This window comes from Dasypus novemcinctus, chromosome 7 (assembly GCF_030445035.2).
Source record: "Dasypus novemcinctus isolate mDasNov1 chromosome 7, mDasNov1.1.hap2, whole genome shotgun sequence".
NCBI lineage: Eukaryota > Metazoa > Chordata > Mammalia > Cingulata > Dasypodidae > Dasypus > Dasypus novemcinctus.
In genome coordinates, this window is record NC_080679.1 from 136964427 (window position 1) to 137035373 (window position 70947).

A 70947-nucleotide genomic window follows, 5' to 3' on the forward strand; every position below is an offset into this window, starting at 1 on the left:
TCCTTCTCTTCTCATTCTGGAATTCCCATGATGCAGATGTTTGTGCACTTCATGTTGTCACTTAAGTCCCTGGGACATTTCACACTTTTTTCTATCCTTTTCTCTATATGGTCTTCTGATTGGTATGATTTTTTTTTTTTTTTAGGTTTTCAGTAACCTTTTTTTTTTTTTTACTTTTTTTATTATCTTTTTTCTTAAGGATACATATATATCTTATAAAAAATATAAGAGCAGGAAGTGGATTTGGCTCAGCAGATAGAGCACCCGCCCACCACACAGGAGGTCCAGGGTTCAAACCCAGGGCCTCCTGATCCACATGGTGAGCTGGCCCATGAACAGTGCTGATGCGCACAAGGAGTGCTGTGCCATGCAGGAGTGTCCCCCGCATAGGGGAGCCCCACACACAAGGAGTGCTCCCCATAAGGAGAGCTGCCCTATGCAAAAAAAAGTGCAGCCTGCCCAGGAGTGGCATTGCATACATGGAGAACTGATGCAGCAAGATGATGGAATAAAAGACACAGATTCATGGTGCTGCTGACAAGAATACAAGCAGACACAGAAGAACACACAGCAAATGTACACAGAGAGCAGACACCCGGGGGTGGGGGGAGAGAATAAATAAAAAATAAATCTTAAAATATATATATATGTAAGAGGTTCCAATATACCCTACTCTCCACACACCCCACTCCTCCCACATCAGCAACTTCTTTCATTAGTGTGGCACATTCATTGCATTTGATGAATACATTTTGGAGCATTGCTGCACAGCATGGATTATAGTTTACATTGTAGTTTATACTCCCTCCCAGTCCACTCAGTGGGCTATGGCATGATATATAAAATGTCCTGCATCTGTCCCTGCAATATCATTGAGGACAATTCCAAGTCCCCAAAATGCCCCCATACCACACCTCTTTCTCCCTCTCGCTGCCCTCAGCAATTCCCATTGCCACTGTCTCCATATCAATGATATAATTTTTTCCTTTGCTAGAGTCACAATAATTCTATAGTAGAATAGCTGTAAGTCCACTCTAATCCATATTTTATTCCTCCATACTGAGGACCCTGGGATGGTGATGTCCACTCCACCTCTAAACTGAGAGTGGGCTTAGATTCCACATGGCTGATAGATGGGATTTTCCTGCTTGCAGTTGTAGACTCTCTTGGTTCCCTGGTGTGGTGGTTGACCATCCTCACCTCCTTGTTAGCTGAACTGGGTAAGTCCAACGAATGGGAAAGTAAGTGTTACAACTCTGCTGAGGCTCAGGGCCCAGCTGGCACATGGCCAGTCCAGAAATTCAAGTCTCCTAGGCATATACCAACCCCAGCACCAACCACAGTTCAGTAAAACTGACAGAAGAGGCATGTGTAGAGAGGTCACATCTGAGACCATCTCCATCATACTCAGGAGCACGAATTCCAACATAGGGTCCACTGGCAAGAGATGATTTTGATTGTCTTGTCTTCTAGTTTGCTGATTCTCTCTTCTGATTTTTTAAATTTGCTGTTGCATGCCTCTAATGGTTTTTTGTTCATCTTTCTGTTTGATTTTTAGGAGGCACTGGGAATTGATCCTGGGACCTCATACATGCAAAGCAGGCACTCAACCACTTAGCTTCACCAACTCCCCTCTAATGATATTTTTTAAATTTTATTTTTTTATTGAAGTATATCATTCATACATGAACACACATAAACAATAACTGTGTAGTAAAGATTGTGAGCTTACAAAATAAACATACATACCATCACACAGGGGTCTCATACATCACCCCTCCACCAACCCTTTGCATTGGTGTGAAACATTTGTTACACACTAAGCAAGAGCATTGTCGAAATATTACTACCAACTATATTCCTTATCCTACATTTGGTGCATTTTTCCCCCATCCCATACTAGTTTTTAAAAATGTATTTTTGTTACAGATATTGTGAACTTGCGAAACAATCATACAGATGTGTAGATTTCCTATACAACTCCACACCTTGGTGGCATACTTGTTACAGATTATGAGATAATATCATCAGATTATTACCACCAATCATGGTCCATAGCATACATCTGGCACACTTTTTACATACACCTCTATTATCAACACAGTATAGCTTGGCATTGATGCAAGAATATTATAGTATTGCTGTTAACCACAGTCTATAGGTCACACCAATTGTAGTTTTCCCATGTTTCCCCATATTCCCATCACCCTGCAATAGTGATGTACATCTTCTCTAGCTTCCAGAAGGACTCTCTTGTATTTGTACCCTTAACCACAATTCTTAACGGCCTCTGGGTTCACTGTGTTATTCAGTCCCTAGATTCTTTAGCTTACTTTCTATTGACATTTACTTCCCCAGATTACCTTTTTCAGTCACAATCCCATTTATAAACCAGTTGTTACTCACTATAGTGTGTTACTATCAACTCTATCCATCTCCATAATTTTACAGTCAAGTTAATTAAAACTTCTGTGTACATAAAAGCATCCATAGTTCTTCTCATCCCTCCTCTTATCTCCTTATAACCTATACTCTAGGTTTTAATTTCATGTGTTTATTATTTGTATTTAGTTCATATAAATGAAACCATGCAATATTTGTCCTTACTTCACTTAGTATAATGTCTTCAAGACTCATCCATGTTAACACATAATGTCCCTATTTCATTTCTTCCTCTTGCAGCATAGTATTCCATCATACGTATATACCACATTTTATTTATCCGTTCTTGGTGGATGGACACTTGGGTTGTTTCCATCTCTTGGCAATTGTGAACAATGCTGCTATGAACATTGGTGTGCAGATGTCTGTTCATGTCATAGTTTTTAGTTCTTCTGGATATATTCCTAGTAGAGGAATTGCTGGATCATATGGCAGTTCTATATTTAGCTTCTTGAGGAACCGCCAAACTGTCTTTCTCAGAGGCTGCACCATTTTACACTCCCACCAACAGTGAAGGAGTGTTCCTATTTCTCCACATCCTCTTCAGCACTTATTGTTGTCTGTTTTTTTTAATAATGGCCGTTCTTTGTGGTGTTAGATGATATCTCATTGTTGTTGCAATTTGCGTTTCCCTAATAACTAGTGATATGGAACATTTTTTCATGTGCTTTTTGGCCATTTTTATTTCCTCTTTGGAGAAATGTCTATTTAAATGTTTTGCCCATTTTTAAATTGGATCGCTTGTTATTTTATTGTTGAGTTGTATGATCTCTTTATATAGAAGGGAAATCAAACCCTTATCACATAAGTGGTTTCCAAATATTTTCTCCCATCAAGTGGGCTGCTTTTTCACTCTCCTGATGAAATCCTTCGAATCACAGAAATGTTTAAATTTGAGGAGGTCCCATTTATCCATGTTTTCTTTTGTTGTTCATGCTTTTGGTGTAAGGTTTAAGAATCTACCACCTACCACCAGGTCTTGAAGATGTTTCCCTACATTTTCTTCTAGGAGCTTTATTGTACTTCCTTTTATATTTAGGTCTTTGATCCATTTTGAGTTAATTTTTGTATAAGGTGTGAGGTAGGGGTCTTCTTTCTTTCTTTTTTGGCTATGGATATCCAGTTTTCCCAACACCATTTGTTGAATAAACTATTCTGCCCCAACTGAGAGGGCTTGACAGGCTTATAAAAAATCACTTGGCAGTAGATGTGAGGGTCTGTTTCTGAACCATCAATTTGGTTCCATTAGTCTATGTGTCTATCTTTATGCCAATACCGTGCTGTTTTTACCACTGTAGCTAGGTAATATGATTTAAAGTCTGGAAGTGAGAGTCCTTCAACTTCACTTTTCCTTTTTAAGATGCTTCTGGCATGCAGGGCCTCTTACGCTTCCAGATAAATTTGATAATCACATTTTCATTTTGCTTAAAAAAGGCTGGTGGAATTTTTATTGGGATTGCATTGAATCTGTATAGCAATTTGGGTAGAATTGACATCTTGGGAAGCAGACTTGGCCCAGTGGTTAGGGCGTCTGCCTACCACATGGGAGGTCCGCAGTTCAAACCCCAGGCCTCCTTGACCCATGTGGAGCTGGCCCATGTGCAGTGCTGATGCGCACAAGGAGTGCCGTGCCATGCAGGGGTGTCCCCCGCTTAGGGGAGCCCCACCCGTAAGGAGTGTGCCCCGTAAGGAGTGCCGCCCAGCACAAAAGAAAGTGCAGCCTGCCCAGGAATGGCGCCGCAGACATATAGAGATGACACAACAAGATGATGCAAGAAAAAGAAACACAGATTCCTGTGCCGCTGACAACAGAGGCGGACAAAGAAGAAGATGCAGCAAATAGACACAGAGAACTGACAACCAGGAGGGGGTGGGGAAGGGGAGAGAAATAAATAAATAAATCTTAAAAAAAAAAAAGAATTGACATCTTAATGATATTTAGTCTTCCAATCCATGAGCATGGAATATTCTTCCAATTATTTAGGTCTTTTTTTATTTCTTTTAGCAATGCATTACAGTTTTCTGAATACAAGTGCTTTGCATCTGTGGTTAAGTTTATCCCTAATTATTTGATTCTTTTAGTCTATTGTAAATGAAATTTTTTTCCTGACTGCCTCCTCAGATTGTGCATTATTGGTGTATAGAAACACCACTGATTTTTGTGTATTGATCTTATATCCTGATACTCTACTGAAACCATTTATTAGCTCCAGCAGCTTTGTTGTAGATTTTTCAGGATTTTCTAGATATACAATCATATCATCTGTGAATAGAGAAAATTTTAATTCTTCCTTTCCAATTTGGATGCCTTTTATTTCTTTTTCTTTCCTAATTGCCCTAGCTAGAATCTCTAGCACTATTTTGAACAACAGTGGTGACAGTGGGCATCCTTGTCTTGTCCCTGATCTCAACAGAAAGCTTTTAGTTTTTCACCATTGAGTACAATGTTAGCTGTGGGTTTTGCATATATGGCCTTTTTCATGTTGAGAAAATTTCCCTCAATTCCTATTTTTTGTAGTATTTTTATCAAGAAAGGATGTTGTATTTTGTCAAATGCCTTTTCTGCATCAATTGATAAGATCAGGTGGTTTTTCTTCTTTGATTTATTAATGTGGTGAATTATGCTGATTGATTTTCTTGTGCTGAACCAGCCTTGCATGCCTGGTATAAAACCCACTTGATCATGATGGATAATTCTTTTAATGTGTTCTTCAATTTGATTAGCAAGTATTTTATTGAGGATTTTTACATCTGTATTCATTAGAGAAATGGGTCTGTAATTTTCGTTTTTTGTAATATCTTTGTCTGGCTTTGGTATTAGGGTAATATTGGCTTCATAGAATGTTTGGTAGCATTCCTTCTTATTGAAATTTTTGGAAGAGCTTGAGTAAAATTGGTATTAAATCTTCTTTGAATGCTTGGTAGAACTCAACCTATGAAACTGTCTGGTCCTGGGCTTTTCATTTTGGGGAGATGTTTGATGACTGTTTCAATTTCTTTCCTTGTGCTTGGCTTGGTAAGGTCTTTTATTTCTTCTAGTGTCAGTGTAGGTTGTTACTACATTCCTAGGAATTTTTCCCTTTCATCTACATTGTCTAGTTTTTTAGCATAAAGTTGTTCATAGTATCCTCTTATGAGCTCCCTTCTTTCTGTGGGGTCAGTAGTAAGGTTCCCTTTTTGATTTTTTATTTCATCTATTTGCATCTTCTCTTTTTTTTTTCTTAGTCAGTTTAGCTAAAGGTTTATTGATTTTGTTAATCTTCTCGAAGAACCAACTTTTGGTTTTGTTAATTTTCTCTATTTTTTTTTGTTCTCAATTTCATTTATTTCTGTTCTGATCTTTTATTTCATTCCTTCTACTTACTTTAGGATTAGTTTGCTGTTCTTTTCCTAGTTCCTCCAGCTGTGTAGTTAAGTGATTGATTTTAGCTCTTTTTTCTTTTTTAATGTAAGCATTGAGTGTTATAAATTTTCCTCTCAACACTGCCTTTGCAGCATCCCATAGGTTCTTATATGTTGTATTCTCATTGTCATTTGTCTCAAGATACTTATTGATTTCTCTTGAAATTTCTTCTTTGACTCACTGATTATTTAAGAGTGTGTTGTTTAATCTCCATATATATGTGAATTTTCCCTTTATTTGCTGCTTGTTGATTTCCAGCTTTACTCCATTATGATCAGAGAAAGTGCTTTGTATAATTATAATTTTGTTGAATTTATTGAGATCTGCTTTGTGTCCCAACATATGGTCTATCCTGGAGAAAGATCCATGAGGACTTGAAAAAATGTATATCCTGCTGTTTTGGGGTGCAGTGTTCTGTATATAGCTATTAGGTTTAGTTCATTTATCATGTTATTCAAGCTCTCTGTTTCTTTATTGATCTTCTGCCTAGATGTTCTATCCAATGCTGAGAGTGGTGTATTGAAGTCTCCAACTATTATTGTAGAGATGTCTATTTCTCCCTTCAGTTTTGCCACTTTTTGCCTCATGTATCTTGGGGCATCCTGGTTAGATGCATATATATTTATGATTGTTATTTCTTCCTGGTGAATCATCCTTTTTATTAATATGTAATGTCCTTCCTTGTCTCTAATAGCAGTTTTACTTTTAAAGTCTGTGTCATCTGATATAAGTGTAGCTACCCCTGCTTTTTTTTTTTTTTTTTTTTTTTGTTATTGCATGTGTGGATTATCTTTTTCAACCTTTCATTTTCAATTTATTGGTATCCTTGGGTCTAAGGTGAGTCTCTTGCAGACAACATATAGATGGTCTGTATTTTCTTATCCATTCTGCCAGTCTGTGTCTTTTGATTGGGGAGTTTAATCCATTAACATTCAATGTTATTACTGTAAAGGTAGTTCTTATTTCATCCATTTTGATCTTTGCATTCTGTCTGTCATTCCATATTTGACACTTTAATTACTGTTACTGATTCAGTTGTCATTTCTAGACTCTCTCCCAGGCCTCCCTCTCCTGTCTTTTCTTTTCAGGCCATGTCTTTAAGTTTGCTGATCCTTTCTTCTGTTTCCTCAAATCTGCTCTTATATGCCTCCAGTGTATTTTTAATCTCATTTATTGCACCTTTCATTCTCATAAGGTCTGCTAATTTTCTATGTATGCCTTCAAATTCTTCTTTGTGCTCATCCAATGTCTTCTTAATATCCTTAATCTCTTTAACCATGTCATTGAATTTATTAAGGAGATTTGTTTGAACATCCAAGATTAGTTGTCTCAACTCCTTTATGTCATCTGCAGGCTTATCTTCTTCCTTTAATTGGGCCATTTCTTCCTGTTTCTTGGTATGGGTTGTAATTTTTTGTTGGTGTTCCTGCATCTGGTTTGCTAGATGTGTTTATTCTGGGTGCAGTTTCTCCCTTTAGTTTAGGGATTTCCTATCTTTTCTCCCTTGATGGTTGTGTAGCAGAAACCAAGGATATAGTTGGTGCTTAATCTATTGAGGCTGAAGCTGCCCATGTTGCCCCAAGAATTGATGAAGTTTCTCCCACCTTTCTCCTCTGTTAGGGGTAGGGACAGAGCTATAGCCATGTATAATAATACCAGTTGGGCACAAGACTGTCTGTAGTCACCCAGAGACACTGGTGAAGCTCCACACCCCTTCCTACTCTACGTTAGGCAGGGATGGAGCTATAGTTTTGGTCAGCAATCTATGCTGTGTGGGTCTAAAATGACCACAGTTACTCAGGTAAACTGATGTATCACCAGACCCTCTCCCTACTGGGAGAGGGAATGGACCCTCTGGGATGCCCAACAATCTAATCTCTATGGGCCAAATATGCCTGTAGTTGCCCTGAGAGGCCTAGGGAGTACTGTCCCTTCTGCCCTTTAGGGGGTGGGAACAGAACCACAAATGCTCAACAGTTCAGTCCTGTGGGCTGAAAGTACCCACCGTTGCCTGGAGAGGCTGAGGAAGCACTAGCTCCCTCCTATCCTACTGGGTCATAGGGGAGGTTCTATGGGTTCTCAACAGCTCAGTCCCTTTAGGCCAAGAATACCTGCCATTGCCTAGAGAGGTTGAGAAAACACCAGCCCCCTTCTATCCTCTTAAGGCATTGGTTTGGATCCACAGGCACCGGACAGTTCAGTCCCTGTTGGCTGAAAGTAACCACCATTGTCCAGAGAGGCTGTGGAGACACCAAAACCTTCCTATCCTATTGGGGTGGGGGTGGATTCATAGGCACCCAATAGTCCAGTCCATGCAGGCTGAAGGTCTGCTGTTGCCCAAAAAGGCTGTGGAAAGATCAGCCCCCTTCTTTGCTATGGGGGAGGGGTGGGGAGTGAGGGTGCCTCTACCCACCAGACCAGGCTGTGTGGGTCTAAAGCATCTGAAGTTACCCAAAGGGGCTGGGCAAACACAGTCCATCTCTTGTCTTATTGGGGATGGAGGAGGAGCCACAGGTGCCCAACAGTCAGACTTGTGCAACCTAAAACAGTTTCCCTGAGAGGTGAGGCAACACCAGCCCCCTCCTATCCTGTAGGGGCACAGAGGTGGAGATGGACTCAAGGCACTCAACAAATCTGTGTGGGCTGAAAACTCCTGCCATTGCCGGGAGAGGCTGGGAATACCCAGGTCCTCTCCTATTCCCTTGCGGTGTGGGGATGCAGCCCCAGGTGTCCGACTGTTCAGTCTCTGCCAGTGGAGAGCACTTGCACTTTCCTGGAGAGCCTGGTGTAGGTCCTGGTGCACTAACTCTCTGCTGGAGGTTGGGCTGGAGCATAGGCTAGGACTGCAGTGATATCTGGGTGGAAAGAAGCCAGTCCCTAACTTCCCTGGATTTCAGTTAGCCAGGCTCCCCCTTATGCCAGGGGTGCAGTCAACATGGCTGCTGCTGGACTCTCCCACTTGGACAGGCTCAGACCCTAGCAGGCTCTAGGATTATACTTTAGCCAACTGGGTCTACTAATCAATAGTTGAGGTCAGTGGACATCTGTCTCTTCCTCCACCATTTATGGGAAATGGAGCTTCCAACTCCAGCCATGAAATAGCTCCTGAGGTAGCTTGCACCCCTAGAGTAGGATGGGCACCAGCCTCTGCAGAGTGGCTTGCAGCTTCCCAGAGAGGTGGTGCAGGTTCCCCCAGCTTCCTCCCTGCTGGAGGTGGGACTGGGGTTTAGGCTAGACCTGCAATCCAACCTGGGTGGAAAGAAGCTGGTCCTGATTTTCAGTCAGCACCACTTCCCCTCATGCCCGGGGCAGAGTCAGAATGGCAGCCACCATCTTCCCTCTGACCTGGACAGGCTCAAAATTTAGTTGTTCCTAGGACTCTACTTCAGCCCGCTGGATCCACTAGTCAGTAGATGAAGTTGGTGTCACACCGTGTTTTCCTCCCATTTTTATTGGGGGAGATGGAACTTCAACCACAGAATAGCTCCCGAGGCGGCTTGCACACCACGGGCACCAACCTCTGCAGCATGGAAGGCTCTACTCATGATTACTCTGTGCGGAATGGGCAGTCTCCTACTTCCACACTGCCAAGGATGTTGCAGGATACTCCTCTGGTCTCCTGGGTCCTCCAAAAGGTGCTTTAGGTAGTTCTGGGTGACCACCAACCGCCCTGTTTCAGGAGCTGACTCCAGGAGCTCCTTACTCTGACGCCATCTTGGCTCTACCCTCTCCTTCTAATGATTTTTAAAGTTTCCTTTATTGTGCCTTTCTTCTCATAATTTGTTATGTTTTTTAAACTTTCTTATTCTTCCTTTTGCTCACACACTTACTTCTTAATATCCTTTAACTTTATATCTGTCAATAGTTTATTTCTCTTCATATTTTCCTTTATATCCTTGAATTGATTTAGGAGATTTGTTTGAGATTTTTTGATTAGTTGTTCCAAATTCTTCATCTCTTCTGAAGTTTTAATTTGTTCCATTGACTGAACTATATCTTCCTGTTTCTTATATGCCTTATAATTAGTATGTCTGGACATCTGATTATCTTGATTAATTAACTCTGAAGATCAACCTCTCTGTCTTGTCTAGGGTTTCATTTTTTTTTTTTTAAAGATTTATTTATTTATTTAATTCCCCCCCCTCCCCTGGTTGTCTGTTCTTGGTGTCTATTTGCTACGTCTTGTTTCTTTGTCCGCTTCTGTTGGCGTCAGCGGCACGGGAAGTGTGGGCGACGCCATTCCTGGGCAGGCTGCTCTTTCTTTTCACGCTGGGCGGCTTTCCTCACGGGCGCACTCCTTGCGCGTGGGGCTCCCCCACGCAGGGGACACCCTTGTGTGGCACGGCACTCCTTGCGTGCATCAGCACTGCGCATGGCCAGCTCCACACGGGTCAAGGAGGCCCGGGGCTTGAACCGCGGACCTCCCATGTGGTAGACGGACGCCCTAACCACTGGGCCAAAGTCCGTTTCCCTAGGTTTTCATTTTTGCTTGGCCTTGTGTTCAGGCTCTTCTCTGATGCTTGGTCCAACTTATTTTGGACCTTTAGAGTAGCCCATGCTTACCTGGGCTTCTGCACCAGATTCTACCCTGAACATGTGGGGCCTCCTTTAAGAAAACCCTTTTACATTCAATTGTTTCACCTCCAGGAAAATGCTTCCTTTCCTCTGTTCCATTTCCAGGAATCTTAATCTGTTCTTTGTGTGTGTGTGCAGAATTTTCTCCCCAGCTTCTATTTGGTTAATTTCTCTCCCTCACTTAGTGCCCCCTTTGCATTAAACTTTTAGGTTCTGGAATCTATCCTGCCTTAAGACATTTCAGTTTCCCCTGTTTCTTTCCCTTTAGACTTTTCTGCCTCTGGTTACTTCCCCATTTGTTATCCCAATGTTCAAAATGATCTGTTTTGGTTTGTTTGTTTGTTTGTTTAGGCCATCCAGCAGTCAGAGACTGGGCTGAATGTGTGCACCTCTTGCCAACAGTTTTGCCACAGGACTCTTTTCCTGGGGCCCTTTTGTACACATGAACTTCCCAGTTGCTTGTGTTCCACCCCGGGTCTCTGCAGACTTGGATCACTGAGCCTGGGTATGAGTTGAGTTCTAACTTGTTTCTATGAGTTGCTCAATAGCCTGCATCCTCATCATCCGGGCTATGCAGCCTCTGTGTGGCTCCTAAGTTGTACTATAAAGAGTGAGGGGGAGGGCTCCAGACTGGCGGGTGCGGGATGGAAATCTCCTACCTGATCTTGGTGATTATTTTTCTTTTTCTTTGATTTGGTGTTTTGAATTTCTTCTCCAATCTCTGTCATCCTCCAGAATTTCAAAAGAGTGAACTTTGTCCTTTTATTAGTTGTTTCTATAGGGAGACATTTATAGGGGATGTCAATTTATTATTTTTTTCTTCACTAGAGTAGTTGTGGGTTTACAAAACAACCATGCATAAAACACAGGATTCCCATATAACACTCCACCACCAAAACCTTGCATGGGTGTGGAACATTTGTTACAATGGATGATAGTATATTTTTATGATTGTACTATTTTAAATTTCATGGTTTAACTGTGTAAGTAGTTCCATAGGTTTCTTTTACACTTTTTATTCCGTAACTATATATACCATATAGCATTTCTCCCTTATAGTATATTTTTTTATTGTACTATTTTAAATTTCATGGTTTAACTGTGTAAGTAGTTCCATAGGTTTCTTTTACACTTTTTATTCCGTAACTATATATACCATATAGCATTTCCCCCTTTAACCACATGCACATATATATTTCAGTGCTATTAACTATATTCACAATGTTGTGCTACCATCACTGCCATCTATTACCAGAACATTTTCAGCTATCCAAATAAGCACCCTGTACATTTTAAGCCTTAACTTTCCCTGCCCTATCCCTACTCCATCCCCTGGCAACCTACATTCTAGATTCTGACTCTATGAGTTTGCTTATTTAATTGTTTTGAATCAGTGATATACAATATTTGTCCTATGGGTCTGACTTTATTTCATTCAGCATGATGTTTTCAAGGTTCAGATATGCTGTCAGAACTTCATTCCTTTTTATGGCTGAAAAATATTCCATTATATATTTATACCACATTTTATTTATCCAGTCACTGACTTATGGACACTTGGGTGGCTTCCACTTTTTGCAATTGTGAATAATGCCACTATGAACATCAATGTGTAAATATCTGGTCAAGTCCTTTCTTTCAGATCTTTTGTATATATACTTAGAAGTAGGATGGGCAGGTCATATGGTAATTCTTATTTAACTTTCTGAGGAATCATAAAAATATTTTCCACAGTGTCTGTACTATTTTACATGCCCACCAACAACAAATAAGTGTTATTTCTCCCCATCCTCTCCAACATCCTTGCGATTTTCTGGTGCTTTTGTTTGTTTGCTTGTTTTTATAAGTAACCATTCAACTAAGTGAGGAATAATAACCTCATTGTGGTTTTGATTTGCATTTCCCTAATAGCTAGTGTTATTTTGTGATTTTTGGCCATTTGTATATCTTCTTCAGAGAAAGGTCTATTCAAGACTTTTGCCAATTTTTAGAATGTGTAGTTTGTCTTTTTATTGTTAAATTGTAGGATTTCCTTACATATTCTGGAGATTGAACCATTATCACATATGTGGTTTTCATATACTTTCTCCCATTGAGTAGGTTGTCTTTTTACTTTCAAAGATAAAGTTCTTTGATGCACAAAAGTTTTTCTTTTGTTGCTTGTGCTTTGGGTGTAAAGTATAAGAAACCATTGCCTAATACAAGTTTATGAAGATATTTCCTTATATTTTCTTCAGGACTTTTGTATTTATGGTTCTTATATTTAAGTCCATGATCCAATTAGAGTTAATTTCTGGTATATGGCATGAGATATGGAATGCTCTTCCTTCTTTTGCATAAGAATATCCAATTTTCTTAGCACTATTTGTTGGAGAGACTATTCTTTTCCAAAAGAGTGGACTTGGAATCCTTGACAAAAAGCAATTGGCTATAAAAGTGACAGTTGATTTCTGAACCCTCCATTCAATTCTGTTGGTCTATATGTCTGTCCTTGTGTCAATACCATACTGTTTTGATTTCTGTAGCTTTGTAATAAGTATTTTTTAGACTTTTAAAAACTATTATTATTTTTAAAGAAGCTTTATATTACATAAATGTTATATTGAAAATATAGGGCATTCCCATATACCTCAACTATTTACCTTCCTACTTTTCCCCATTAACAATATCTTTCATTACTGTGGTACATTGTTACAATTGATGAACACATATTGAAGCATTGCAACTAACCATGGTCTATAGTTTACACTGTGGTTTACACTTTGCACCACACAATTTTATAGGTTTTGACAACATGTATAATGGCCTGTATCTGCCATTTTATGTCATGCAGAACAATTCCAATGTCCCAAATATGCCCCCTATTACACCTATTCTTCCCTCTCCCTCCCCTTAGAACCTCTGGTGACCACTACCTTCATATCAATGTCACAAGTTCTTCCATTTCTAGAATAATAATAAGTCTACTTTAGTCCATAGTTGCATTCTCCCCTTATGTTTGTTCTTTCCTCAGTGTTGAGTATTTTGGGATGGTGATACCCACTCTGTTTCTGATTGAGAGGGGACTTATATCCTATGGGACAGATATTTTTGTTTATCCCCCCTTGTGACTTTTGGCATGCTGTCTATTCTCTGTGTCCATTTCACTGTATGTTCTTCTGTGTCTATATTTATTTATTTTCCCCTCCCCCCTTGTGGCTTGCTGTCTGCTCTCTGTGTCCATTCACTGTAGGCTCTTCTGTATTCTTGCTTGTCTCCCTTCTTTTTTGTTGCGTCACCTTTGCTAAGTCAGCTCTCCATGGCATCTGTGGGCTGGGCGGTGCTCTGTGGCATGCGAGTGAGCCTGCCTTCACAAGGAGGCCCCGGGATGCAAACCAAGGGCCTTCCATATGGTAGACAGGAGCTCATCTGATTGAGTCACAGCCACTTCACATCCCACAGGTTTTGAAATGTTGTTTCCTCATTTTCATTTGTATCAAAGTAGTTACTGATTTCTTTTGCAATTTCCCTTGACCCACTGATTGTTCAAGGATATGTTGTTTAAGTTCCATATATTTGTGTTGAATATGGTTCTCTGCCCCTTACTGATTTCCATCTTCATTGCACTGTGGTCAGAGAAATTACTATGTATAATTTCAACCTTTCTGAATTCATTGAGTTATTCTGTGCCCTGGCATGTGGTCTATCCTGGAGAATGATCCATGTGTGCTTAAGAAGAATGGATATCCCTCTGTATTTGGGTTTAATGTTCTGTATATGCCTATTAGGTCTAGATCGTCTGAGTATTATTAAGGTTTCTGTTTCTTTACTGACCTTCTGTCAAGATATTCTGTTTAAAGGTGATAATGGTTTATTAAAGTCCACCACTATAACTGTAGAGACATCTATTTCTCCATTTAGTTTTTCCAAAGTTTACCTCATATATTTTGGGGTACCTGGTTAGGGACATAAATGTTTATGATTGTTCTTTCTTCTTGATAGATTATCCCTTAATTAATATATGGCGTCTTTCTTGGTCTCTCACAATAGTTTTGTATTTAAAATCTACTTTGTCTGGTACTAATATAGCTATTCCTGCTGGGGTTTTTTGGCTATTGTCTGCATGTAAAATCATTTTCCAATCATTCACTTGCAACTTCCGTGCATCCTTGGGTCTAAGGTGAGTTTCTTGTAGGTAGCATATAGATGGGTCATATTTTCTTATCCATTCTGCCAGTCTATGTCTTTTGATTGAAGAGTTTAACCCATTAACATTCAATGTTATTACTCTCAAGGCCATACTTACATTAGCCATTTTTAGGTGTATATATGTCATATTTTCTTTTTATCATTTTTGTTATTCTTACTATTAATCTTCCCTTCTACACTTTCCTCCAACCTTCTCTCTCCTATTTTCTTTTCCTTTCAGCCTATAGAACGCTCTTTAGTATTTTTTGAAGGGCAATTTTCTTGTTGAAAAACTCTTAATTTCTGTTTAATCTGTGAATATTTGAACTTTCCCTCAGTTTTGAATGCCAGCTTTGCTGGATGCAGAATTCTCTGCTGGCTGGCTTTTTTTCTTTTAGTACCTTACTTATGTCATACCACTGCCTTCTCACCTCCATGGTTTCAGATGAGAAATCAGCACTTAATCTTATTGAGCTTCCCTTGTATGTGGTGGAACTTTTTTCTCTTGCTGCTTTCAGTATTCTCTCTTTGTCTTGAGTGCTTGAAAATTTTACAAGTATATGTCTCGGGTTGTGCCTGTTAGGATCATACTGTTTGGTGTGTGTTTTGCTTCCTGGACATGTAGATCTATGTCCTTCAAAAGAGTTGGGAAATTTTCAGCCATTATTTCCTCCAACACTCCTTCTGCCCCCTCTCCCTTTCCCTTCTCTTCTCCCTCTGGGATGCCTATAATGCATGTCTGTGTGTTTTAATGATGTCATTCAATTTCATGAGTCCCTGCTGAATTTTTTTTAAATCTTTTTATCTATCCGTTCTACTATCTGTCTGATTTCAGATGTCCTATCTTTGATGTCACTAATTTTTTTCTTTTGCCTGTTCAAATCTGCTGTTATGTGCTTCCAACGTATTTTTTATTTCTTGCATTGTGCCATTAATCACCATCAGATCTTTTTGCATATGTTTACAATTTCTTCAGTATATTCACCCAGTGTCTCCTTAATATCCTTTACCTCTTCCTTCACTTCATTAAATTGATTCATATTTGTTTGGATATCCTTGATTAGTTATTCCATGTTCTGTATATCCTCCAGTCTTTTTTTAGTTTGTTCAGTAGACTGAGTCATGTCTTCCTGTTTCTTGTATGGCTTGTAATTTTTTGTTGGAGTACTAGTCAGCCAAAGGGGTGCTGAAATCTGTTGTCTTCTATAAAGGGCATTTATTTAAGGTGAAAGTTTACAGCTACAAGGCCCTGAAGAGTCCAGCTCAAGGCGCCATAGGGGTATTTTCTCACCTGTCAGTTGCCATGTGTTGAAGCAAGATGGTGGGCAGTCTCTGCCTGGTCTCTTCTTTCCTTCTTCTTCTTTTTTTTTTTTTTTTTGGTTTAAAGATTGATTTATTTATTTTTCTCCCCTTCTCCCCCTGCTCTGGTTGTTTGTTCTCTGTGTCTATTTGCTGCGTCTTCTTCTTTGTCCGCTTCTGTTGTTGTCAGCAGCACGGGAATCTCTGTTTCTTTTTGTTGCATCATCTTGTTGTGTCAGCTCTCTGTGTGTGCGGCGCCATTCCTGGGCAGGCTGCTCTTTCTTTCGCACCAGGCGGCTTTCCTTATGGGGTGCACTCCTTGCACGTGGGGCTCCCCTACGTGGGGGACACCCCTGCGTGGCACAGCACTCCTTGCACGCATCAGCACTGTACATGGGTCAGCTCCACACAGGTCAAGGAGGCTTGGGGTTTGAACCGCAGACCTCCCATGTGGTAGACGGACGCCCTAACCACTGGGTCAAGTCCGCCGCCCTTCCTTCTTCTTCTTAAGGCTCCATGTGTCCAGCTTCTTCTGATCTCAGCTAGGCTGGCATAGGGCTCGTCTCTTTTCCTGGGACCAAAGGATCAAAGTTCTCTCATCTTTTGTGACATGACTAAGTCCCCTCCTCTGGTAGCTATGGAGCTTTTTCTCTTTTCTCATGTATCGTCTTCTGTGTGTCTTCTAGAGTGAGTGTCAGTTTCTATCAGTCCACCAAGGGGCAGGGACTCAGCCCTGAGTCATGCCTTACTGATGTGGTCAAATCAAATTCTTAATCTTAACATAATTAAATCAAAGACATCTCAGCTGAATCTAATACAATCAAAGGGTATCACAACCAGAGGAATAGACAAGCTTACAAACATGATCCTTCTCTTTTGGGAGTTCATAAATAATATCAAGCTATCAGAGTTGGTGTATAGGAATCTGTTTATCTTGATGGACTTATTTAGATAGTTAACTTCTCTTTCTACTCTAGGATTTTATTTCATTTTATTTTCTGTTAAGATTTCTCTTTGACACTTGCTTCCACGTATTCTCTATCCTTGTAGTTGTCCATGTTCCCTTGAAAAAATATTAAGACCATGGAAAAGGAAGGAGAGATGAGAAAAAGCATAATAGTAATAATTTACAAAGAGAAGAAACCATAATAATTTACAAAGAGAAGAAACCATAAAAAAGCCAGGGGAAAAAAATAATAAGAATGAAATGTCATTAAAAATACAAAGGAATAAGAATAAAAAAGGTGGAAGAAAAAAAAAAGAATAAAATAAAAGCCCAGGATGGATTTATGCTTTCTTAATATGTACCAACAAAATTGATTTGTTAAAGAAGAATTTTAAAGACCAGAAAGAAGAGAAAAGAAGAAGAAAAAATGAAAAAAATGACCAAACAAGAGAAGGTAGAATGAAAGACAAGCAATGGAAGCGGGAAAAATTAAAGAAAGAAAATTAATAGGGAAACAGACTTGGCCCAGTGGTTAGGGCGTCCGTCTACCACATGGGAGGTCCGTGGTTCAAACCCCGGGCCTCCTTGACCCGTGTGGAGCTGGCCCATGCGCAGTGCTGATGCGCGCAAGGAGTGCCCTGCCATGCAGGGGTGTCCCCCGCGTAGGGGAGCCCCACGCGCAAGGAGTGCACCCCGTAAGGAGAGCCCCCCAGTGCAAAATAAAGTACAGCCTGCCCAGGAATGGCACCACCCACACTTCCCGTGCCGCTGACGACAACAGAAGCGGACAAAGAAACAAGACGCAGCAAAAAGACACAGAAAACAGACAACCGGTGGGGGGGGATTAAATAAATAAACCTTTAAAAAAAAAAAAAGAAAATTAATAAAGAAACTAAGGAGAAAAAATAAGGAAAAGAAAAAAGGAAACAAAGAAGGAGATAAAACAAAAGAAAAAACCAAAATACAACCCAGGAAAAACAGGCTTCTCTGTAAGGCCCCTGGGAACAGTCTTGGGCTGCCAGTGCTCATCAGTCAATCACCTTGCAGCCTGCCTTCCACAGTCAAGGTAACCATTTTTAGCAAAGAAAATAAATAAAAAATATAAAATATAGAATAACAGAAAAACCTAAAACAAAAAAACTCAGTGTGTATGTTCCCCTTCACAAGGTGCTAGCTGTGTGCCTGACAATCTCTGAATTGTTCTCTGGATCCTTTTCTTAGAAGGTACCAGGAATAATTGAACCAGAGACCTAACGTACGTGAAGCAGGCATCCTTTCCTGAGCTACACCCACTCTACAGGATCTGTGGGCTTCTGAAAGCTTATCTGGCTCTCCCTGCCAGGTGAGTTGGGTTTCTAACAGTTTGCCAGCTCCCTCTCCTGGCTGCCTCCTCTCCTGAGCTGTTAGGTGCCTGTCTGCCCCTTCACTGACCTACTTCCTCTCTTCCCGGGGCAGTTGGGTATGCCTGCCTGCCTGAGCAGACTCCCCCTCCACTCTCCCTGGGCCACTTCAGTGCTGGCTGGGGTCTTTTATGAGATTCAGAGGGGCTCAGGTGGCCAAACTCACTGAAACCACTCTCCACCCTCCAGCAGACCCCTCTTTCCCCCAGGGAGGGGGCTCTCCTCCGCACTCAGTTGGCTGCGGTGATCCAGGGGCTATACCAACGCGATTTTGCTGGAGGGCGCGGCGTATGTGCCGTTTCCAGCCACAGGGGCGAGCAACTCATGGTTTTCATTTGACCTTTTGGCCTCCCCATCCTTTCCCTTCCGGATGATGCACAGCATTCTCCTGGTCAGCAGATCCCCAGAGCAGCTCCCTCGGGTGGCTTTTTGCCCTGCCTTCATTGCTCCTGTGAGAGAGTTCAGCCCTGCCTACCTACTCTGACGCCATCTTCCCGGAAGTCCTGTAATAAGTTTTAAGATCAGGAAGTGGGAGTCATCCAACTTCATCCTTCTATTTCAAGAAGGCTTTAGTAATTGGGGACCCTTACTGTTCCATATAAATTTCATGATTGGCATTTCCATTTCTGCAAAGAAGGTTGTTGGAATTTTGATTGGGATTGATTGAATCTATAAAGTGCTTTGTATAGTATTGACATCTTAATGATACTTAGTCTTCCATCTATGAACACAGAATGTCCTTCAACTTATTTGGGTCTTTGAAATTTTATTTTAACAATATTTCGTAGCTCTCTGTGTACAAGTCCTTTACATCCTTGGTTAGATTTATTCCTAGATGTTCATTTAGTTGCCATTATAAATGGAATTTTTTTCTTGATTTCTTCTGATTGTTCATTGTTTGTGCATAGAAACATAACTGATATCGGGGATGTTGTCTATTGTACTTTAAGAGAAGAAATTTATCCATCATAATAAAGAACAAGAAATAATCATTTCAATTTGTTTATTACTTGTTTAGTTACATTTAACTCGATTCCTTCTGGCATTTATTTTGTCATTCTGTGAGGAGAGGATTTCATACAAAGATATGTGTACCCTCCTCGAATCAATTCTATTATACCATTAAAAGTGTCAGAATGAGAGGAAATGGCTATGGCATGCAGTACTGAGATCTTTAGAATCGAGAATATAGGAGGTATTTCCACAAATCTGTGAGAAAAAAGACAGTAAAATCCAAAGGAGTATGGACACATTTGGGATAAGTGATTTTTAGAAGAGTTATTAAAACACTGGCAAATCCAGAAGAGATGTTTGGTTTCCTTAATAATCAAAGAATTGCATATAAATATACTGGGGGGAGTGGGTGTAGTTCAGTGGTTTGAGCACCTGCTTCCCACGTATGAGATCTGGGTTTAATCCCTGGTACCTCTTAAAAATAAAACAAACACACACACACAAACCAGGAAAAGATCATTTTGTGTATCTGACTGACGAAAAATGAAAGTCTCATTCCATTGAGTACTGGGGAGGATACAGAGAATTGGCAAGAGTGCTGGTGGGAATATAAAGGGCACAATGAGTGTGGAAAGTGAATTAGAAATATATGGTGTCATCAAATGCACTGCTGGGATTGCACTCCAGGGAGCCCTCACAGAGCAACACAGGATGAAATAGACAAGCACATTCCCCATAAATGGGCTCAGACAATACTGTCATATATAAAATTAATTGCTTTATGCCTCTAATTACTGCATCATACGTAGACTTCTCAAAACTGAGTGAGAAAGTAAGAATCAAAATACTGAACAAGGGACAATAGTGCTATATAAATTAAATTCAAATTGATGAGTGTCTATGCAGTAGTGCAATGGGTTTAGCAACAAGGGTGGAGTGGACGCAGGACACAGCCCTGGACTGACACGGGAAGTTTTCCAGTAGCCGAGGCGGGCCCTAGTGCCAGGCTGAGGCCTCGCCTTCCCTCCCTGCCAACAGTTACCACTCCAATGGGCACACGTTGAGGGCTCTGCTCTTTTACTTCCTTTTGGTCACGTCACCTGCACGGCTGACTTTAACCAAGGGGCATTACCCTTGGTGGGCCTGACCTAATTATATGAGTCTTTAATATCAGGGTCTAGAAGTCACAGATGTGAAGGCTGAGGAGGTCTTGATGAAAGGGGTCCTGCAGCTAGCCCTGAGGGAGTGAGCCGCAGTACTCAGAGGGGTTCCGTGAGCCGGCCAGCGGCACAGAAGCACACGTCGCCTCTCGAGGCTAAGTGCCCCCAGCCACACGCCTCCGGGGACCTGACTTCTGCCACCATCCCCAGTGAGCTCGGAGGCGGGTTCTTCCCCAGACCTCTCCTGAGAGTGCAGCCAGCTGCCACTTTGACTGTGAGATCCTGAGCAGAGAACCCAGTAGAGCCAGCCTGGCCTCCTGACCCATGGAAGGTGTGATAATAAATAAGTGCTGTTTTAAGCCACTGTGTGGTAAGTTGTCACACATTAACAAAGTTCATACAAATGTTGGTACTGGAAACGGGGTGCTGCTGTAACAAATACCTAAAACAGGGGTGTGGCCTTAGAGCTGGTCAGCAGGGGAGGCTAGGAATTTTCTGAGGACCAGCATAAAGAGAAGTTAAATCACCTTAGAGCAAGCCTCAATTGCCTTGGACGGGCTGCTAATAGAAATGTGTGCTGTAGGGGTGCTGTGGGTAAGGGCTCAGAAGGAACACATGGCTGAACTTGGAGGAAAGTGGTCCTTATTGCATGGGAGCAGAAACTGTGACCTGGAGTTGTGTGAAAAACAGATCTTTTAAGTGATGAATTTAGATATTTAGCTCACATATCCAAGCAAAATTTTTGAGGTGCTGCCTCATTTCTCCTGGCTGCTTATGGCAAAACGTGAGAGGAGAGGGCTAGGTTGAAGGGGCAACTGCTAAAAAGGAACAAGATGATTTTGAAAATTCTCATCCTCGCCAGATGTCAAAAGGTTCTAAAAGTCAGGGATGGTTGCTGAAAGTACGGCGTAGAGACGAGGCTGAGCTGGGGCTGCTCCACCCTCTGCTAGGATCCCAGAGGGCCAAAAGGCCCGAGTGTCCAGTCACACCTAGTGCTCCTTCCAGAGACGAGGGTGTCCCTTACAGCTCTTCTGATGCATCCGAGGGCCTTGGGGAGCTTTGTGCCTGATACCTCAGCAGAAGGCTAGGACAGATTCTCTCAAAAGTGCCTGGGGATGGGCCTTCTGTGAATGGGATGAAACCCAGTAAATCCACTAAAGACCACAAGGTTCTTGAGAAGTTGGTATCAGCAAACACACTGGCAGCATGGACCGAAAGGGATAGAGAAGAAGGTACGAAATAGAAGTCAGATTCCAAAGCCCTGCTTGCAGGAAGCAGAATGATACCAACAGCTGCAAACGTGTTTACTGCCCATTAAAAACGAAAGGATGGGAGCAGGTGTGGCTCGCGCAGTTGCGCACCTGCTTCCCACTTGGTAGGTCCCGGGAATCTGTGTGGGTTTGCTCCCGGATGGGTCCCGGTGCCTCCTAAAAACAACCACAAACAAACAAACAGCAAGCAAACAATCCGTGTGGCTCAGTGGTTGAGCGCCGGCTTCCCACCTACGAGGTCCTCGTATCTCAAAAATAAATAAATGAAAATGGAAGGACGACCCAGAGACGGAAACCGAGAGTCGGGATGGCAGCGCGGAGGGCCGCGGGGGGCTCGCCCAGGCCTAATGGAGTCGGCCCGGCCGGACAGAAGACCGTTGTGGGCAGCGGTTTCGCCGCTCGGCCGAGCTCGCGGCGCGCGGGCCAGCGGGCAGGGGACGCCCATGGCGAGCGCAGGGGCGCGGCTCACCTGCCGGGGCCGCCCGGGCGCCTGCGAGCTCCGCGCCGCGCTGCTCGGGCTGCGCCTCCTGCTGCTGCTGCCGCCGCCCTGGGCCGCCGCCGCCCCGCTGAGGCCCGGGGGCAGCCCGCGCGCCCCCCTCCCGACCCCCGCTGGGGCGGCGGCCCGGGGCCCGGGCGCCGGGAGGTCTGCCGCGGGTGGGTGCGGAGGGGGGCTGCGGGAGGGGCCGGAGCTGGGGAGCGGGGGCCGAGGCGGGGGGCGCAGCTGCGGGCGTGGGGGCCGGGGGCTGCCTGGAGGCGCAGGAGGGGCGCCCCGCTCTCGCGTCCTCTCTCTCTTCCTCCGCCTCCTCTGTCCCCAGGCAGCGACGGGGACGCCAGCATCGGTGGCGGGCTCGCGGCGTCCCGGTTGTGGGGGCTGTGGGAGGGTTTGGAGAAGCCGGGAGTGTGGGGGCTCCGAGAGGTCCGAGACCAAAGCGCCCCCTCGCCCTTCCCCCGCCGTCCCCAGCGCCCCCTCGGTGCCAGGCCGCAGGCCTGTGCTGTGCGCCGCCCCCACCCCTTCTTTCTAAGGATGGCATACTGCTTCAGACAGGGACCTGCGGGGGGCTGCTCCGCGGCAGCTCCTCGCGCCAATCCCCTTTCGTGCCTCGGTCTCTCCCAGGTACTGGCCGCAGTGAAGGGCCACGTCCATGTCAGCATCAGGGGAGCAAACAGCACCCTCTCTGTAAGCCTCGGCCTCTGCACCTGTAAACTGGGGTGTCAGAGCTGAGAGAAGGAAGGCTTGTGCAGTGTGGGCGACCCTCGGCCGGCAATTCCCGGCCACCTTCCTTGGAGATGCCTCCTTTGGGCTGTGCCCACTGTAGCTGCTTCCCCCCCTTCAGAACCCCCCACGGCGCTAGGAGTCACTCCTCAGCGCAGCTGTCGCACGATGGGGTCCGGGACGCGTCAGCTTTCCTACCTGGGTCGCCTCGATGCTTACTTTCGGGTGCCCCATGGACTGGCCCTTCACGCAGGGGCCCTCTGACGAGTTTCTCTCCCCAGTGTGTGGGAAACCTACGCCCGTCGGGAAGATCTTCGGTGGCAACAAGGCCCCGGAGGCCCGATGGCCGTGGCAGGCCAGCCTGCTCTACCGGGGCCAGCACATCTGTGGAGCCACCCTGATCGATCACCACTGGGTCGCCTCAGCGGCCCACTGCTTCCAAAGGTGCTGGTCTCCCACGCGGGCCGGGCCGCGGGGCTGCGGGGGAGGAGAGGGTGGCTGTCCCCAGCTCTGTCCTGCCATAGTTTGCTGCTGCTAGGTGCCCGCTGTGCACTGCGGCCCCTGCCTTTGGCCCACCGGTCCACTCTGCCTGAAACGCCATCCCCTTCCAGGCCAGACTGGGTGGGTGCCCTCTGTGGAGGGTCCTCCGTGCGCAGACAGGTACCCGTCCAGCTGAGCTCTTGGACTGTCCTCTCGCAGGGTGCCTATTGGGGCAGGAGCAGGTCTGTCTTGCACCAGGCAGGTGGAGGGGTGTGTGAGCACAGGAATGAAGGGTGGACACACGGGCCGGGCGTCAGGGACGCGGTGCAGGGCCTCGTTCTGCCACTTCGCAGAAAGCACTTGCTATTCCAGAGCCTGTGCCATCTCCGAGCCTATGATTCTCTGGCCAGAGGAGACCCGAGAGACCCGGCCTCTATTGGCGCCCCTTCCCCACGTGTCAGCAAAGGCCTTGCACAGCCTCGCTTCTCCCTGGGGGGTGGGGGAAGCTGTCGCCCATCCTCCCCCCCACCCCCGCCCTTCGTGATACCTGCCCTGGCGACTTGGTTGTCTCCGTTGCTTTCCTGTAAACATGCACTTAAATAGCTAAATGGAAGTGGAATTCTAGTCGTGATTATCAGTGATACTGAAGCACACTAGTTCCAGCCTATTGTTTATCTTCAGCCTATTATTATCTTCCCCAAACCTGAGAAACCTTAGGCCGTCCCCACTCCGGATGGGCTTGGCTTCTGCGCCCTGCCCGGCCCTGGAGAGTGCCGCAGGTTCTCAGCGGATCTGTCTCCCGCCTGTAAGTGGCAGTGGGTGTGCGGCATCCCCCGCCCTGGTCCAGGCACCGGTTTTCAGTCACAGTGATACGGCAGGACCCCTGCCTCCGAGGCCAGTAGTGTTCTGGGACCCCTGGAAGGCCAGCGCCGTGGTCCCTCGGGTGGGAAGGCCACCAGGCCCCTGCTGGAGCCCGCTGGGCCCGCACCCGTGCACTGGGCACGGGCCTGCCTGGAGGTGTCTGGCTCTTCCCATCCCTCCTGTGAACACGTGCAGCTCCGCAGCCAGGGTGCGGGCGTGCTGCAGGCGCTGCGGGTGCTGGGCCCCCCTCGGGTCTGCGGGCTCGCCGCACCCAGAGCGATGGGAGGACGTTGCACTCCCAGTCGGGAGGCCGCAGCTGCTGGCACCAGCTGGCCTTGAGGTGCCGGCTGGGTTCCATTCGTCCATTCAGCCCTCAGGAGTGTCGGGCCCCGTGGGAGGCCCCTGGGGGCTGCAGAGATGCCAGCCCACTCCGAAGCTTCTCATCTTCTCAGGAGTGGGAGGAGTGAGTTCAGGTGCCTGTCGTGCAGGACGAGGAGCTGTGGTGTGAATTCAGACGTGTGGCATCCGGGGAAAGGGACCCACAGCAAAGGACACACGGGGCGGGGACGGCCAGTGACTTAGGTTCTGGAGTCCAGAAGAAGATCATTCTGGCGCTGCTCCATTTGATTCACCAACTTTCACTGAAAGGCCTGGGAAGGGGAGCTGAGCTGGGGCTGGGCCGAGTCTCCTCTAAACGAGGGGATGCGTGGGAGCACCCCAAGTCTTTCTCTGCTTCTTGAGCTGGGGGAGCCATCAGAAACTTCCTCAAGACCTGTCCCGAAGCTGTGGGCAGCGACCAGACCCAGCTGGCGAGAAGGGCTCCCCGGTGCTGGGGGCAGGAAAAGAGGGCGGGGGCCTGCGTGGCGCTGAGGGGTGCGGCGCTGAGGCAGCCTCTCGCCGCAGGTCCCGGGATGCGCAGGACTACCACGTCCTGCTGGGATACCAGCAGCTGCACAACCCCTCCTCGCACAGCCTCCAGGCCAGCGTGAGTCGGGTCATCGTCCACCCAGATTACCAAAGGGCCTCCCCGACGGCCAGCGACCTGGCCTTGCTGCAGCTGCACCTGCCTGTGACGTACTCCACCCACGTCAAGCCCGCCTGCGTGCCCGCGCCCGACCTGGTGCTGAACGTGGACATATCCTGCTGGATCACCGGCTGGGGGATGCTCACCGAGAACAGTGAGAAAGGCCTGGGGGGGGAGGTGTGCAGCCTCGAGGACGGGCGCCTGCGCCTCGCCCTTAGGTGTGAGCTGGCGCCATGGGTCCTTCCAGCCCGGCACCGCCTTCTGAGCTTCGTGGTTCCATGGCTCAGAAATCCGAGCGGCTCTGCCTTCAGCCATTAGGAAAATGGGTTCTTTCCCGCGGAACCTTTCCTAACTCCAGGGTTCCGAGCAGTGGGCCCCTGGCGCCATGAGCCGTCCCTGACCCCGAGGTCCCGCCTGGCTCTGGCCTGTCCCCTGCTGGACAAGGTGCTCGGGCGTAGCAGTTAGACAAAGTGGGGCCCCGTCGGGGTGTTCGTGACTGCAAAACATTTACCTCCGGGACCCACACTTCATGTAAAATGTGCCCACTCTGCCAGCTTCACGGGCTTGCATATCTTTAGATTGAGAGGAGAAATGTGGGACAAAGATTTTTGCACGAGTGAATGCTTTCAATTTAGGGAAAGGGTAACGTTGAGTGAGAAAAAGCAGGACGCTGGTTCAGCCCAGCTGGGGAGGGCTTGGCCGACGGCCTCGGGGGCGTGTGAGGCCTCCCCGCTGGAGGCTGCAGGCTGGGGCCAGCATCCGCCCACCCCCAGAAAGTCAGCCGCGCTTCCAGCAGCCTCCGGGACAGCTGCTCTGAGGACCGCCGGTCGCGCACAGGGCGTTCTCTGAGCCTCGTCCCTGGGGGAGGGGCACGAAAGGGGTGCGTCTGAGTCCAGGGTCAGTGGGAGCGGCCACCAGCACAGAGCGCCTCCTCCCGCTCCCCCGAGCCAGTCCTGCCTGCCTTCGTGCGTGGACGGGAGGGCCACGCTCTGCAGGGCGAGCCACCCTCGGCACGTCGTGCTGCTGTGGGGGCTGCCAGGACAGACGTGGGGCCAGCTCTGGAAACGGTCCACGGGGAGCGGCCACGAAGCCCGCGCCCCTGGGGGCAGGCTGGGCCACAGCCGCAGTGCTGCCCCCTGCCCACAGCCGGCCCCTCCAGGCCCACCCACGTGCCTGAGCCTGCGGCCCCCATGGGTCCACACCCCAGGCCTGGCCAGGAGGCCCTGCCGGCTCCAGCCGCGCTCCTCTGCCGGCTCCTTCGGCCTCTGGCCTCCCCCGCCACGGGCCTGGCCCTGCTCTGCCCTCCGCCCTCTGCTGCCTGCGCAGCTAGCCCCCAGCCCCAACAGCCTCCCCGCAGCGGCTCCGACCTCCGTCCTCCTGCAGAGTTCCTGACTATGCCCTACGACCTTCAGGAGGGAGAGGTGGGCATCGTAGACAACGAGTTCTGTAGAGGCTTCTTCCAGCCGCCGACTCCCAGCCGCGACGCCTACAAGGTGGACGAGAAGATGGTGTGCGCCGTGGAGTTCATCGTGGGAAGGTCCATCTGCCGCGTGAGTGAGGCCCTGGCCGCCCCCGCTGACCAGGGCCCGGCCTGGCCGGCGCGGCGCCCTCCTCGGCCGCCCCACCTCCCGCCCCGGCCCCGGCTCCTCTCCAACGCCCGCGCGGGCCTGGCTCCAGGGGCTGCTGCTGACTTAGAAATGGAGGCGCCCCCGCCACCAGCCCGCCGAGGGCCGCTGTCGCTGCCGCCACCCGAGCAGCCCGCGCTGACGCTGAACGGCCCCGGGCCCGTGTTTGGGCTGGTGTGCGTGGAATCCCGCGGGCGGTCTCCGTCTGCTCCCGGCCGGTCGGTGTTGTCTTTACGAGGTCAGACCGGCGCTCTGCGGTTTGCCCTGCTCGTGCTCGCGGCTGTGGACGTTCCACCCTGAACGGACGACCGTTCCATGTACCCGTTCTACTGTCGGTGGGCTCTGGGGCCTGTCCATCTGGGGCCGTCCCAAACAGCCCTGCCAGGAGCCTCCGGGCCTTGTCGACCCCGGGTCGGGCGTGGGGACCTGGGAGTGGAATTGCCGCGGCATAGACGCCCCGCGTAGACACTGACCCGCCGTTTTCCCAGCCGGCCCTGCCGAGCCTCACCCTCCCCGGGCCCCGCGGCCACCAAGCGGTCCCCATTCCCGCCTGGGACTGCGAGGTCCGCCTCTCCATTTTAACCCTCGCCTGGGGTTTTTCATTTTCATTTCTCTCGTGAGCAACGAAGATAAGTATCCTCTCATACATTTCTTGCCTCTTTGCCAATTTTCTTTTTGTTTTTTATGCCTCTTTTGCCACTTTTTTTCTTGGGTTATTTCAGGACCCCTTTATATATTCTGGGCATGAGTCCATTATTGGCTATATATACCATGAATGTTCTCTCCCACTTCCATTTTGTGGTGGGGAAACTGAGGCCCAGAAAGGGGGAACAGGCAGCCCGAGGCCAGGACGCACGGCGGCAGTCAGGCCCTGCGAGCACCCGCGCATGCCTCCCAGCGAGCCCGCAGCAGCACCCAGCGGGGGGTGGCAGGACTCCTGCGTGGGGGAGGCAGCAGCGGACCCAGGCTCTGCCCCCTCCCCTGCTGGGTCCCTCCAGCTGTCCCTTCACTCTGCCCTGGCCCCTCAGGCCATGGTAGGGGTGGCACGGGGTGGGCTGGCCGAGGCTGCGTTCACGCGGCCCCAGAGCTCTCTGGGCCCGGGGAGCCCCCGGCCCGAAGTGGGTGGTTCCTGCCTCCCCGTCCACTGACCCCCACCCCTCGCCCAGTTCAGGCTCAGCTGCAGCCCAAGACGGAAGTGAGTTCTGGCCGCAGGGGCCCGAGCCCAGGCTGGCCTACCTGGCCACTCTTCTTGAGAGGCCACAGCCCTGGGACGGAGAGGGGCACGTGGGCCCGCCTGCCCGCCGGGGCCTGCTGCCCTCCCGCCCACCCCGTCTTCAACAGCCCCCCACACTTGCAGGACCCTCCCTGGTCCCCAGCTGCCTGGCTTGAAGCCGGCGTTGGGCGGATGGCCCTCCGTGCACGCCCGGCGCCTTCCCTAGCCGCTGCGCAGCTGGCCTGAGCCCTCCCTGTCCTCTCCTGCTTCCGCCCCCCAGGGCTCCCAGCCGCTCTTCACCCCCATGTGGGGCTGGGGGAGGCAAGAGGGCTTTTTACCAACACAGCCCTGAGGGGGCAGGTGCACTGTCCCGGTGGAGCGGGACACACCCCGGCCCAGGTGGCCGTTCCGCCGCGTGCTGGCCCTGCGCCTTCAGAACGGGGGTGCTGCTGGCCAGGTGCCGCGGGGTTCTCGTGGAGGGCAGACGCGGGGCTGGGCCTTCGAAGGGCTCAAGCCACGGCCTTCCATGGCCCTACCGCGTCCCTCTCCACCGTTCAAGTCCACCCCTCCTCGCCTACCCCCACTCACACGCACTCGAGTGATTGCCTTGTCTTCTCCGCGCGGAAGACACGGCGTCCTCGGCCAGTTTTCTTTGCTGGTCTGAGAGTCGGTGCAGCTTGCCCAGCCCGGCTGGGGGCTGAGTGGACCCCTGTGGCTCAGCCCCTGGAGAAAGGGCCCCACACTGGGTGACAGGCGACCTCTCCACCTCGGAGGCTCGCCTCAGCGGGGAACAGAGAAGCAATCCGCGGGGGCGCGCTATCTTCTGGCCACGCTGACCCTCGCCACTCCCGTCCCGGGCCAGCCCCCCTGCAGCCTCCGCTCCCTCCCCTGCACCTTCCTTCTTGCTTTCTGTCTCTTCTCAGTCATCCCCAGCAGCTCAAAAATACACTGCCGTGTCCGCCAGCTTAAAATCCCCTGCCTGCACCCTTCCCTGGCCCCCCGCCTTCCTCCCCACGGCTGGGGTCTCCCCTCCTCCTGGGCGCACACTAGGGCATCTGGGCTGGCATCTCTGCTTCGTGCCTCTTCTTTGCCTCGGCCCTGCCGTCAGGTGCCTGCTGTTCCGCCAGATGCTCCCCTCCAGGGGACCAGCAGTCTGTCTTTTCAAGGCAGCTCATCAGACCTTGGGCTCCCTGTCCGCGGTGCCGCCGGCCTGCTCACCCTAGCCTTCTGAAGCATCCCCTCTGGTCCCTGGAGGCTGCGCTGCCCGCGTCTCCTGCCCTCTGTCCTCAGATGGACAGATGAGGTCCGATGGGGCCGACAGGGCAGGCACTGGCCTCAGAGCACCACCAGACCTGCCTGGCCCCTGCACTGGCTCTGCGTCGCCCAGGCCCGCCATTTCTGGTGTACTGCTCCCGACACCACGGTTTAGTCCTCTGGTGGCAAGGAGAGGCCAGGCCGCACCTTCCACACTTAGGCTGGAAGTCTCCTCAGCTGTGCCTCCAGGTCCATCACTTTCAAGTCCTGCCTTCCATCCGATGTCAGAACTCAGTTCTGCCGAGTTCTCTGCCACTGTATAACAAGGACCACCTCTCTTCCGGTTTCCAGTAGCACATCCATCCCTGCCTTCTGAGTCCTCATCAGACGTAACCTTAGCATCTGCATGTCCACCAGCAGTCACTTCAGAGCAACGTAGGCTTTTGCTAGCAAGCCACTCACAGTTCTTCCAGCCTCTACCCACTACCCAGTTGCAAAGCCATGTCTGCATTTTTAGTATTTGCAGTGGCACCTCCTGCTCTCCCAGTATCAAAATCAGTTTTAGTTTTCTGGCTGCCAAAGTAAATACCATGCGATGGGTGGCTTAAACAGTGGGATGTAGGGGCTCATGGCTGTAAATACCATGCGATGGTTGGCTTAAACAGTGGGATGTAGGGGCTCATGGCTGTAAATACCATGCGATGGGTGGCTTAAACAGTGGGATGTAGGGGCTCATGACTGTAAATACCATGCGATGGGTGGCTTAAACAGTGGGATGTAGTGGCTCATGGCTGTAAATACCATGCGATGGTTGGCTTAAACAGTGGGATGTAGGGGCTCATGGCTGTAAATACCATGCGATGGGTGGCTTAAACAGTGGGATGTAGGGGCTCATGGCTGTAAATACCATGCGATGGGTGGCTTAAACAGTGGGATGTAGGGGCTCATGGCTGTAAATACCATGCGATGGTTGGCTTAAACAGTGGGATGTAGGGGCTCGTGACTGTAAATACCATGCGATGGGTGGCTTAAACAGTGGGATGTAGGGGCTCATGGCTGTAAATACCATGCGATGGTTGGCTTAAACAGTGGGATGTAGGGGCTCATGGCTGTAAATACCATGCGATGGGTGGCTTAAACAGTGGGATGTAGGGGCTCATGGCTGTAAATACCATGCGATGGGTGGCTTAAACAGTGGGATGTAGGGGCTCATGGCTGTAAATACCATGCGATGGTTGGCTTAAACAGTGGGATGTAGGGGCTCATGACTGTAAATACCATGCGATGGTTGGCTTAAACAGTGGGATGTAGGGGCTCGTGACTGTAAATACCATGCGATGGGTGGCTTAAACAGTGGGATGTAGTGGCTCATGGCTGTAAATACCATGCGATGGGTGGCTTAAACAGTGGGATGTAGGGGCTCGTGACTGTAAATACCATGCGATGGGTGGCTTAAACAGTGGGATGTAGGGGCTCGTGGCTGTAAATACCATGCGATGGGTGGCTTAAACAGTGGGATGTAGGGGCTCATGGCTGTAAATACCATGCGATGGTTGGCTTAAACAGTGGGATGTAGGGGCTCGTGACTGTAAATACCATGCGATGGGTGGCTTAAACAGTGGGATGTAGGGGCTCGTGACTGTAAATACCATGCGATGGGTGGCTTAAACAGTGGGATGTAGGGGCTCGTGACTGTAAATACCATGCGATGGGTGGCTTAAACAGTGGGATGTAGGGGCTCGTGGCTGTAAATACCATGCGATGGGTGGCTTAAACAGTGGGATGTAGGGGCTCATGGCTGTAAATACCATGCGATGGGTGGCTTAAACAGTGGGATGTAGGGGCTCATGGCTGTAAATACCATGCGATGGGTGGCTTGAACAGTGGGATGTAGGGGCTCATGGCTGTAAATACCATGCGATGGGTGGCTTAAACAGTGGGATGTAGGGGCTCATGGCTGTAAATACCATGCGATGGGTGGCTTAAACAGTGGGATGTAGGGGCTCATGACTGTAAATACCATGCGATGGGTGGCTTAAACAGTGGGATGTAGTGGCTCATGGCTGTAAATACCATGCGATGGGTGGCTTAAACAGTGGGATGTAGTGGCTCATGGCTGTAAATACCATGCGATGGTTGGCTTAAACAGTGGGATGTAGGGGCTCATGACTGTAAATACCATGCGATGGGTCGCTTAAACAGTGGGATGTAGGGGCTCGTGACTGTAAATACCATGCGATGGTTGGCTTAAACAGTGGGATGTAGGGGCTCATGGCTGTAAATACCATGCGATGGTTGGCTTAAACAGTGGGATGTAGGGGCTCATGGCTGTAAATACCATGCGATGGGTGGCTTAAACAGTGGGATGTAGGGGCTCATGGCTGTAAATACCATGCGATGGGTGGCTTAAACAGTGGGATGTAGGGGCTCATGGCTGTAAATACCATGCGATGGTTGGCTTAAACAGTGGGATGTAGGGGCTCGTGACTGTAAATACCATGCGATGGGTGGCTTAAACAGTGGGATGTAGGGGCTCATGGCTGTAAATACCATGCGATGGTTGGCTTAAACAGTGGGATGTAGGGGCTCATGGCTGTAAATACCATGCGATGGGTGGCTTAAACAGTGGGATGTAGGGGCTCATGGCTGTAAATACCATGCGATGGGTGGCTTAAACAGTGGGATGTAGGGGCTCATGGCTGTAAATACCATGCGATGGTTGGCTTAAACAGTGGGATGTAGGGGCTCATGACTGTAAATACCATGCGATGGTTGGCTTAAACAGTGGGATGTAGGGGCTCGTGACTGTAAATACCATGCGATGGGTGGCTTAAACAGTGGGATGTAGGGGCTCGTGACTGTAAATACCATGCGATGGGTGGCTTAAACAGTGGGATGTAGGGGCTCATGGCTGTAAATACCATGCGATGGGTGGCTTAAACAGTGGGATGTAGGGGCTCATGGCTGTAAATACCATGCGATGGTTGGCTTAAACAGTGGGATGTAGGGGCTCGTGACTGTAAATACCATGCGATGGGTGGCTTAAACAGTGGGATGTAGGGGCTCGTGACTGTAAATACCATGCGATGGGTGGCTTAAACAGTGGGATGTAGGGGCTCGTGACTGTAAATACCATGCGATGGGTGGCTTAAACAGTGGGATGTAGGGGCTCGTGGCTGTAAATACCATGCGATGGGTGGCTTAAACAGTGGGATGTAGGGGCTCATGACTGTAAATACCATGCGATGGGTGGCTTAAACAGTGGGATGTAGGGGCTCGTGACTGTAAATACCATGCGATGGGTGGCTTAAACAGTGGGATGTAGGGGCTCGTGACTGTAAATACCATGCGATGGGTGGCTTAAACAGTGGGATGTAGTGGCTCATGGCTGTAAATACCATGCGATGGTTGGTTTAAACAGTGGGATGTAGGGGCTCATGGCTGTAAATACCATGCGATGGGTGGCTTAAACAGTGGGATGTAGGGGCTCATGGCTGTAAATACCATGCGATGGGTGGCTTAAACAGTGGGATGTAGGGGCTCATGACTGTAAATACCATGCGATGGGTGGCTTAAACAGTGGGATGTAGGGGCTCATGACTGTAAATACCATGCGATGGGTGGCTTAAACAGTGGGATGTAGGGGCTCGTGACTGTAAATACCATGCGATGGGTGGCTTAAACAGTGGGATGTAGTGGCTCATGGCTGTAAATACCATGCGATGGTTGGTTTAAACAGTGGGATGTAGGGGCTCATGGCTGTAAATACCATGCGATGGGTGGCTTAAACAGTGGGATGTAGGGGCTCATGGCTGTAAATACCATGCGATGGGTGGCTTAAACAGTGGGATGTAGGGGCTCGTGACTGTAAATACCATGCGATGGGTGGCTTAAACAGTGGGATGTAGGGGCTCATGACTGTAAATACCATGCGATGGGTGGCTTGAACAGTGGGATGTAGGGGCTCATGGCTGTAAATACCATGCGATGGGTGGCTTAAACAGTGGGATGTAGGGGCTCATGACTGTAAATACCATGCGATGGTTGGCTTAAACAGTGGGATGTAGGGGCTCATGACTGTAAATACCATGCGATGGTTGGCTTAAACAGTGGGATGTAGGGGCTCGTGACTGTAAATACCATGCGATGGGTGGCTTAAACAGTGGGATGTAGGGGCTCATGGCTGTAAATACCATGCGATGGGTGGCTTAAACAGTGGGATGTAGGGGCTCGTGACTGTAAATACCATGCGATGGGTGGCTTAAACAGTGGGATGTAGGGGCTCGTGACTGTAAATACCATGCGATGGGTGGCTTAAACAGTGGGATGTAGGGGCTCGTGACTGTAAATACCATGCGATGGGTGGCTTAAACAGTGGGATGTAGGGGCTCGTGGCTGTGAATACCATGCGATGGGTGGCTTAAACAGTGGGATGTAGGGGCTCATGACTGTGAATACCATGCGATGGGTGGCTTAAACAGTGGGATGTAGGGGCTCATGGCTGTAAATACCATGCGATGGGTGGCTTAAACAGTGGGATGTAGGGGCTCATGGCTGTAAATACCATGCGATGGGTGGCTTAAACAGTGGGATGTAGGGGCTCATGGCTGTAAATACCATGCGATGGTTGGCTTAAACAGTGGGATGTAGGGGCTCATGACTGTAAATACCATGCGATGGTTGGCTTAAACAGTGGGATGTAGGGGCTCGTGACTGTAAATACCATGCGATGGGTGGCTTAAACAGTGGGATGTAGGGGCTCGTGACTGTAAATACCATGCGATGGGTGGCTTAAACAGTGGGATGTAGGGGCTCATGACTGTAAATACCATGCGATGGGTAGCTTAAACAGTGGGATGTAGGGGCTCGTGACTGTAAATACCATGCGATGGGTGGCTTAAACAGTGGGATGTAGGGGCTCATGGCTGTAAATACCATGCGATGGGTGGCTTAAACAGTGGGATGTAGGGGCTCGTGACTGTAAATACCATGCGATGGGTGGCTTAAACAGTGGGATGTAGGGGCTCATGGCTGTAAATACCATGCGATGGTTGGCTTAAACAGTGGGATGTAGGGGCTCATGACTGTAAATACCATGCGATGGGTCGCTTAAACAGTGGGATGTAGGGGCTCGTGACTGTAAATACCATGCGATGGTTGGCTTAAACAGTGGGATGTAGGGGCTCATGGCTGTAAATACCATGCGATGGTTGGCTTAAACAGTGGGATGTAGGGGCTCATGGCTGTAAATACCATGCGATGGGTGGCTTAAACAGTGGGATGTAGGGGCTCATGGCTGTAAATACCATGCGATGGGTGGCTTAAACAGTGGGATGTAGGGGCTCATGGCTGTAAATACCATGCGATGGTTGGCTTAAACAGTGGGATGTAGGGGCTCGTGACTGTAAATACCATGCGATGGGTGGCTTAAACAGTGGGATGTAGGGGCTCATGGCTGTAAATACCATGCGATGGTTGGCTTAAACAGTGGGATGTAGGGGCTCATGGCTGTAAATACCATGCGATGGGTGGCTTAAACAGTGGGATGTAGGGGCTCATGGCTGTAAATACCATGCGATGGGTGGCTTAAACAGTGGGATGTAGGGGCTCATGGCTGTAAATACCATGCGATGGTTGGCTTAAACAGTGGGATGTAGGGGCTCATGACTGTAAATACCATGCGATGGTTGGCTTAAACAGTGGGATGTAGGGGCTCGTGACTGTAAATACCATGCGATGGGTGGCTTAAACAGTGGGATGTAGGGGCTCGTGACTGTAAATACCATGCGATGGGTGGCTTAAACAGTGGGATGTAGGGGCTCATGGCTGTAAATACCATGCGATGGGTGGCTTAAACAGTGGGATGTAGGGGCTCATGGCTGTAAATACCATGCGATGGTTGGCTTAAACAGTGGGATGTAGGGGCTCGTGACTGTAAATACCATGCGATGGGTGGCTTAAACAGTGGGATGTAGGGGCTCGTGACTGTAAATACCATGCGATGGGTGGCTTAAACAGTGGGATGTAGGGGCTCGTGACTGTAAATACCATGCGATGGGTGGCTTAAACAGTGGGATGTAGGGGCTCGTGGCTGTAAATACCATGCGATGGGTGGCTTAAACAGTGGGATGTAGGGGCTCATGACTGTAAATACCATGCGATGGGTGGCTTAAACAGTGGGATGTAGGGGCTCGTGACTGTAAATACCATGCGATGGGTGGCTTAAACAGTGGGATGTAGGGGCTCGTGACTGTAAATACCATGCGATGGGTGGCTTAAACAGTGGGATGTAGTGGCTCATGGCTGTAAATACCATGCGATGGTTGGTTTAAACAGTGGGATGTAGGGGCTCATGGCTGTAAATACCATGCGATGGGTGGCTTAAACAGTGGGATGTAGGGGCTCATGGCTGTAAATACCATGCGATGGGTGGCTTAAACAGTGGGATGTAGGGGCTCATGACTGTAAATACCATGCGATGGGTGGCTTAAACAGTGGGATGTAGGGGCTCATGACTGTAAATACCATGCGATGGGTGGCTTAAACAGTGGGATGTAGGGGCTCGTGACTGTAAATACCATGCGATGGGTGGCTTAAACAGTGGGATGTAGTGGCTCATGGCTGTAAATACCATGCGATGGTTGGTTTAAACAGTGGGATGTAGGGGCTCATGGCTGTAAATACCATGCGATGGGTGGCTTAAACAGTGGGATGTAGGGGCTCATGGCTGTAAATACCATGCGATGGGTGGCTTAAACAGTGGGATGTAGGGGCTCGTGACTGTAAATACCATGCGATGGGTGGCTTAAACAGTGGGATGTAGGGGCTCATGACTGTAAATACCATGCGATGGGTGGCTTGAACAGTGGGATGTAGGGGCTCATGGCTGTAAATACCATGCGATGGGTGGCTTAAACAGTGGGATGTAGGGGCTCATGACTGTAAATACCATGCGATGGTTGGCTTAAACAGTGGGATGTAGGGGCTCATGACTGTAAATACCATGCGATGGTTGGCTTAAACAGTGGGATGTAGGGGCTCGTGACTGTAAATACCATGCGATGGGTGGCTTAAACAGTGGGATGTAGGGGCTCATGGCTGTAAATACCATGCGATGGGTGGCTTAAACAGTGGGATGTAGGGGCTCGTGACTGTAAATACCATGCGATGGGTGGCTTAAACAGTGGGATGTAGGGGCTCGTGACTGTAAATACCATGCGATGGGTGGCTTAAACAGTGGGATGTAGGGGCTCGTGACTGTAAATACCATGCGATGGGTGGCTTAAACAGTGGGATGTAGGGGCTCGTGGCTGTGAATACCATGCGATGGGTGGCTTAAACAGTGGGATGTAGGGGCTCATGACTGTGAATACCATGCGATGGGTGGCTTAAACAGTGGGATGTAGGGGCTCATGGCTGTAAATACCATGCGATGGGTGGCTTAAACAGTGGGATGTAGGGGCTCATGGCTGTAAATACCATGCGATGGGTGGCTTAAACAGTGGGATGTAGGGGCTCATGGCTGTAAATACCATGCGATGGTTGGCTTAAACAGTGGGATGTAGGGGCTCATGACTGTAAATACCATGCGATGGTTGGCTTAAACAGTGGGATGTAGGGGCTCGTGACTGTAAATACCATGCGATGGGTGGCTTAAACAGTGGGATGTAGGGGCTCGTGACTGTAAATACCATGCGATGGGTGGCTTAAACAGTGGGATGTAGGGGCTCATGACTGTAAATACCATGCGATGGGTAGCTTAAACAGTGGGATGTAGGGGCTCGTGACTGTAAATACCATGCGATGGGTGGCTTAAACAGTGGGATGTAGGGGCTCATGGCTGTAAATACCATGCGATGGGTGGCTTAAACAGTGGGATGTAGGGGCTCGTGACTGTAAATACCATGCGATGGGTGGCTTAAACAGTGGGATGTAGGGGCTCATGGCTGTAAATACCATGCGATGGTTGGCTTAAACAGTGGGATGTAGGGGCTCGTGGCTGTAAATACCATGCGATGGGTCGCTTAAACAGTGGGATGTAGGGGCTCATGGCTGTGAATACCATGCGATGGGTGGCTTAAACAGTGGGATGTAGGGGCTCGTGACTGTAAATACCATGCGATGGGTGGCTTAAACAGTGGGATGTAGGGGCTCGTGACTGTAAATACCATGCGATGGGTGGCTTAAACAGTGGGATGTAGGGGCTCGTGACTGTAAATACCATGCGATGGGTGGCTTAAACAGTGGGATGTAGGGGCTCGTGGCTGTAAATACCATGCGATGGGTGGCTTAAACAGTGGGATGTAGTGGCTCATGGCTGTAAATACCATGCGATGGGTGGCTTAAACAGTGGGATGTAGGGGCTCATGACTGTAAATACCATGCGATGGGTGGCTTAAACAGTGGGATGTAGGGGCTCATGGCTGTAAATACCATGCGCTGGGTGGCTTAAACAGTGGGATGTAGGGGCTCGTGGCTGTAAATACCATGCGCTGGGTGGCTTAAACAGTGGGATGTAGGGGCTCGTGGCTGTAAATACCATGCGATGGGTGGCTTAAACAGTGGGATGTAGGGGCTCGTGACTGTAAATACCATGCGATGGTTGGCTTGAACAGTGGGATGTAGGGGCTCGTGACTGTAAATACCATGCGATGGGTGGCTTAAACAGTGGGATGTAGGGGCTCGTGACTGTAAATACCATGCGATGGGTGGCTTAAACAGTGGGATGTAGGGGCTCGTGACTGTAAATACCATGCGATGGGTGGCTTAAACAGTGGGATGTAGGGGCTCGTGGCTGTAAATACCATGCGATGGGTGGCTTAAACAGTGGGATGTAGGGGCTCGTGGCTGTAAATACCATGCGATGGGTGGCTTAAACAGTGGGATGTAGGGGCTCGTGACTGTAAATACCATGCGATGGGTGGCTTAAACAGTGGGATGTAGGGGCTCGTGACTGTAAATACCATGCGATGGGTGGCTTAAACAGTGGGATGTAGGGGCTCGTGACTGTAAATACCATGCGATGGGTGGCTTAAACAGTGGGATGTAGGGGCTCGTGACTGTAAATACCATGCGATGGGTGGCTTAAACAGTGGGATGTAGGGGCTCGTGACTGTAAATACCATGCGATGGGTGGCTTAAACAGTGGGATGTAGGGGCTCATGACTGTAAATACCATGCGATGGTTGGCTTAAACAGTGGGATGTAGTGGCTCATGGCTGTGAATACCATGCGATGGTTGGCTTAAACAGTGGGATGTAGGGGCTCATGGCTGTGAATACCATGCGATGGTTGGCTTAAACAGTGGGATGTATGGGCTCGTGACTGTAAATACCATGCGATGGTTGGCTTGAACAGTGGGATGTAGGGGCTCATGGCTGTAAATACCATGCGATGGGTGGCTTAAACAGTGGGATGTAGGGGCTCATGACTGTAAATACCATGCGATGGGTGGCTTAAACAGTGGGATGTAGGGGCTCGTGACTGTAAATACCATGCGATGGGTCGCTTAAACAGTGGGATGTAGGGGCTCATGGCTGTAAATACCATGCGATGGTTGGCTTAAACAGTGGGATGTAGGGGCTCATGGCTGTAAATACCATGCGATGGTTGGCTTAAACAGTGGGATGTAGGGGCTCGTGACTGTAAATACCATGCGATGGGTGGCTTAAACAGTGGGATGTAGGGGCTCATGGCTGTAAATACCATGCGATGGGTGGCTTAAACAGTGGGATGTAGGGGCTCGTGACTGTGAATACCATGCGATGGGTGGCTTAAACAGTGGGATGTAGGGGCTCGTGACTGTGAAGCCAGAAGTCCACACTCGTGCCGTCAGGGAGATGCTGTCCCCCTGAGGACTGGCGTTCCGGGGTGGCTGCTCACGGTCCCTGGGCGCAGGCTCCTGTCACACGGCGCTGCGCATGGCGGCCCCTCCCGGCCTCGGTTTCCTTCCAGGCTCCGTGACCTTCAGCGTCTCGCTTCCAGTGGCGCGCTCTCTCTGAACTTCGTTCTGCTTGTAAGGACTCCAGCAATAGGACCAAGACCCCTCCCGGGGGTGTCTGCCCACCTTAACTGTAGTCGCCTCGTGGAAGCGTCCTGGCTACGAGGCGTTCCCACCCACAGGAACGAGCGGGGTTTAAGAGCGCGGTTCTCTGGAGGGCCCTTCAGCTCCAAACCACCGCAGCCCAGGTGGGACCTAGAAATGCCCCCCGTTGCTCCCCACTCTCTCCCCTGGAGGAGGAGAGGGTGGTCTCGCCACACCCCTGAACTGCATCTCTCGCCCCCCCCCCGTCCCCCGTTTTGATGCCCTCTCTTTCCTCAGGGAGATTCTGGGGGCCCCCTCAACTGCGCCGTGAACAGCACCTGGTACCTGGCGGGGGTGTCCAGCTTCAGCGCCGACTGCCGGCCTCCCGCTGGCCCCAGCGTTTTCACCAGGATCACCTCCTTCTCCCGGTGGATCCGGGACATCCAGAACCGGACCGCGGTCCCCAGACCCGAGACGGCTCCCAGCCCGAGCCCGCCCCCCAGGGTGACCTTCCCGCGGTCCCCGGCCACCACCCACACGCCCTGGGTCTGCCTGTGCCTTGTGCCTTCACAGGCCCTGCTCCTGCTGACGGCCCACCTCCCGGCTCTGTGACGACCAGCGGCTCGGCCCGCTCCCGCGGCGCCCCACCTGGGGCTCCCTGCCGTCTGAGGCCACGTCCATCCCGGCCTGGCTCAATAAAACTAACTTAAAAACCTTGCCGCCCCTCTCTGACCCCGCAGAGCCGCCCCACGCTCGCTGCGCCTGAGCTCCTCCCTGGGCAGGAAGCAGGCTCTGCGCGGGGCGGGGGTGGGAGGGCCCGCAGCGGCCGGCGTCCTGGGGCAGGGTGGCTTTCCAGCGGGCACACCAGAGGCCGGCCGCGCCGGGGCACGGTGCTGCAGCGGTGCAGGGAGCCCGCAGGCCCTTACCATGCAGCCCCGGAGTCTGAAGTCTCTCCCGGCGGGGGCCCTGCCCACACGGCCTGCGATTCTGGCCAGGCCCCTGCGTGGCTGGGTGACGGGAGGAGCTGGGCTGGGGTCTGGGAGGACGCTGCTGCCCGAGTTCTGGTGTTTGCATTGTGCTTAGGCAGGAGAATGATGGGCATACACGCTAATATATTTGGGTGGGGGGCAAGACTTTAAGGCCTCGGATGCCTCAAAAAAAAAAAAAAAGATGCCTGTACCTGACTTGGATCTTTTCTGTAATTTTCATTGTTTCAGAATTTTTTTTTAATTTTTTAATTTTTATTGACTTTGTAATAATATTACATTAAAATATATATATGTGAGGTCCCATTCAACCCCATCCCCCCACCCCCCCTTTCCCCCCCAACAACGCTCGTTCCCATCATCATGACACATCGAAATGGTTGTTAAGACTCACCTCATGCTCCTAAATCACAAAGGCAGGACTTGGCACAGAGGGGACTCAAACTCCAAGCCAGCCAGGCAGTGCGGGTGGGGGCTGGCAGGCCCCTGAGGCAGCTCCTGGAGCGGGAGGCTGGGGGAGGAGGGCCCTCTCCTGAGCCTCGGGGAGGCGCTGGTGGGGAGGAAGGCTGCCTGCACGGCCCCCCGGGGCCCAAGCATGGTGCAGCCCAGGGCCTGTGGCCACACCTCCCTCCACCTGCGGGGGGTGGGGTGGGGGCGGGGCTTGCTCTGGACCCCACGAAGGCCTGCACCTGGCGGCTGAGCAGGCAGACCCAGGAAGTGCAGGGCTGAGGAGCCGCTGTCCCCACCCTCGCAGGATGCCAGGCGCCAGGAGCCTGGAGGGTGCTCGCTTCCTGGTGCAGCACTGTGGGAGCACGCAGGGCCCCCAGCGGGGCTGGGCCAGGCACGCTCTGCTCTCACGCTGCCCGCAGAAACGCACGTGCCTGGGCTCAGGGCCAAGTGTGGGCAGACATCCAGAGGGCCCGGCCCTCTGGACCTGGACCTGGGACCCCACAGCAGCAGGGCCCTGTGGGAGGACCCCAGGGTGTCCCCGGGCCGGTGCCGGCCTCGCTCCTAGTTTGCACTAGGAGACAGAAGTGGCCTCGGGGCCAGGCAGCTGTGTCAGTTTGGGCACCAGCAGCCCTGGGCTGGCGCTTGGACCACAGATCAGCCTTCCAGACCCACCGGCCAGCCTGCTGACCACCAGGTCCCAGGGCCGTGCAGAAGCACACGCTGCCCTCTTTTCTCCCCCACCCCAATCCTGCTCAGGCCTCGGCTTCCAGATCCTTCCCCATCACCCCATACCTCCTGACCTCTGGTCTGTCCCCTCCGTTCAAAGGAGACTTGGGGTCAGAGGGAGCAGTGTCCCTGGGGGAGCCCGAGCCCAGGTGCCCAGCTGGTAAGGTCGGGGCCCCACCTGGTGGACAGGGCTGTGCCCCCCAGTGCCCACACTCAGGCAGTCTGTGGGAGAGGCTGGCCCTCGGCCTGGGTCCCTCCATCTGGAAGCATCCATAGCCCCTGGAGGGGCAGGACTCCCCGCACACGTCCCCCACCACAAGAAGGCCTGGCCCCAGTCACAGGCTTCATCAACCCGGGGGGTACAGGGGCACATCGGGGCAGGACTCCTGTGGCCAGTGCTCTGTCCACACGGCCCCAGTCAGGGTCTTGGGAGAAGCCTGAGCCCAAGAAAGCATATTTCCCCCTGGCAAGCTAGTTCCAAAGCATTTTCCTGCACGTCGGTGCACAAACCCCAGCAGCAAGCTCTGGGCACAAGGCAGCAGTTGACTCCTGTGGACTCAACCTTAAGTGCTCCATCTGGTTGTGGGTGGGGAGATGAGTGGGTGCCAAGCAGCTGTACCTGGAGGAGAAGCAGTCCTTCATTCTTCTTTTCCAAGAGCACACAGTCCATTGGAAATCAGGGTGCAATGAGAAAAGCCTGTGCATGTAAAGTTTACAGAACTTCATTTTAAAATTCAATGCCTTGAGAAGCTGATGTGGTTCAGGCAGGTGAGCTCCTGCCTACCACATGAGAGGTCCCAGGTTCAGTGCCTGGTGCCTCCTAAAGAAGATGAACAAGACAGCGAGCCAATGTGACGGGCTGGCATAGTGAGCTGACACAACAAGATGATGCAACAGAGAGACACAAGGAGGAAAACACAATAAGAGACACAACAGATCAGGGAGCAGAAGTGACTCAAGCGATTAGGCACCTCCCTCCCACATGGGAGGTTCCTGGCACCTCCTAAAAAGAAGATGAGCACACAATGAAAAGACACAGTGAGTGCAAACAATGGGGGGAGGGAATAAATCGATAAATTTTTTAAGAATCCAAAGCCAAATTCAATGGCAAGTTGATCACAGAATCTATTATTGCCTGTGGGATGTAAAGACACATGTACTGGAGGGGATTTCGTACACAGAAATGTGTATGCAGAAATTAGAAATATATCCCAGTTTTTCCTTCAGGAGTAATGAAAACGTTCTGAAATGGACTAAGCTGATGACAGCACAGCTCTGTGATGACACTGAGAGCCACTGAGTATACACTTTGGATGGACTGTACAAGGTGGGGGACCGTATAACACAGGGAATCCCATGGTGAGTGATGGACTGTGGGTGACAGTACAAATATGAGAATGTTCTCTCCTGAACTATAAAGAGATACAATACTAATTCATGGTGTTATTACTAGGATAGTTTGTGGCGAAAATATACCAAAAACTCTGGACTATAGATAACGGTAATATTGTGACGATGTTCTTTCATCACTTGTTAACAAACGTGTCACAACAATATAAGAGTGTTGGTGGTGGGGCAATATATGGGAATCCTGTATGGTATGCATGATTGCTTTGTAAACTCACAAGTTCTTTTTTTTTCCTTTTTTCCCCCCTTTTATCTTTTTTTTAAAAAGATACATAGGTCACACAAAGTGTTACATTAAAAAATATAAGAGGTTCCCTTATACCCCACTCCCCACCCCTCCCACTCCTCCCACTTCAACAACCTCTTTCATCAGTGTGGCACATTCACTGCATTTGGTGAATACACTTTGGAGCACTGCCACACAGCATGGATCTAGTTTTACACTGTAGTTTACTCTCCCCATCCATTCAGTGGGTCATGTCAGAATATATAATGTCCTGCAATGTGGGTGAGGATGGTCAACCACCACACCAGGGAACCGAGAGAGTCTACAGTTGCAAGCAGGAGAATCCCACCCATCAGCCATGTGGGATCTAAGTCCCCTCTCAATATAGAGTGGAGTGGACATCACCATCCAGGGTGCACAGGATGGAGGAATGAAATATGGATTAGAGCGGACTTACTGGACTTCTACTGTAGAATTATTGTGACTCTAGCAATGGAAGAAACTGTATCATTGATGTGGAGACAATATAAATAAAAGAAATACATCCAAAGGCTACTTCAAATGCTCCCAGCCAAGAACCGTCAGCTTGCGTGGGGAAATCGTGTTCTTGCTGGGTGGTACAGAGGCTCCGCCCTGCCTCGCTCTGCCTGGGCTCTGAATAGCTGCAAGGGCCCTGGAATGACAGAGTTCAATCATAGGGCTTCCCCATCTTGTCCAGCATCTCTCCAAGTGACTCCCTCAGAGACAGCATGCACCGACCTGGGGTGCGGATCCAGCTTCTCCAGAACGTGCTGGGGTAGCTAAGCCAGGGCAAAGCTGATGAGGAGGAGAGGAGAGCGGAGAGCTTGACTTGCTTTCCTCAGAGGGCGGTCCCCTCACTGTCAGAGTGAGCCAAACCAGAAGGAGCAAAGGCATGTCCCCCTGGATGGGCAGCTCTGAGATAGAGGGCTAAGAAGACTGTCCTTATCAGTCTCCTCAACAGCAGGGGACAGATAAGCTCTGCAACACATTTATGGGAAGGGTCCCGCTCTGAGTCCAGAGGCCCATTTGTCTCCTGGGAAGTATCTACTTTGCAGTCAGCTATCTGGACACCTGGGGTGCCATTTGGGGGAAAACACATTTAACCCTCAAATTCTCCAAGCACTACAGAAAAAAAATGATGACTTACTTTTCACAATTTCTGTATGCGATTTTCAGTCTTTTCAGAGTGAGGTCAGCAAAGGATTCTCAGTTGTTAGGTGGGTAGATGGGTAGATTGGTGATGACAATGATGGTGATGATATAGATGATTGATGAGATAGATACATAGATGATAGATAGACAAGTATAGATAGTTTTCTTGCTTATCACCTGGATTTATTCTATTAGAGAAATCCGTACCCTGGTTCCCGATTTTCCACTTGAAATGTAAATATTTATACCCCACATTTTAATAATAATCACAAACAGTTATTGGTTTTCCTTTTTACCACAATTGGGGAACAGCCCTCTTAGTTCAACCTCCTAAGTGCTACTACTGAAATAAGACAATGTGTCTTTTTATCGGCCTACATTTTTTCATTTTTTAGCATGTTTCATAGTGGTTTAAAAGTGTAGAAGGTAGGCATTTTGTAAGTGCTAATTAATTCTACACATAATGCATAAACTTATTCATGAAGATCTAAGGATAAATTTGCAAATTTCATCACTTGTTTGTTAAGGCAATAATTAAACTGCAATGAAAGGCACTGCTTGGAATGTACTGGAAACTACTTAAATACAATTTTGCTATCAAAATTATTATCTAGAAATATTTATGTCCCAAAACTTTTAGTAATTCTTTTTCTCATGAATCAAGCTCCAAATCAACCCTTTACTGAATTTCACCTTTTTTTTCTTTCACACTCATTTGAACATTACACTGAATTTGTGTTTTCACAGTCAATGATAATAAAGGTTAAAAATGACAATAAGCTCATTTATGTCATAAATTTTTAAAGTTGCACTTCATAGGTTTATGAGCTAAAATGGAGGTAAGAAGCTGGGAAACTCGATGCACTCTCGTCTACTTGAAGTGGAGATTCTGCACAGCTTTGCGCTCTCTCCCATCATGGGGCCAGCGTTCCCACCCCATCCCGGGGTTGCACTTCTCTCTCACATACACTGGAAGCGGCTGGGCCGCTGAGCCCTGCACAGAGTGGGCCTCAAAAGATGCTTGTTGTGTGTGTGCGCATGTGTGTATGCAAGTGTATGTACATGCATGTGTGTGCACATGTGTGCAAGTGTATGTAGGAGTGTCCACACATGTGTAGTGTGCGTGTGAGTGCATGAATGTGAACGTGTGTGAAAGTATTGTGTGGATTTGCCTGCACAAGTGTGTGCATCTGAGTGTGTGCATGTATGTCAATTAGAGTATGTGTGTGAGTGATTGCATGAGTGTGTGTACATGAATGTGTGAATGTGGATTTTTCCAGCACTCATGGGCCACTAAAAATTTTTTTTAATTATTTTTTAGAGATACATAGATTGCACAAAATGTTACATTAAAAAAAATAAGAGGTTCCCATATACTCCACTCCCCACACCCCCCACTTCTCCCTCATCAACAACTTCTTTCATTAGTGTGGTGCATTCATTGCGTTTGATGAGTACATTTTGGAGCACTGCTTCACAGCATGGATAATAGTTTACATTGTAATTTACACTCTATTCCAGTCCATTCAGTAGGTTATGGCTGGATATATAATGTCCTGCAACTGTCCCTGCAATATCATTGAGGACAACTCCAAGTCCTGAAAATGCCACACTGTCACACCTTTTTCCCTCTCCCTGCCCTTGGACTCAGATGTGACCTCTCTATGAAAGCCTCTTCTGTCACTTTTACGGAATCCGTGGTTGGCGCTGGGATTGGTATATGCTCAGGAGGCTTGAATCTCTGACCTGTCCATGTGCCAGCTGGGCTCTGAGCCTCAGCAGAGTTGTAACACTTATTCTACAGTTCTTTGGACTTACCCAGGTCAGCTAAGAGGGAGGTGAGGATGATCAACCACCACACCAGGGAACCGAGAGAGTCTACAACTGCAAGCAGGAGAATCCCATCCACCAGCCACGTGGGATCTAAGCCCCCTCTCAGTATAGAGGTAGAGTGGACATCACCATCCCAGGGTCCACAGGATGGAGGAATAAAATATGGAGTAGAGTGGACTTACTGGTATTCTACTGTAGAACTATTGTGACTCCAGCAATGGAAGAAATTGTAGCACTGATGTGTAGACAGTGGCCACAGGCCATTTAGATTGGTCAAAAGCATGCTCCAGAGCAGCTGTCTGGGGGCAGAGAAGTTTAGGGAATGACTGAAAGACCCTCTCTGGTTACAGCTTTGAATATATTCAATCTAGTTCTTCAAGATTTATATTGCTCTTTTGATGAGCTAATTTGTTAATTCAGGCTGGATTATCTATTCCAGAGTGCTTCTCTCTCTCATATTTTATTTACTTATTCATCTGGATGATTTGGAACATTCTTACTGTTTCCACACGGCTTTTGATGTTTGGTTGTGACATCTGTCCACATCTGTCTGTGATTAGCCACAGGAGAGCTAATTGACGTGACATGCTGGGCTTAAAAAAGGTACAAACTCTCAGGCCCTGAAGTGTGTGCCGGCAGAGGGGCTGCCGTTTTCCTGTTTGGCTCTGGTCTGGGTCAGAGCCTCTTGCAAAGGCTTTGGCGCTGGCAGCTGGCAGGGTGTGAGGAGGGCATTCCTGACCGGTGCAGGCAGCTGGGCCAGGCCTCTCTCTCTGCTCCTTCCCTCTGCAGGGTGGAACCGTCCCCTTTGCTGGCGATGCTGTGACAATCCCCGGCAACGCTAACTGCTGTGAAAGGGGCACCGTGAAGGGGCGTGGTCTGTGGGGGCAGCTGGAGGGGGCGGTGGCCAGGCAGCCGCCTTCAGCCTCTGCCTACCCCCCACTTCTCCGCGTCCCTCTTCGGTCTGTGGACTGTTCTTCAGGCAGCAGCTCTTTGCCAGTGCCAGGACACAGTGGCACCTTCCCTGCCTTCAAGGACCTAGAGAAATGGTAAACAGTGAGCCACATGAAGTGCAGCCGCATCCAGGGTGCACGTGTGGGGTCATGGGTGCTAAGGAGGGGCTCTTAGCTCTGGGAAAGGGGAGTCACAGCATCCAGGCTGGCCAGACGTGCCCAATGTCAACAGAAGCCAGCCTCCAGGGTCCAGACTATGCAGTAGAATGAGGCTTAGGGAAGGCAGTGAGGCCTCTCTCGTGAAGACGTTTATTAAACAGTAAAACTACCCAGTGAATGCTTCAGTGCCTGGTAAACAAAACCAATCTCTCGACAGCAGGGTGCGCCAAAGTGGATCCATGCGTCCCGGGCTCCCCTGCCGGGCAGGGCACGTGCTCACGGCCAGGGCGACAGCTACAGGTCCACGGTCAGGCCCCGAGGGTGCGGGACGAAGCCTCTGTCCACGCGCGTCTTCCGCTCACCAAGGACGGTGGCCCGGGAGGACAAAGGCCTGCAGGCCCAGGCAGGCCAGGAGGACACAGCCCGGCACACGCCGGGGGCTCGGTCCACCCGAGGGAGAGGCGACAAAGTCTCCAGGGTCTGAAAAGGAACCGGAGAGATGAGGGATCCCCTGCCACAGGCACAGCTAGAGCGAAAGAGCCACCCCGTGTCCACAGGCCCCCCCGCAGCTCCGAGGGTCCCGCGGGCTGGGGCGCTGTTGGGGGGTGCTCCTCTGCGAGGGCAGGACAAGCGGGGCGCACTGGGCAGGAGCCCCTTCGTGAGGTGGGGGTGGAGGACTATACAAGTCAAGGAGGACACTCTCTCTCGTAGCTTTAATATTGCCTTTGCTTCAGCCAGAAATACCTGGCCTTTTGCAGAACTTGGAGAGCGGAGGAGGAATTTGTTTTTAAAGACAAAGAAACAGGCCTTCAGCCCTTCAACTGAGGTCTGCAAAACCTCTCAGAGAGCTCCACTCAGGTCCTTCAGCCACCAGGACAAAGGAAGTAACACAAAAACGCCGTCTGTCACAAAGAAGGCCCAGCTCCACAAAGGGAGGGCAAATAATCAGGACGGGGAACAGGTGGCCTTGGGACAACAGCTCACGTTCCTCAAGGGGCGGTCACGGGGACCGTAGAGCCGCTTCCTTCTTCCTTTGTCCTGAGTCCTGATTCCCGGCCCCACAGCCCAGGCCATGGCACCTGGGGGAGCATGGCCTGGTTGGGGGGGGGGGGGTTTCCTTAACGTGCCGGGGACTAAGACGTGGAGCAGAGCTGACGAGACACACCCCACTTCATACCCCTTTCCTGGGGACCCTCCCTGCCCCGCCACAGGCCCAGACAGGGGAGTAATTAACTTGCCCCAATGCGTGTGCACAGGCTGGCCGTGGGGCGGGTGGGCGGGGCGCGCGTGGCTGAGGAAGGCCAGGCCTGCAGGAACTTCAGCGGGGCTCCCCACAAAGGCCATGCTCGCCTCCCCGCTCCTCCCCAGCCGGCCTCCCCCAGCCAGGCAGGCCTTGCAAGCCCTGCCCTCTCCGGTGACTCTGGAGACGCCTGGCCAATTCGAGAACCCAGTATGAACATGAAGCCATAAAATGAGCACGTGATGACGCCGGGAAGCACCTGTGGCCACGTGCACGCCGAGGGACAGTGACCTCCTATGACACGCAATTTTGTTATACACACAAAGGTCATTCTTAGGCTTAGTCAGGCACAGAAGAGAGCCTTCCACACAACAGACTTGTGCAATGAGAAAAGGGAAATGAAAGTGAAATGGCAACCGGGTCGCAACCACTGGGTGGAGCCCATGCTCCAATATTTTTGCTGATGGAGCTGGAGATTTAAAAAAAAATTGCCAATCACTGTGTACAGTTCCTGGATGAGTGATTGCATCATGTTTCAATGATTGCATCATGAGGACCAGATGCAGCACCCCCAGAATGCTCTGATCGGCAGGCATCCTGGGGTGCCCCCCAGAGCCCTCCAGCCGGCTCCCTTTTCTGCCCTGACACCCAGAGAGGCTGGGGCAGGCCTGTCTGTGCTTGCTGCCGAGCAGACCCACCAGGCAGTACATGCCAGGGGGCCGCACAGGCAGCTGCTCCCCCGTGAGGGACGCAGCAGGCTCACAGCAGCTGCAGGACGACTTGACAGGGCCAGTCTTGAAACAGCATCTCTCTGGCCTGCAGGTGACGGTCTGCCTGTTGGGGCTTGGTAGTGGTTTGGAGCTATACACATACGTTCTTATACTTAGTCTGTCCCTGTGGGTGTGAATGCATGTAGCAGGGCCTTTTGATGACCTTACTTCAGTTAAGGAGTGGCCCAGCCCCAACAGGGTGGCTCTTAATCCTAGTCCCAGGGTCCTTCATAAGAGAATGAAAATCAGAGACAAAGCCAAGGCAAGCAGAAGCTGCAGGTCAGCAGAACCCGAGAAGGGCAAGGCCACGGTACCGCCCGCGACAGGCAGCCAGGACCAGGACCCCAGCAGCCAGCCCCGAGGGCCAGTCTTGGGGAGGAAAGCATCGCCTTGATGAGGCCTCGTTTGGACTTTTTCCTAATCTCAAATCCATGAACTAATAAATTCCTGTTGTTTAACCCGTTACATGGTATTGTTCGAGTGTCCAAAGAAACTAACGAGTTGGGTTGAGCCAGAAATCCAGTTTTCAAACCTGACTTTGAAACCTAGAAGTGAAATTTCCCCTCTAAAGTCCCACATTTGGGGTACCTGCCTGTCTCTGAAGGCATTCAAGTTTTCTACTTCCCTGCTCGTAATTGAGATTCTAAATTTTAAAGTAGTAAATTAGTCCTTGATGCTAATGAACCACCCTCTTGGTCTTATGAGGAGAGAGATTGTCAAAGCAGTGAGGGTCCTTGGAGATCCCTGGAGGAGCCGAGAGGGGGGAGGAGCTGGAGGACGCTGCTATGGACATGTGAGCTGGCCGGTCATATGTGTTACTGTTGACTAAATCGTGTCCCCCACAAACACACATTCAAATCCTGTTCCCGGTCCTGTGGGTGTGAATTCATTTGTAAATAGAATCTTTGATGATCCTACTAAAAAATGGGGCCAAGCAGAATTGGTGGGCCTTAACCCAATAAGACTGGAGTCCTTACAAGCAAAGAAATTTGGAAATGGTCGGAGGAGTGAGGATCCAGATGGCCATGTGATGGAGGGCGACCGGGCCACCACCAGAACGTGCCATACCTCGGAAGCGCAGGGCCCTGCGCGACACCTCGATGTTGGGCTTACAGCCTCCAAAAACTAGAAGATAAATTCCTTTGGTCAAGCCCACCAGCCTGTGATATTCGTTATAGCAGCCTTGGCAAACTAAACCATGTCTTCCACATAATTGTAATTATACTGTAACATAGTTTTCCATTCTATCTTCCATATACTCTGCAAAATCGCCCACTAAAGGGTTTGAAATATTAAGTTACCTACTACTCTGCTGTTGGATATATAGAATATGGCCAAAATTAAAGCATTCTTCATAATGCTATCAAAATGTCTTCATTTTTTCCCCCTGTATTGATGGTTATCCTTGCAGGAAGAGTGCAAGGAATGGTTAAGAACCAGACTCTGTTTACTCTCTGTAGGAGTTAACGTCTCTAAGTCTCAGTTTCCCAAAGACGAAAAGCATAATATTACCTATTGCATAGGGTCGTTATGAGAACTATCTGGGAAATAGGTAAGTTTTCATAATGGTTTCACTCTCACATGGCCATCAGCATCATCACCCGCCCTGAGGCAGGATCAGCGCGTCAACAGGTCAAAGCACCCTGCCCTTTGCGTCCCTGACAAGCCGCTCGGAGGTAAGGCTGCACTGTCTGCACAGCCCTGAGGAGCAGAAGCCAGCTTTCCGGCCCAAAGCTCGGATGCCTCCAAGGACGTCAGAGTGAGACCTCCTCCAGCGCGCGGTGCTTCCCAACCCCGGTATCTTCGCACAGGCAACTGAACCTGAGCACAGCCAGCCCTTCCAGACATCCCCCGGGGGGGGGGGGGGGCGCCCATGGCCAGAGGAAAGGGCATCACGAGGTCTCCTGGGAGGACTGCGCAGGGGCCACTGCGACTCTGATGCTAGCGCCCTGACTGAGCTCTCTGGAGCAGCTAAGGAGCAGCGGGTGACACACCCACGGCGTGGAGAGCGCGCAAAGAAAGGGGGAGCTTTGGGAGGTGGGGGCGTGGGTGCTGGGCTGTATCATCCTCTCCCTCTCCCTCGTGGCACCGCTAGCTAAGGAGGGGGCGGGGAAGCCGGGGTCCAAGGGCTAGGCCTTCATTATCCGCCACCCTCATTTGCCGGCCCCACCCAAGGCTGCCGGAGGAGCAAGGAGAGGGACAGAAAGCTGCAGTGAAAGGGCCGTGCCTCCCTTGCCTGTCCCACTAGTCTGGGCCCCTCCAGGAAGAAGTGAGGAACTGAGGGTGCTGCAAGTTGGGGTGAAGGGCTGTGCCTTGAGAAGCTTGTCCCTGCCTGGGGCGCCGACAGCGGAGCAGGGAGAAGCGTGGGAACCGGCGTGGAGCTGCGCCTTCCCGCATGGGCCCCGCATTCTGACAGAATTCAGCAGCAGAGCGTCACATCCGTTTACTGATTAGGAAATTCACGCTCCTTTCTAAGTTTAAGTGACACTTAAAATTCCCCAGCATCCGCCTGGGGTTGGTGAGCGCCCTCGTTAGTGGGTGCCCCTCACCTCTGCTCAAGGAGCACCCTCCTTTCGGGGGGAGCACAGGCCAGGGGAGCTGCAGGGGCCCTTGAGGCGCCAGGGCTGGCCCCGCTGGGGGTTCTGAGCCCCCCAGGTTGGAAACGGACGTCCACCTCTTCTGCCACGACCCTGGAGGGCAGCGCCGACCCGAGCCGAGGCTTGTCGCCTTCCTGCCTCGCTGTGGGCTCAGCGCAGGAACCAGACCAGAAATTTCATCCCCTCGCCTTTCTCGGAGGATGCGCTCCCTTACCCGAGACCGGGCTCCCAGAGCTCCAGTCACCTCCTGAAGTCCTCTCACTGGGAGCGTTACCTAAGCACACAGTTAGGGGATCTCGTTTAAACCCAGCGGTACGAAGTGGGGAAACATAAAATGAAAAATAACTTCTAAGGGTGCGCAATGGACGTGCCTTTCCAGAAAGACGGCTCGACCCGGCGCGCTCACTTCTGCGCGGCCGGCGCGCTGTGACGCCCTGACCGCCGTCTGGGGGACCAGCCGCCACTACAGGAGGGGCTGCGCGCCGGGGCCGGGCGAGGAGGTGGCGGGTCGCCTTACCGCAGCGGTCGGGTGGGGGCTGGCCGGCGAGGGCAGCGCAGGGCGGCCGTAGACGCACCTGCACAGGCGGCAGTCGCGCAGGGTCCAGGCTCCGTGCGCCAGGGCGCCGCATTCGCTGCGGGAGAGGGGCGGAGGGCGTCGGTGAGGCCCGCGCGGCCGGCGCCCCGCTCCCTCCACGCCTCTTCCCACTCGGTGAGTCTTGCCGAGCCCCTCCGCCCCTCCCCGGTCTTCCTCCAGGTCCTCTCATCTCCCCACGCCCCTTTACACCTCCTTCCCCAACTCCCCCCACCCTGCCCGCGCTCTTTCCCGCCATCCCCTCTCGCCCTCCTTCATGCCCCCCTGCGCTCCCCCCAAGTGGCCGCGATCCCCCTCCTCTCCGCGCCCCTCTAGACCCGCACCTGTGACGTGCGGACCCCTCCCTGCCTCGGCGCCCCTGCACGCCAGGCGAGCCCGACCCCGCCGCGTTTCTCCCCCCCCCTCGGCATTCTCCCCCTGCGCTCCCCCCTCCAGCCTCCCGCCCTCCGCCCCTTTCTCACCCACACCCTGCACCCCCCACCGCCGGGCCCGCGATCCCCACGCCGGGCTCCCTCACTCCCTCAGCACCCTCACACCCAGATCCCCGCCCAGCACGCGCTCCCCCTCCCCCACTTTCCCCTCCCTGCGCTCTCCTTCCGGGGGGCGCGCGCTCCCCCCGCCCCGCCCGCGAACCCACGTTCTCCCCCCCACGCCCCTTCATCCCCACAGCCATCGCGCTCCCCTGCACAGTCTCCCCGTCCGGCCTGCGCCTCCCCGCCCCGCGTCCCCTCACGGTCCCCGTGCCCCCGACCCCGGCGCCGCATCACTCCGCCCCGCGTCCCCGCCCGCCCGCGCGCCTCCGCGTTCCCCCGGCCGTCCGCCGCCTCCTCCCGCGCACCTGCGCCTCTCGTCGTGCTCGCAGTGGCGGCCAGTAAAGTGCACGGGGCACACGCAGAAGCTGCCCAGGACGCAGGTACCCCCGTTCTGGCAGCAGCGGGGCGCTCCTGGGGGAGGGGGGAGGCGAGGGCGTCAGCTCCGCGCGCGGCGCTCGCGGGACCTGGCCGGGTCCCCGGGAGGAGCGGGGCTGCGCGGGATCTCCCCGGGAGGCAATAACCCGACCCCCTGCCGGCGTGTTTGCTCGGGGAAATCCTGCTTGTTTATTTAGGGATTAACAGCAAACTGCCTGCGGCGCGGGGGCTCTGGGACCCGCGCTCGGGGCGGCGGGAGCCTGCCCCGCCTGGAGGGTGTCTCCCCTGCCTTTCTCATGTTAACACGCACGCTGTGGCCCCCCTGACAGTGATGGAGGGCAGGCCTCGGGCAGGGACCACCCGCGCGCGCCGGGACGGCGGGCCCGGGAGCCCGGGGGACGCGGGGTCTGCGCCCGGCGTGGCTGTGAGAAGCCAAGCTAGGGTTCGCTGTACAGCTAAGGACATCTGTTTTAAGAACATTTCAATCAGATGCAACCTTTTACAAAGGAAATAGTAAAACTCTCTTATGAGTAAAAGAACACCTCGCTGGAAAAAGGCTTTTTATTCTACGCCGCACCATCATTTGAAGATGATGAACGAAGGGTCTGCGGGCTTCTCTTTCAAGACAAACCCGGGTGACGGGCGGGCTGCACCCCCACTTACCCTCTCGGAACCCCCGGGAGGAGGAGAGCGGGTCCCGTCGCCTCCAGCCTTCCGCGCTCTCATTCGCCTCCCGAAACGCGAGCAAGGGCCAGCTGAAGGCCTTCTGCTGCGGCTTCTGGTCTGTACTGCTGCGGATTTCTTCTTGACCATCTCTATGCTTCTCTCTTTGATGGCCTTTTAAAAACGCTGAAGTTAGGAGACTGATCATGATTGAGAGACAGACTTTTATGCAATAAAAACCGAGAAGAAAAATAAAATGGTTCTTACTGTTTCCCAAATGGGTGATCTGTAATGCCACACTGATCATAAACAGAAGCCTAGGACATTAAAAAAAAAAATTAAACAGAAGTTTAAAATGTAAAAAAAAATGTATCAGCAGAAATTCACATATGTGTAAAACTATGTATAATGCAATTGTTATATATCAATGTATAAGTATAAAAACATTTAACGTAGAGTAGGCATGATCACTTGTCACCTGTAGGATTTTGATTAATACTGCAGCCCAGAAAGATCCGAAGACAAAGCACACATTTAAGCAGAAGACGTGGTCGTGCGTGCGTTGTGATTGTTCTGGACGCTTTTCAAGGACCCTCCTGGCTCCACAGTCAAGACGACCCTTGTCCTTACCTGACGTGTTGGCCCCGGGTCATTTTTCCAGACCCCTCTGGGACAGGAGGCTCCTGCCCTCCTCAGTGCATTGAAGGTGAGTCTGGACGGCGTTTGTCTTTGAAGCTACCTTTACTCCCGGCCCCGGATACCTGCACGAAGACACAAGGTGGAGACTGCAGAAATTCTCGTCGCTCTGCCTGGACGGCGAGGCCGTGCAGAACAGCGATGGGATCCCACAGGCGAGCCCCTGGCGTGGCAGGCAGTGCTCACCACAGAGCCCAAGGACTGCCCCTCCCCGTGGACCCAGCTGCGGGGGCGGGGACTGTGGCCACCTCTCACCCGGACACTATTTACAGTGCTGACAGCAGCTGGGGTGGTGAATTCTTGACTCAAAACATTGGTGGCCAAGGCGACGAGCCTAACCCTCACTTAAAAACGAAACAAAAACTGAAAACCTCAGCCTGAAGATAAATGGAACTAGGAACGGTGTGTCGCTTGCGAGGCTCTGCGAGGCTCTGCTAGGACACGGTGAGGCTCCACCAAAGAATGGAGCTGCTCCGTGGGCGGGCCAGCAGCCCTGGGTCTGGGAATCGCGCTGGGTGATCACGACCCTCAGCGCAGGCCTTGCCAAACCTGCTTTCTGAAGATGCCTCTTGTGTCCACGGAGCCTGCTCTCTGCCCAGCGCAGTGGCGGGCCTGTCATTTGCAAACCCCTGTGGTGGGCGGAACATCCCCATTGACCAGGTGAGGAGACTGAGGCTTGAGGAGTGCAAGTTCCTTCCCGTGTCTTTGGAAACCACGAAATGCTGGAATGTTGGGAGTGAGAGTCCGCAGGTGCCTGCCCAGCATCTGAAAACCACTGAGCACTGGGATCATCCTGGCCTCCCCCGAAGACCAGCAGGACAAGCTTGGGGAGGGGGATTGCTGGCACTTCCTAAGTTTCGATTTTCTGCTTGGGAAATAGCAACTGGGGCACTTCACCACTGAAGGGGGCACCTTGGCAAGGGAATTCGCGTTTTCAATTGTTCTGTGACTTTAACATAAAAACTGCTTTCTGAACTCCTAGTCAATGTGATTAGGCTAGGGATATAATTAGGAAAGGAAATGAACCCAGAAGTGTTAATAGTGGAAAGAAGGAAAAAGATTCACATTATTTATAATTGACAGAAACAAATGGAAACAAATCTTTTGCAGGATATTGCAGTGATGGATACAGGCCATTATTCATTTTGGCGAAACCTATAAAATTTTGTGGTGCAAAGTGTAAACCATAATGTAAACTATAGGCCATGGTTAGGAGCAGTGCTTCAGTGTTTGTCATCAGTTGTAACAAATGTACCACATTAAGGAAAAATATGAGAGGGGGAGGATGTGGGGTATATGGGAATAACGTATCTTGTCAATGTGACTTTTCTGTAATCTAAAACTTCTTTAAAAATAAAGTTAAAAAATGAAACAACTGAAAAATTATATAAAGAATAAGAAAATACAAATAGATATGCTAGAAAATTAATTTAAAATGTAAAACTTTCCTATTTACAATCAGTGGAGAGAAAAAAATGAATGGAAGAAAGCATTAAATACACCATTGAAACAAAAGAAAAGAAAAAGAAAAAACTGCTTTCTAAAAATAGCATGTTCCTCCAAAATTGTCCTTGATACTGATTTAATTTTTTAAGCTTCTAAATGCGAGGTTTTGCATTTGAAGAGACTGTTCAGTACTTACCAATAGGGCATTGGGAAGCTGGCTGTCCCGAGGCCTCCCCTTGGGCTCCTCCAGGGGCCTGGAGCAGGTGAGCACCTGCAGGCTGTGCCTTTATGCCTGCATTAGGACATCTGTTAAGTGGAGTCATGAGAAATACACTTTCAACTTAATGGTTATCATTAGTTAATTCCATAATTTAGTTATATGTAAGGGTACATCCATTTAATGAATTTAAAGCAACCAAAACTTCTATATAAACTGGGTTATTTGCTTTATAAAATAAGACCATTTTTAAAGGACTGTACTTCTTTGGTTGTACAAATAAGTCAATGCTCAATTTGCGGAATGTTGTTGAATCCAAACTTTCTTACCAGACTAAAGTGTTAAAGGTAGTATCTAAAAGCTAATTTTCCCTCACAGTTCTTTCATTAAACTTTGTGCTATGGACATATCCAAACATACAGCAAAGCAGGGAGAATGATACAATAAACTTGGCTCAACAATTAAGTATCCACCTTTGACAATCCTATCCTATCCTTTTTATTTCTCTCCCTCATATTTTTTTTTGTGTGGTTTTTTAAAAAGCAAGTCCCAGGCATCCTGCTTTTTTTTACATGTTGAATATTTTTGAAAATGCCCACTTTATAAATAGGAACCATAGAAAAAAGAAAAAAAAGTGGCATTTGCTGGAAAGTTTCTTGCCACAAGTGAGGCTGAAGGTTGAGAGGCAAGAAATAAAGAGGGAATGTCACGTCAGATGCCTAAAGAAGGTCACCCGAGGACTGCTCTGAGGCCCCACCCCCTGGCAATAAAGCTGCGGATAAACTTTTTCACCATAGTGTCCTTTTCTCAGCTCCCCTCAAAGCCGCACTTACTCTTGATGCAGGGCTTTGTGGCCACCAGTTTGTCTTGTTTACTTAAAGGTCTCATAAAAAGCGTTTTGCATTTAGCTCCTGAGGAGACGCCCCTGTTTGATGTCAGAGAGGCCGGGCTGGAAGACCAGTCTTCAGGGCTGGGGGAGGGCCTTTCCCTTGTTATCTGCTTACCGCGGTGAACAGATAAGGCAGGAGCCACCCGCCTCCAGTGGGGCCTCTGAGTCCCTTTTGAATTGCCCGAAAGCCGTCTCAGGATTGGAGACTGTCCTCACTCATCAGTCACTGAGGAGAGCTTCTGCAACAAATTACGTGTGAAGAAAACGTTCCCAGAACCTTCAGCCATGCTTCCCAGGGAGGGCTGCTCCCTGTGATCTCAGGGGAAGCGCCTCACACTCCCCACACGCAGCCCCTCCACGCAGAAGCACAGCACGGGGACTGTTCCCCCTGCCCAGGTGATTCCAGTGGGCAGCCCACTGCTTCAGGGAGCTTCCCTCCTTCTGCACAGACCCTTCTCCCTTCGAGCCACTGGCTGGTCCTCCAAGCTTCCTCCTTGCAAACATGAGCTGCTTCCCTCATAACCAGGAGGCTGAGGTTCATTCCTGTTTTTAAAAATCTGTTAGTAAGTGTCTGGAGAGATGGTGACAAACCAAGGGGGTGAGTGTAGCCCAGAGTGGAGAAAAAGAGTGGGACATCACTGAGTACCTGTCATGTGCAGACACTGGTGGGCACTTTGTGTCCAAGTTCACAAGGCTCTGTGCTGAGGGTGGAAACTTTCCTTCCGGATCTTTATCCATAAGGTTTAGGACAGTGCCTGATACATAGCAAGCATGCAACAAAGTGCTGTGTATGTGAATAAAAGAAAGGGGATTATCATACGTGTACCCAGTTTTCAGTGAGGAAATTGAGACCCTAACAAGTGAAGAAACTGGCTTAGCAATTCAAACAACCGCACAGAGACTTGATCCCAGTCTGGCCCAAAATCTCTGTTTGACCCTTAAGCCTTTCTTTTCTTTTTAAATTCTATTATCTTTTATTTTTAAAGATGCATAGATCATACACAATGTTACTTTAAAAAATATGAGATTCAAATATACCCCACTCCTCACACCTCCTGCTCCTCCCACATCAACAACTTCTTTCATTAGTATGGTACACTCATTGCATTTGATGAGTACATTTTGGAGCTTTGCTACGCAGCATGGATTACATTTATGTTGTACTTTACTTTCTCCCCAGTCCATTCAGTGGGTTATGGCAGGATATATAATGTCCTGCATCTGCACCTGCAATATCATTGAGAACAACTCCAAGTCCTGAAAATGTCCCAATATCACACCTCTTTTTCCCTCTCCCTGCCTTCAGCAACTCCTGTGTCTTCACATCAATGATATCGTTTCTTCCATTGTTAGAGTCACAATAATTCTATAGTAGAATACCAGTAAATCCACTTTAATCCATATTTTATTCCTCCATCCTGAGGACCCTGGGATGGTGATGCCCACTCCACCTCTAAATTGAGAGGGGGCTTAGATTCCACATGGCTGATGGATGGGATTCTACTTCTTGCACTTGTAGTCCCTCTCGGTTACTTGGTATGGTGGTTGGCCATCCTCACCTCCTTGTTAGCTGACCTGGGTAAATTCAACAAACTGGAGAGTAGGTGTTGCACCTCTGCTGAGGCTCAGGGCCCAGGTGACACATGGCCAGCCCAGAGATTCAAGTCTCCTGAGCATACACCAACCTCAGTGCCTAAAACAGGTTCAGGAAAAGTGACAGAAGAGGCATGTGTAGAGAAGTAACTTTTGAGTCCAACTCCATCACACTCAGGAGCACAAATTCCAAAGTAGGGCCCACTGGCAAGGTACTGAACACCAGAGCCATCTGCAATGACTGTAGGACCTGGGCATCTCTGTTACCCTCAGGAGTACCACTACTTGGGATTGTAACTACTTTGGCTGTATCCATGATCCTGCTGAGAGGCACATAAGCGTGACCCTTCTGATGACCTCCTGACTAATTTTGAAGTCTCTTAGCCATATAAACTCATTTGTCTTTACCATTTCCCCCTTTTGTTTTGGGTCTTTTTCCAGTTGCATCACCAGCTGGTGCTTGGCAGTAATCCCTTGGCACCAAGGAGGCTCATTCCTGGGACTCATGTCCCACACTAGGAGGAAGGTGATGCATTTATATGTTGAGTTTGGCTTAGAGAGTGGCCACATTTGAGCAACATGGAGGCTCTCAGGAGGTAACTCTTAGGCACTTTGCAGTTCTAGGCCTCATTGAAATTTCAAGCACACAGGCTCATAAGCATAGTCATCAGTATCAAGGGCCCATCTTTGGACTATCCTTCTTCACTAGTCTTTGCCCTTGCACTTGGGGGACTGTTGCTGTTCCATTGCAGGATGCAACAGAGCTCCCCAAGGTGGGAACTCAGCACTCCCTCAGTTGTTGTGTAAAATCTACCCACTACATCAATAGCCAACGAGCATCTAAACATATCTATATACCTTATATGTGTGCCCTGGAGAACTCCCTCACACACATGCATCCCCCAACAGTGGCATCCAACACTAATGCTCCTTTCCTGCCATAGTTGAACCCAATTGTGATCCAAAATTTCTTCAAAAATAAAGCCTAATATATTGCCAAATTCAATTGGTAGGAAAATGAAATAGCAATGATATGTTTAAAGTTTAGAAATAAAATGCATAATAATCTAGAAAAAGTAAAATAAAGTAAAAAGTAAATTGGGGTATTAAAAAATGAAAAATAGCATAAAACTTTTTTGATGTTTTACCTTTCATCATTGTAATAAGTGTTGCCCTGCATATACAGTGGCAAGGCAATATCTTCTATTTTTTCCTCAGTGTCTAAATCCCTTTTTTTTTTTAAGTGTCTTCAAAAAAGTTTTAGGTTACAGTAAAGTCACATAAAATATAGGGGACTCCCATATACCCAGCATCAAACCCTTTTCCCACATCCCCAGCAATGATCTTTTTACATGTTGATGATACATTTGCTATAACTGATATACAGATATTAAAACATAGCTACTAACAATGGTTCCATTATGGTTTACATCACAGTTTACATTTCAGACTGTACACTTTTATAAGTTTTTGGTTACATTAGGGTTTACATTAGGGTTTACATTTTAGACTATACAATTTTATAGATTTTTGGTGAAATTTAACATGGCCTGTATTGATCATTGCAGGATCATGCAGAATACTTACATTGCCCCCCAGTTACCCCCACATACAACTATTCTATTCCTCTCTCCCCTTCCCCTCAGGACCCACAATGACAATCAAGTTTCACTTGATGGACAAGATTCATAGATACTTGCAACAATGCTGAGGGCTTGACACACTAGTCTGTCCTCCCCCATTGGGAGCCACCTATGCTCTTAAGAGACACCCTCCCCTCTGTTTGAGAACATCAGTCCTCCCCAGGTTGGGGGCATAACACCTTCCTGCTCATTGTATGGGTCTCCACCCACTGATATAACACACTATGACATAATGAGCACCCACACACTCCCTAAAAGCCTGCCCCAGGTGCACCCTGTGCCAGATGCCCCCCATCAAATACCTTATACCAGTAACCCTTCCTTATTATATTTTCTCAGGAGTTTTCTCAAATTAGAGTTTCAATCATGTACCTGACAATCTTCTGTGTTCACCTGCTCCCAAGCAACCTTCCCCCTAATTCCATGGACCATCTGACCCATCCTCCAAACCCTAGTCCCCCTCAAACCTGCAAAGTCCCACCCAATAGTATCCCTATAGCCCTGACTTATCATTTCACTGCACAACTACTTACCTCCACTTTATCATAGATTTCACCTGTGTGACCGTTGACTCACAAACTTCATCTCCCCCCCTACTTCCTGTAAGCCTATCTTCCAGACTCTAGCTCTCTGGGACAGCTTGATTTGCTTAATTCATATCAGAGAGGTCATGTAGTATTTGTCCTTCAGTATCTAGTTTGCTTCACTCAACATAAGGTCCTTAAGATTCATCCATGTTATCCCATGTGTTAGTAAGGTATTCCTTCTTATAGGTGAGTAGTATTCAATTGTATGTATATACCACATTTTGTTTATCCGTTCATCTATTGATGGGCATTGGGTTGATTTCAACTTTTGGCAATAGTGAATAATGCCACTGTGAATATTGGTGTGCATATATCAGTTCGTGTCCTTGTTTTCAGTTCTTCTAGATATATAGCTAGCAGTGGAATTGCCGCATCATATGGCCAATCTATAGCTAGTTTTTTGAGGAATTGCAGAGCTGTCCTCCACAATGGCTGGATTCTTCTACGTTGCCACCAACAGTGGATGAGGGTTCCCATTCCTCCTCATTCTCTCCAATACTTACTTGTAGTCCTTTGTGTTTTTAATAGCTGCCAGTCTAATGGGTGTAAGATGGTATGTCATTGTAGTTTTGATTTTCATTTCCCTAATAGCTAGTGATGTTGATTATCTTTTCATGTGCTTTTTAGCCATCTATGTATCTTCTTTGGAGAAGTGTCTGTTTAAATCTTGCCCATTTTTTAAATGGGCTGCTTGTCTTTTTATTTTTGAGATATAGAATTTCTTTATATATGCTGGATATTAGTCTCCTGTCAGATATATGGTTACCAAATATTTTCTCCCATTGTGTGGGCTGTCTTTTCACTTTCTTGATAAACTCCTTTGAGGTGCAAAAGGCTCTAATTTTGAGGAAGGCCATTTATCTTTTTTTTTTTTTTTTTTTTTTTGCTGTGAAGTTGAAAGAAAATGTGAAGTTCTTGAAGCCACTTCCTATTACAAGATCCTGTAGATGCTTCCCTACATTGTATTCCAAGGGCTTTATGGTCTTGACTCTTACATTTAGATCTTTGATCCATCTTGAATTGATTTTTGTATCAGGTGTGAGATGGTATTCCTCTCTCATTCTTTTACATATGGATATCCAGTTCTCCAAGCACCATTCTCTTCCAGCTGAGTAGGCTTGGTTGCCTTGCCAAATAGTAGATGACTGTATATGAAAGGATCTATATCAGAACTCTCAATTCAGTTCCATTGGTCAATATGTGTGTCCCTGTGCCAATACCATGCCATCTTGACCACTATAACTTTGTAGTTTGTTTTATTTATTTATTTTTAAAGATTTATTTTTTATTTATTTCTCTCCCCCCTCCCCAGCTCTCTGCTCTCTGTGTCCATTCGCTGTGTGTTCTTCTATGATCGCCTCCATCCTTATCAGCGGCACCAGGAATTCTTTTTGTTGCATCATCTTGCTGTGTCAGCTCTCCGTGTGTGTGGCACCATTCTTGGGCAGGCTGCACATTCTTTCCTGCTGGGCGGCTCTCCTTACGGGGTGCACTCCTTTCGCGTGGGGCTCCCCTACACGGGGGGTACCCCTGTGTGGCACGGCACTCCTTGCGCGTATCAGCACTGTGCATGGGCCAGCTCCACACTGGTCAAGGAGGCCCGGAGTTTGAACTGCGGACCGCCCATGTGGTAGATGGACGCCCTATCCATTGGGCCAAGTCCGCTTCCCTGTAGTATGTTTTAAAGTCAGGTCATGTGATTCTTCCAATTTCATTTTTCTTTATCAATATGTCTTTAGCTATTCAGGGCCTCTTTTCCTTTCAAACAAATTTCATAGTTAGTTTTTCCAGTTCATTAAAACATGCTGGATTGATTTTTATTGGGATTGCATTAAATCTGTAGATCAGTTTGGGTAGGATAGATATCTTAATGATATTTAATCTTCCTATCCATGAACAGGGAATATTCTTCCATTTATTTAAGTCTTCCTTGATTTCCTTTAACAATGTTGTGTAGTTTCCTGTGTATAAGTCTTTTACTTCTTTACTTAAATTTACTCCAAGGTATTTTATTTTTTTATTTACTATTGTACTTGGTATTTTCTCTTGATTTCCTCCTCAGATTGTTCATTATTGATGTACAGAAATGCTACTGATTTTTGCACCATGATCTTATAACCTGTGACTTAACTGAACTCATTTATAAGTTCTAGAACCTTTGCTGCAGACTTCTGAGGGCTTTCTATGTATAGGATCGTGTCTGCAAATAGTGAAATTTTGATTTCTTCCTTTCCGATATGGATGCCTTTTATATCTGTTTCTTGCCTCAGTGCTCGAGCAAGTACTTCCAACACATGTTAAATAGGATGGGTGATAGTGGGCATCTTTGTCTTGTTCCTGATCTTGGAGGGAACGATTTTAGATTTCGCAATTATATATGATGTTAGCTGTGGGTTTTTCATATATACCCTTTATCATGTTCAGAAAGTTTCCTTCTATTCCTATCTTTTGCATTGTTTTTATCAGGAAAGTGTGCTGTATTTTGCCAAATGATTTTTCTGCATGTATAGGTATGATCATGTGATTTTTTTCTTTCTATCGGTTTATGTGGTGTATTACATTGATTGATTTTCTTATGTTGAACCATCCTTGCATACCAGGGATGAGATCCACCTGGCCATGGTGCATAACTCATTTACTGTGTTGTTGAATATGATTAGCAAGTATTTTGTTGAGGATTTTAGTGTTTAGTTTCATTAAAGAAGTTTGTCTATAATATTCATTTCTTGTAGTGTATTTTTTGGCTTTGGTATTAGTGTAATGTTGGCATCATAGAATGAGTTAGGCAATGTTCCTTCCATTTTGCTTTTTTGGAAGAGTTTAAGCAAGACTGGTGTTAGTTTTTTCTGGAATGTTTGGTAGAATTCACTTGTGAAACTGTCTGGTTCAGGTCTCTTCTTAGTTGGAAGGTTTTTAATGATTGATTCTACCTCTTTGCTTGTGATTGTTTTGTTGAGATCATCAATTTCTTCTTTTGTTAATGTAGGCTGCCTATGTGTTTCTAGGAATTTGTCCATTTCCTCTTGTTGGCATATAGTTTTTCAAAGTATCCTCTTATGATAGTCTTTATTTCTGTGGGTTCAGTGGTGATATCCCCTTTCTTATTTCTGATTTTGTGTATTTGCATCTTCTTTCTTTTTTACTTTGTTAGTCTACCTAAGGGTTTGTCAATTTTATTGAACTTCTCAAAGAATGAGGTCTTCATTTCGTTTATTTATTTTAGTGCTTTCTCATTTTCTATTTCATTTAGTTCTGCTCTGATCTTTGTTATTTTTCTTTCTTCTTCCTTTGGGTTTAGTTTTTTGTTGTTTTTACTAATTCCTCCAAGTGTGAAATTATATCTTTGATTTTAGCTCTTTCTTCTTTTTTTGATACATGAATTTATGGCTTTGAATTTCCCTCTCAATACATCTTTTGCTACATCCCATAAGTTCTGATATTTTGTACTGTCATTTTCATTAGTTTCTAGGCAGTTACTGATTTCTTTTAAGATTTCCTCCTTGACCAACTGTTTGCCTAAGAGTGTTTGCTTAAATTCCATATCTTTGTGCCTAATCTTGTTCTCTGGGCCTTGCAGATTTCCACCCTCATTCCATTGTTATCTGAGAAATTATTTTGTGTGATTTCAATCTTTCTGAATTCATTGAGACTTTTTCTGTGACCTAGCATGTGGTCTATCTTGGAGAATGATCCATGTGTGCTTGAGAAGAATGTATATCCTGCTGTATTTGGGTGTACTGTTCTGTATATATTTGTTAGGTCCAGATTCTCTAATATATTATTCACAGTCTTTGTTTCTTTATGGTTTCTCTGTTGAGATGTTCTGTCTAATGGTGATAAGGGTATATTAAATTCCCCCACTATAAGTGTAGAGGCATCTATTCCTCCACTTAGTTTTTCCAGTGTTTGCCTCACATATTTTGAGGTGCCCTGGCTAGGTGCCTAAATGTTTATGATTGCTCTTTCTTTTAGAAAGAGTACTCCTTTTACTAATATATAGTGTCCATATTTGTCTTTCACAATAGTTTTGCATTTAAAGTCTATTTTGTACTATATTAGTATAGCTACTTCTGCCTTTTTTTGGTTATTGTTTACATGTAAGATTGTGTTCCAGCCATTCACTTTCAGCCCTTTTGAATCGTTGGGTCTAAGGTGGGTTTCCTGTAGACAGCATGTAGATGGGTCATATTTCCTTATTCATTCTGCCAATCCATGTCTCTTGACTGGTGAGTTTAATCCACTAACATCAGTGTTATTACTCTCAAGGAATTACTAACATTAGCCATATTTTCTTTGGATTTGTGTATGTCATATGTTGTTTTTATTTCACTTATTGTCTTTTTCATTGTTCTTACACTCTCCTCAAACTGTCTCTCCTGTTTTTTTCTTTCAACCTGCAGAACTCCCTTTAGGATTTCTTAAAGGGCATGTTTCTTATTGGCATACTCTCTTACTTTCTGTTTATCTGTGAATATTTTGAATTCTCCATCATTTTTGAATGCCAACTTTGCTGGATAGAGTATTTTTGGCTGGAAGTTTTTTCTTTTAGTACCTTGACTATATCATACCACTGCCTTCTTGCCTCCATGGATTCAGAAGAGAAATTAGCCCTTATTGAGCTTTCCTTGCATGTGATGATTCTCTTTTCTCTTGGTGCCTTCAGTATTTTCTCTTTGTCCTGAGCTTTGGATAATTTGACAAGTATGTGTCTTGGGGTAGGCCTGTTGGAATTTATACTGTTTTGGGTGTTCTGCACTTCCTGGACATGCAATCCATCTCCCTCAATAGGTTTGGGAAGTTTTTAGCCATTATTTCCTCTGTGACTCCTTCTATCCCCTTTCCCTTCTCTTCTCCTGCTGGGATGCTTATAATGCATATATTTGTGCATTTTGCATTGTCATTCATATCCCTACATCCCTGCTTGATTTTTTAAAATCTTTTTATCTATTAATTCTACTATCTGTTTGATTTCAAATGTACTGTCTTCCACATCACTAATTCTTTCCTCTGCCTGTTCAAATCTGCTATTATTTGCTGAGAGTGTATTTTTGATTTCTTGGATTGTGCCATTCATCACCATCATATCTGTTATTTTTTGTGTATTTTTACAATTTCTTCAGTATGCTCTCCAAGTGTTTTCTTAATATCATTAATCTCTTCCTTCACTTAATTAAGTTGGTCTGGGAAGCGGACTTGGCCTAATGGATAGGGCATCTGTCTACCACATGGGAGGTCTGCGATTCAAATCCCAGGCCTCCTTGACCTGTGTGGAGCTGGCCCACACGCAGTGCTGATGTGCTCAAGGAGTGCCATGCCTTGCAGGGTTGCTCCCCATGTAGGGGAGTCCCATGTACAAGGAGTGCGCCCCCTAAGGAGAGCTGCCCAGTGCGAAAGAAAGTTCAGCCTGCCCAGGAATGGTGCCACACACATGGAGAGCTGACACAGCAAGATGATGCAATAAAAAGAGACACAGATTCCTGTGCCACTGACAACAACAAAAGCAGACAAAGGACACACAGCAAATGGACACAGAGAACAGGCAACTGGGGCGGGGAGGTGGGAAGGGGAGAGAAATTTTTAAAAAAATTAAGTTGGTCCATGATATTTGTTTAGAGAGCTTTGGTTACTTGTTTGGTATTCTGCTCCTCTTCCTGGTTTTTAGTTTGTTCATTGGACCAGACCATGCCTTCCTGATTATTGGTATGGCTTGTAATTTTTCATTGCTGTCTGGTTATCATTTTATCTTGATGGGTTTGTTCAGTTGATTAGCTTCTCCTTCTTGTCTCAGGTTTTATTTAGGTGCTGTTTGTGTGTATGTGTTAAGTGTTCTCTTTGACACCTTGTTCTTCTTATTCTATTACCTTGTTTTTGTCTAAGTTCCCTTAAAGGAAAAAGATTAACCCTAGGGAAAGCAAAAGAGGTAAGAAAAGAAAAAGTGTAATAGTGGTATGATAGAAAATGTTAGTAGAAGAACCTGTAAGACCTAGGAGATTGAATATTAAATTCAGGTAAGCAGTGTAAAGTTATAGGAATAAAAAAGTGGAGTATCTACAATGAAATGGGAAGCTAAATATGGAGAAGAATATATTATGAATTTAAGGGCCAGCATGATGATGAGAGAGGGAAAGAAAAAAGAAAGGACAAAAATAGAGTTAATAAAAGACAGAAAACAGAATAGAAGTGTTGGAAATAAAAAGCCAGAAAAATTGGGGGCTAAACAGAGAGGTAGAATATAAGAGCAACAACAGATGGTGAAAAATAGAAAGATGTAGGAAGGAAAAGAGATAGCGTTGGTAACCAAAATCAGTAAACACAGAAAAGAGGTAATCGAGGAAGAGGAAACACAGGAAACAAGAAACAACCTGGAGTATCTAATTTAAAAAGAGGGGTGGGATAAAGAGGAAGGAAAGACAAGAGAACAAAAAACAGACAAACCCACAGACAAGGAGCCAACCGAACATTAAGAAAACCAGACTTCCTTCTTAAGCCCCTGTGGAGCTTGTCAGGCTGTCAGGTTTATCAATCAGTTACCCTGCAGCTTTCTTGCTGCAGATTTTGAAGTGGGTTTTAGTTCATAAAGTAAGTTAAATTACGTAACAAAAGTAACCATTTTTTTTTTTTTTGAAAAATAAGAGACCCAAAGAAAACTAATACAAGGATAATGTCTATGTTTTCCCTGTGCTAAAGTATCAGATAGATGTTTAATATCCCAGTGTGTCACAACTCTAAGAGGAGCTAGGAATCAAACTAGAGACCTTGCACATTCAAGGCTTAAACTCCTCCACTGAGCTAAACTTTCTTTCTGGATTGATTTGCTCTTCAGAAAGAATCCCTTTCCCGGGACAGGATCAACTCTGCAATTGGATAAACTGCTGATTTGGAATCTGTCCTCCCCTCCCCTTTTTTTTCTCTAACTGCATTCTCTCCCAGGGCAGCAGGAAGCCTGTGTGAGAGTTCCCCTTTGAAATTCCAATGGGACCCTGGTGAGTTAACTCACCACAGAAAAAAATAACTCTCAGTCTCTTTGAAAGAGAGCGCCCACACTTTGCCAGGAACCCCAAATATGCTCCTGGAAGCCTACTAAGCACTTCCCACTGGCCCCCTCCCCAGGCGTGCTGCGCAGGACCAGTCAATTACCTGGCTCCACCTTCTCCCAGACCAATTCTCCCTATCCCAGGGAGGTTAGGCAAATCAGACTGCATCAGCAGATTCGCCTCTCCCTTCTTCCTGGTTTCTCCTCAAGCCAGCCGGTATATTCCTCAAAGCTCAAAAAAGGGGGTCCAGATAATTGAACCCACACTCAGGGGACCCTCCCACCCTTCAGTCGACCCTCCCACTCTTGGAGTTTGTCTCCTCCAGCTTTGTGACTGGCCAGGTTCAGGAATGCTGAGGCTTCCTGACCTGAGGGAGGGGCTTAGCCATCCCACAGCTCCAGCCTCAAGCACTAGAAACTCATGGTTTACCTTGAGCAATCACTCTTTCTGTTGTGCTCTCTCCAGGTCAATGTCCAGAAGCCTTCTGCTTTGTGGGTTCCCAAGACAGCTCACTCAGACAGGATTTTGTCCCCACTCAAGCCATTTTTTTTTAAAGAGAGATGATGTGGGTGCACTTAATCTGATGCCATCTTGCCCCTCCCCCTTAAGCTTTCCTAGTCACTTAAAATTTATTAAGTGTTTAATGTAAGCCAGGTGCACCTGAATCATTGCGTCCCAAGGGTCATTATGTTTTATTGTCACCACACCCTTTTGAGATATATGCACAATGCTCCCTTTCAGGTGAGGTGGGTGCACACTACACTGTCTTACTGGTAAAGTGTGCGCATCTTGCTCCATCTTACAGGTCAAGTGGATATGCCTTGTTCCGTCTCACAGGTGTGATGGATATGCCTTGGTCCATTTTACACTTGTGGTGGATGTACCTTGCTGCATCTTACAGGTGAGACAGTGAGGTTTGGAGAGTTGAGGAGCTTGCTCAGTGCCACACTGCTATGACCCAGGCACTCAGAGCTGGTCTGCCACCATCTCTAGAGGGACAAGGACTTCCATGTGGCAGTGACAGAGCCCAAAGTGCCTGGGGGCCAGTGCTTTTGTCTTGACTTTGCCCTCAAGTAGCTGAATGATATTGAGTCAGTCATTTATGTCAAATAAGAAATAAATCCAGACTTGGTAAAGAGAGACTTTATTCAAAAGGATTATTGCAAGGGGGAATGGGGTTATTGCAATAGGGAGAATGCTCTGAATAAGATCTGCAATGACTCAAGGTGTTAAGCTAAAAGGATTTGCTTTTATAGAGAAAAGAACCATGTTTCAGGAAGGGTAGATCAGAAAATGTTTTATGCTGGAGGATCCTGTTTTCTGGGAGGCACCCCTCAAGTTCAGGGGCATGAAGAAAGAAGTTTGGTTAACAAGCATTTTGTTTCTTTGGATCAATGGGAGCACGTTCAGCTAATCATTGATGAGGCAAAGAATGGGAATGTGGAGGATCTGTGTCTTGCCTTGTCAGAGGTAATGGGGGGGTCTGTGAGTCTTAATAAGTCCTTTGGGGAAGGGGGTTTTCTTTGGAGTGAGCCATCTACCAGAACACAAAGGATGGGAGGGATTTCTTAACTTTCTCTGTGTTCCAGGATCACGGGGCTTAAGTAAAATATAACATTGCTACTTATACTTGAGAGCTGTATACCCAGTCTGGAGAACTGGAGCAGGGGAGGGAGGGAGCAGCACACACTCTCATACTCAGAGTGATCGTGAGATGTGGCTAGGTGTTACTGCCATGTGAGTGTGAGGTTCCCTCTGCCATGCGTTGTTTGGCACAGGCAGGTGGGAGGCGTGTTTCTCGAGAGTCATGACCCGTGTACAGACAGTGCAGCTCAGCCTCCTTCATGCTGAGCGATGCCCCAGAGCAGGAAAACACCCAGGGCGAAGCATGTGGAGAAGACTCAGTGGAGAGGTGCCCACCCAGCCCTGCCATTTGTGATTTAGAGATTTGAATATGCAGAGAACCTTCCCACCAGGACTTCTGCCTTTGTTCCTTCCATTGGAATGCTTTCCCCTAGATGTCCACCAGGACAGGCTGCATTAATGCTCTGAGCCTCTTCTCAAATATCACTATAAGACAGAGGTCCTCCATGACAGATTGGAGTTCTTGTTTGAATCCTAAAAAGATTATGCTCTTTTTTTAAATACACTTTATTTTTTTCTTCCCTCCCCCTCCCCCCACCCTGCTGTTTTTGCTGGCTGTGTCCATTCACTGTGTGATCTTCTGTATCTATTTCTCTTTTTGTCTGCTCTTCTTTCTCCTCTACGATTCACTGGGATTCCATCCTGGGAACCTCTGTGTGGAGAGAGGTTCCTTGTCAATTATGCCACCTCAGTTCCTGGTCTCTGCTGTGCTTCGCCTTGACTCTCCCTTTGTCTCTTTTTGTTGCATCATCATCTTGCTGCGTGACTCATATGTGTGGGCAATGGCTCGCCATGAGCGCTCGGCTTGCTGCGCAGGCACTTCACTCGTCACGTGGATGCTTGCGAGGGCACTAGGCTCTCCATGTGGGCACTCATGCAGGCACTCGGCTCACTGTGCAGGCACTCGGCTCACCATGCGGGCACTCGGCTCGGCACGTGGGCACTCCACGCACCACATGAGCACCCACATGGGCACTTGGTTTGCTGTGCAGGCACTTGGCTCACCACGCAAGCGCTGGCTCACCTCGTAGGCACACTTTCTCTTCTTTCTCACCAGGAGGCCCCAGGGATTGAACCCAGGTCCTCCCAGATGGTAGGTGGAAATCCTATCACCTGAGCCACATCTGCTTCCCAAATGATGTTCTTAAATGAATCCATTCCTGTGGGTGTGGGACCCTTTAACTGCATTAAATTAAGGGAAGACAGA

At 48.6% G+C, this 70947-nt stretch overlaps 2 protein-coding genes across 3 annotated transcripts; one reads left to right on the top strand and one right to left on the bottom strand.

Moving 5' to 3' along the window:
• Positions 1–22060: 22060 nt before the first annotated feature.
• Positions 22061–40028, top strand: LOC131279268 (serine protease 40-like). Its single transcript, XM_058301240.2, has 6 exons — positions 22061–22271; positions 22433–22588; positions 23112–23274; positions 25075–25349; positions 26579–26745; positions 39609–40028. Exons 1-6 carry the CDS (start codon positions 22061–22063, stop codon positions 39921–39923), a joined length of 1287 nt encoding a protein of 428 aa, XP_058157223.1. The 3' UTR covers positions 39924–40028.
• Positions 40029–44437: 4409 nt separating this feature from the next.
• Positions 44438–55083, bottom strand: LOC101434464 (cryptic protein-like). 2 transcript variants are annotated; one of them, XM_004479311.4, is made up of 6 exons: positions 54622–55077; positions 54259–54308; positions 53992–54165; positions 53259–53364; positions 52346–52460; positions 44438–47701 (listed from the first exon to the last, which is right to left on the bottom strand). In XM_004479311.4, the coding sequence occupies exons 1-6, from the start codon at positions 54642–54644 to the stop codon at positions 47516–47518; spliced, it is 654 nt and encodes a 217-aa protein (XP_004479368.2). In that variant the 5' UTR covers positions 54645–55077; the 3' UTR covers positions 44438–47515. The 2 variants fall into 2 exon arrangements, with proteins under 2 accessions (XP_004479368.2, XP_004479366.2); XM_004479309.4 differs by having other exon boundaries at positions 53992–54308; positions 54622–55083.
• Positions 55084–70947: the final 15864 nt, after the last annotated feature.

Excerpts from the sequence above, each read along its gene's own strand:
- LOC131279268 (XM_058301240.2), top strand. The coding sequence starts at position 22,061 with ATGGCGAGCGCAGGGGCGCGGCTCACCTGCCGGGGCCGCCCGGGCGCC. Across the intron at positions 22,589-23,111 it reads CCGTCCCCAGCGCCCCCTCG|TGTGTGGGAAACCTACGCCC; the intron begins GTGCCAGGCCGC and ends TTCTCTCCCCAG. Across the intron at positions 23,275-25,074 it reads GCGGCCCACTGCTTCCAAAG|GTCCCGGGATGCGCAGGACT; the intron begins GTGCTGGTCTCC and ends CTCTCGCCGCAG.
- LOC101434464 (XM_004479309.4), bottom strand. The coding sequence starts at position 54,644 with ATGACCCGGGGCCAACACGTCAG. Across the intron at positions 53,365-53,991 it reads CTCCCGGGGGTTCCGAGAGG|GAGCGCCCCGCTGCTGCCAG; the intron begins GTAAGTGGGGGT and ends CCCCTCCCCCAG. Across the intron at positions 47,702-52,345 it reads GCCCCCACCCGACCGCTGCG|ACCCTGGAGACTTTGTCGCC; the intron begins GTAAGGCGACCC and ends GTTCCTTTTCAG.